General features: G+C 42.2%; 1 protein-coding gene across 1 annotated transcript; it reads right to left on the bottom strand.

Moving 5' to 3' along the window:
• Nucleotides 1-60,957: 60,957 nt before the first annotated feature.
• LOC309545233 (inhibin beta B chain-like) lies at nt 60,958-67,743 on the bottom strand. The gene is made up of 2 exons (XM_082244369.1): nt 66,802-67,743; nt 60,958-62,511 (listed from the first exon to the last, which is right to left on the bottom strand). The coding sequence occupies exons 1-2, from the start codon at nt 67,157-67,159 to the stop codon at nt 61,769-61,771; spliced, it is 1,101 nt and encodes a 366-aa protein (XP_082100495.1). The 5' UTR covers nt 67,160-67,743; the 3' UTR covers nt 60,958-61,768.
• Nucleotides 67,744-72,089: the final 4,346 nt, after the last annotated feature.

The raw sequence follows: 72,089 nt of genomic DNA, 5'->3' as shown, positions 1-72,089 counted from the left end.
TTTTTTCTTGGTGCAAGATTTCCTTGGCTTTTGCTTCAGGGGGCAGTCTTTTCGGAGTTCTGTTTTTTTGGGGTTATATTGTGTTTCATTTTTTGCTGGTAGGGCGTTTCATTTAGTTTTTTTTTTTAATTTAATTTTTTTTTTTTGCTTTTTTTTGTAAAAGTGGGCTTTTGTTTCAGGAGGCATGATTTTATTAAATTTTTTTATTTTGAGGGATATATTGATGTTTACTGCTTTTTTTACAGCAAAGTTTTCTTTTAAAAAAAAAAAGTAGCCTTCTATGCCCGGGATGGTATTTTAGTTTTTTTCGTTGGTTTTGGGGGTTTCTTGATTTTTATGTTATGTTGATGGGGAATTTTTAGGTTTGACATGCTCAAGAGGCAGCATAATTGTTTTGCCAATCTTTTGCGGTAGTTGCCTTTTTTGCAGGATACTGCTGCACCTTTTGAAAGAAAAGAAAATATCACAAAACGAAGAGCAAAACCAGTGTGTACCAAAATCACCTCACACTTACTAACTCTAATGTGTTGCAATTTAGGTAAACACTGGTTAGACATACAGTATTATCCCTGATAAAAACTGCCCTGCTGATGGTCAGGTTTACACAGTTGTATTCTGTGCATTCTCTTAATTCTTGTAGTAAAACTGCTACTGGTGCTTTTTGTCTCCAGTAACTTTGAGTCCTAGTTTTGTTCTTTGAAATTTCCTTTGATGGTCAACTTTGCACTGCTGTGGTATTTTAATTGTTGTAGTAAAATCACCACCTGTACTCTTTGTCTCTAGCAAATTTGGCCCTAAAATCGCTATAAATTATTTATTTAAACTTTATGCATTTGCAAAAGGCTTTTCCACTACAATACACAAAAGATAAAAGCATAAACTCTTCAAAAACCAACAGGGGCTCGCAAGAGCACACCCAATCAGTATTTTTCAAGTACTGGTTAACTATGCAGACCATAGGAGTCTACAGAATGACCAAAAAACCAAGGTTCACTGTATCCAAATATCTCTGCTTCCATAGGTGAGGTACAAAATGTATATGTAAAAGACTGGTAAGATACCATACGATCAGTCTGGAAATGTGGGGTATGGTTTATAAATTTCACAATGTATGAATTTGAATGTTTAATATTTTGAACAATGGGAACAAGGAAAAATGTCAAAACAGACGTGCAGGGAGTCAAAAACCCTACATAAAAAAACAAAAGCTTCAATAGCTAGGTTAGGTAGAAAGGGGTGACAAACAAATAGGGGGGGGGATAAGGTAAAGAAGGGGAGAGGTGTAGATTGGTCTGGAAGCGGAACCGAGGGGTGGGAGGGGTGAGGAAGCTCTGCGTTCCCCCACTCCATCTTCTCCCCCTACCAGGAGACCGGCCAGGGCATAGTGCTGCTGATGGTTGGTAAAGCCAGCACTACAATACCAAAAGTGTTCAAATGAGCCTAAAATTGTTATTTAAAATTGTCCTGCTGTTGGCCAATTTTACATTGCTGTGTCATTTGCAGTAACTTGATTCTTGTTTAAAAACCCCAGCCTGTGATTTTTGTCACTATTAAATTTGAAGTCTAATCTTTCTCAATAAAATGGTCCTGCTGCTGTTCAATTTTACACTGCTCCATCACCTGTGACCTCCTTAATTCTTTTTTTATACTATTTACAGTACTGTGCAAAAGTTTTAGGTAGATGTAACAAAAAATGTTGCAAATTAAGAATGCTTTCAGAAATAGAAGTTTTAATAGTTTTTTTTTTTTATCAATGAACAAAATGGAAATTAACTAAAGAGAAATCCATATATATAAAAAAAAACCTGCAAGACAAAGGCATAATGAGCTAGTATGCATCGCATACTAGCTCATTATGAAATACTTACCTTAGAACAAAGCCCCGACACGGACCCCCGGACACTGGGAGCGGATATGATCCCTTGGCGTCTCTTCCGGGTTCGGCGGCTCCGGCGTTGTGAGTGGCCGGAGCCGCGAGGACGTGCGCGCAGGGTTTTAACTTTCCGGCAACTTCCTGGCAAGGAACTCTGAAGGTCCGCCGGACCTTCAGAGCGCATGCACCGCTAGCATCAGCGGCTGCATGCAGTGCAAATATCTCCTAAACCGTGCAGGTTTAGGAGATATTAATTGTACCTACAGGTAAGCCTTATTATAGGCTTACATGTAGGTAAAAGTCACACAAATCGGTATACTACCACTTTAATGATGTTCAGATCAATTAATGAAGCCATCACTTCCAGGGCTATATGTTCTTCTTTACACAGAAGATAGTTCTTAATGACATTTGCTGTATGTTTGGAGTCATTGTCCTGCAGCAGAATACATTTTGAACCAATCACATGCCTCCCTGCTGATATGGCATGATGGATAGGTATCTGCCTGTATTTCTCAGCATTGAGGACACCATTGATCCTGACAAATCTCCAACTCCATTTTTAGAAATGCAGCCCCAAATGTGCAAGGAACCTTCACCCTGCTTCACGGTTGCCTGCAGCCACTAGATTTTGTACTGCTCTCCAGCCCTTTGGCGAACAAACTGCCTCTTGCCACAGTCAAGTATTTCAAATTTTGACTTATCAGTCCAGAACACCTGCTGCCATTTTTGTGCACCTGAGTTCCTATATTTTCATGCATAATTGAGTCACTTAGCCTTGTTTCCACATCGGAGGTATGGCTTTTTGGCCCCAGTTCCGCCATGAAGACTACTTCTGGCCAGGTTTCTCTGGACAGTAGATGGGTATATCTAGTTCCCATTCATTTCCACCAGTTCTGTGCTGATGGCACTGCTGGACATCTTCCAATGTCAAAGGGAGGTAAGAATGCTATGTCTTTTACCTGCTGCATTAAATTTCCTTGCCTGACCACTGAGTCTATGGTCCTCAGCATTTTCTGATTAATCAATACTGGGAAATGCAGTCAGATACATATCAATCATGCCATACCCTCAGGGAGGCAGGACAATAACCCCAATGTCATTAAGAACTATCTGCAGTGTAAAGAAGAACAAGAGTCCTGGAAGTGATGGCTTGGCCCACACAGAGCCTTGATCTCAAAATCATTGAGCCTGTCTGAGATAACATGAAGAGACAGAAGAATTTGATGCAGCCTACATCTACAGATGTGGTTAGTGGTTAGTTCTCCAAGATGTTTGGAACAACCTACCTGCTGAGTTCATTCAAAAACTGTGTGCACAAGCACTGTGTGTACCTTGAAGAATAGATGCTGGTTTGAAGCCAAAAGATAGTCACACCAAATATTGATTGGGTTTGGATTTCTCTCCTGTTCATTTACTTTCCATTTTATTGATAAAATAAAATAATTAACACTTCTATTTCTGAAAGTATTTTTAATTTAAAATTTTTCAGACCTGCTTAAAACATTTGCACGGTGCTGTATATACATCACTAGAGGAGTCTAGGGAGTTTCTATAAGATTCCCTTTAAAAATAGGAGGCCACAGATTAATCTACTGTGTATACAGTACATTTTATCCACACTCTTTTTCAGGCATACAGCCTGGGTGGCCATGGACCCATCCCCTTTCTGTACCTTACCAGGCCACCAACATTTAAACCTTTGATAGTACCTTATAAGGATAAGGGCACAAAAAGTTCCTTCCCTTTAAAAACACCCTTATCCAAATGTTGAGGAACAAGGGTCCCTTCCCACCTCTAAAGTGCCAGAAAAGAGTTTGGGGTAGTATAAGCGGCTATACAAACCTTGGGACGGCGCCAATCATAACTTAGGATGCAACCTAACAAATAACTGCAGCCCCTTTACATATTTAAAAAACACAAATCAATTCAACTAAAAATGAAAGTAGGCGCTGTTACACAATATTAATAATCATCAATGGTCCTCACCATACCTGTGAGCATGCAAAAAAATAATATAAAAAATACTCAAAAAAAAAAAAATACTCCACACAATTATATACAATGAACTAAAAATACCACATACCTAACAAAAAAATTGTTTTCCTATAAACACACATGTGCCAATGGTTGTGTGTGCCAAAATAATATCTCAATTGTGTATAAATGTGAATACTAAGCATATAAAATATATTGTAACACAAATATCTATATCAGTGAAAACCAATTAATATTGTGAGTAGTAGTAGTCCAGTATATAAGTTTTTGTTTTGGTAATATAAGGGAGAATTAGACCCGGTTCACACTACTCCGACCTGGGACGCGACTTGTGCGACCTTAAGTCACCCCAAGTCGCTTGTCATTACAAATTCAATGTAAATGAATGAGAGCCATCTTAATATGCACTACGGAAGTCGCTCCGACTTCAGAAAAGGTTCCTGTACTACTTCAAGGAGACCTCTATCCGACTTGTGCACATAGACTTCAATGGGAGTCACCTCTAAGTCGTATCCTTATCTATTTTCAAGCGACTGTGATCAGACTTTCTAGGAAGAAGAAAAAGATTACCCAGGTATTCCCCACAGACGAAGTCGCCTATCGTTTAAGTCTCTTCAAAAGTCTCTTCAAAGTCAGGCTAAAGTCGCGCTAAAAAGTCGCTCCTTCATGGGGTGACTTTCTGGTCGCGGTAGTGTGAACCGGCTCTTATAGTAGAATCTGAAAGCCCACTTTGTAATAAGGGGGGCCCCCATATATCCACCTTCACCCAGACTAATAAGGACAGGAGTATGTTAGCATACTTTCCAACTTTTGAACTTCAGAACAAGGGACACTTACGGAAGGAACTAGCAACGCGCCAGGGCAAAATGTGTGTGTGGGCAAGCTCTTTACAGTGGAAAGGGGCTTAATTGGTATGGTTCAACGTGACCCGGGCTTCCTTGTACCTATAAAATATGCTTTGATTGCTTAAAGAAGATCTTCATTAAAATAAGTCAGGGACTGCATAGCAATCAGCAACTGTTGAGACAATGAAGACTTTGGTGAGAAGTATATAATGTACAGTATTGTGTGCAGGGGTTTGTAAAGCACAGGGGTTAGGGAGTGCCTGCAGTCAGTGTTGGGTTAAGGATACATAACGCAGACTGCAGGGGTCCAGGGTGTGTTCAAAGATCAGGAGTATGTAATGCAAAGAGTGCTGAAGTCAGTGTCGGGTTTAGGAGTATATGACACACAGAGAGCAGGGTCCAGGAGTACATAAAGCACAGAATGCAGGGGACAGGAGTTTGTAATGCATAGTAAGAGTCAGGAGTACAAAACAAAAAGAGTGCAGGAGTCAGGGGAGTGTAACGCACAGTGTAGGGGTAAGGAGAGGTCAAATCCCCCCCCACACCCCATCTTGCAAGCAATACTCTCCTCCACATTACCCTTTCCAAAAAAATCACACTCCCTCCCCTCCAAAAAATAAATCTAAGACTAATTTGCATGTTCACCATCCCCCAGTACAAATGCTTTCTCCTCCTTCCAGAACAAATCCTCCCACGCAAATCCCCCTCCTAACACAAAGTTCCACCTCACAGCACAAATCCTTCTCCCCTAGTACCCCTCTCAGAAGAAATCCTCTTCCACTCCCCAAATCCTTTATTCCAGAAACCCCCCCCCCCCATTCTAGTACAAATCCTCTCCCACCCAATTCCACCTCTAACTTAACACCCCAAACATAAGTGTGTTTGTCTGCACTGGATCGCATGGTACAGTAATACCATGTGATCCAGTTGCTGTGCATCTTTAAAAGTAGTGCATGCACTACTTTTGGTGCAGTCTGACGCAATTGCAGCTCATTCAAATGAATAGGCTGAATCGCACTGCACCTGTATCTCATGTGAATCACACAAGAGCGCACATCGTGTTTCTGTGCGATTCATGGTGTGAACCAGCCCTGAGTCCTGGCGTCCTGTTCCAGAACAAATACTAGCACATGGCACCACTAACTTGCCTGACAGGGGGGGACTAGCTTGGGCACCAGGGTCATTGCCCCGCATCTCTTGTGGAGTGCCCTGGGTCCCAGGCACCACAATCACCCCCTCTTCCAGCATCTCTTTTTGGGGGAGAGGATATGTGATTTCATATCAAAACCTCCTTCTAGCACAAGTCCTCCCCTCCTTTAGTGCCCCCTAGCACAGACAGTGAAAGCATAGAATGTTTCTCAAAGAAGGAGTAGGGGGCAGTTCCTCATTGGGAACTTTTTCACAGTTGTTTCACAGAAGACCCAAAGCTAATAACCTCTGCAATTCCAGAAGTTCAGAGACAGGAAGAGTACAGGGCATCCCTGGATTGAAGATTTCTACAGGATCCAGTTGCCTGCAGAATGTGGGACATATGTCATTGCAAGTAAGCTAAATCTATTTTTATAGCTAAACTTCAGCTTTAAATAAACACACACACACCATAAAAAAAGTAATTTTTATTGAAAAAAAAAACACAAATGTCAAAAATAAAATTTTTAATAATGTTACCCGATGTCATCACCTCAACCTTCGCCACAATGTCCAGTGATAAAATACACACACTCAGAGCTTCCAGTCATGTAAATACAGGTCATTCACAATGACCTGACACCCATTGATGTTTTCTCACCTCACTCTTGTTGCTAAATCTAAATGATAGATCCTCAGTGCTGCGGTTATGTTAACACAGCATTAAAGTGGAGTTCCACCCTAATTTTATACTTACCTCCATCTTCTCGTTCCGGGTCACCTGAAAAACAAATGGATAATCGCAATTTATTTTTTGTTTTTTACTTACCTTGTAGAGAAAATATACTTACCTTACTTCCTTCTTCCTCCCCTCGGCGGCCGCGGCGATTCGTCACTTCCTGGCTTTTGCAATGATTCCTGGGAGCTGAACGTCATCGCTCCCAGGAATCATTGCGCCTGCACCGGCCCCGACGTCAGTTCCGGCACGCGCGCGTCATTCCCTTCTAAACAGCTTCTGGGCATGCCCAGAAGCTGTGGAGGGATGACGCGCGTGAACCGGAAGTGACGTCGGGGCCGGTGCAGTGCATCGTGGGACCGAAGAAGAAGGAAGAGGACGCCGAAGAGGATCGCGCTGGCTTCAAGCTGCCCACACCTGAGATGGCAGCGCTGGAGATTACTTTTTCAAGGTAAGTATTTCTCCTAAAAGGTAAGTGCAACCCGGGACAGATCAGAGGCTAGCCATTGTGGAATGTACTAGCCCTGACTGTCCCGGGGGTATTTTTTTTTTTTTTAAATGTGCACTGGGTGGAACTCCGCTTTAAGGATCCTCAGTGATGTCTTTGACCAAATTTGGTTAAAGTTTCAAGTTACTACTGTCCAGACTGTTCCATAACACCGTTCTGTAAAACCACATGCAGCTTTAAGGCACCCCTCCGATAATGCAAGAAATGTTTAAAAGATTTGTGCATTTTTAGTGTTACTCTCTAAAACACAGAAAAAAAAGACCCTTTTCCTGCTGTACGATGACAAAAAGCTTGCCTATCACACTTAAAAATGGCCCAAAAAAAGAATTCGCCTCCCATAGACTTCAATGGGTTTCAGTGCTAAGTTTGTGTAATTAAAAAGGTATGGTTTACCAGCCCCCCGACCCCCCCCCCCCCAAGATACCAGACCCTTATCCGAGCATGCAGCCTGGGTAGCCATGAGCCTTCAACTTGGGGTGGTACCTTGCCAGGATGGACTTATATTTTTGCACTGATACACTATCTTGGTAGTCTGTTCTCTGTTGTAAAACATGCTGTGCTTTTAATGCTTTGTACTTTGTACAATCGTTTCAAAAAAGTTATATGTTTTATGTGTAATTATCATCAAAGATTGCATCATGAAGAGCTCAGAGCATCACTGATAAAAAGCTTCACTAGGTGGCCTGTTAAAAGAGGTTATATAGCAGGTCTTTTTGGGACACTGACAAGTTGGATAGCAGGGCATCTTTTCAGTGCACAGCTTTCCACAATTGCACATTTTCATTGTATGGATTTCTGCTGGATAATAAATTACACTTCATAAAACTTTATTACATCTGTTTTTATATTTAATTAAAAAAAAAGTTTACTATATTGATATTTCAGATTTCTTAGGGTTAAGGATGTTTTGATTAGGAAGAGAAAAAATAAGTTTTTTCAAAATATTCAAAAACAGACATGAATCCTGATTCACTGCTTAAGAGTTGTATGCAAGATTTTCGACATGTGCAGAACAGAAAATTTTGTTTTGTTTCGGATAGATTCACTATGTTACTAATTTAGTTTCATTGAATTGTTCTGGAATTCATATAGTTTCATTTTGGTTTTATTAAATTTTGTTTGGTTTATTAATTTTCAAATGAATTCCAAATTTTCAAAATGATACGAATTCGGATCAGTCGGAAAATGATCAACTGATTCAAATTCTGTGTGAAGAATACCTTGTTGATAAGTAGCAGACCTGGAAGCCGGCCGCCGCGTCGTTAACAACCGATGTAAACAAGAATGCAATAGAAAATTTTGACTAAAAACAGCGTGGGGTCCCCCCTCCCTGAATCCATACCAGGCCAATATTTAAAAAAAACAAAAAAACTATCTCAGTCGATGAAGTTACAAGAAGCTTAGCCATTTAAGACATTTCAAATGGAGGAGAAGGCAGACAGCGGGAGCTTTCAATGAGACCGGAGGTTTTTTCCTTTTTTCAGGTACCACGGTGCGGCAGGCATCATGATTGTCAATAGATCTATGCATCAGGGGACATTGTTTTTGAATTTTGATTTTTAATAAAGGACTTGTCAAAACTTAGTGTTATGTCTTTACTCATTTTTTATTTTTTTTTTTGGTGAATGGGTAGGGGTACTATGTACCCCATACTCATTCACATGGGGGGGGCAGGATCTTAAAGGGGGCTTCCAGATTCCCATAAGCCCCCGGCCACAGATTTTAAGAACCACCGCCCAGGATTGTGGAGAGAGGCCCTTGTACCTTTAACACTGGCCTACTGGGCTGCATGCTCAGATAAGGGTCTGGTATGGATTTTAGGGCAGGGCCCATGCCGTTTTTCTTTTTTTTCTTTTATATTTTGGTGTGGGTTTCCCCTTAAAATGTATACCAGACCAGACATAAAAAGCCTGGTATGAATTGAGGGAACCCCACACAGTTTTATTTCTGAATTTTCTATTACCGGCATTCTTTTGTTTACATTTAGCTCTCAGCGCGGAAGCCCACTGACAGCTGAAAAATCATCAGTTGCTAAGGATGCGGCGGCCGGCTTCCTGGCTCACTCCTTAACAGCCAGCTATGCTTCACACAGAATTGGAATTGGTCTATCATTTTTCAACCGATCCAAATTGTTCCATAAATGTGGAATTTGTTAGAAAATGAATAAAGGAAACTAATTTCAATGAAATTCATTACTATTTCATTTGGAGATTCAGATATATCTGAATCTCTGAATAACCCCAATTTTTTCTGAATTTATTTTCAGACCGGAATTTACTTCACATGTCTAAAGACTATTTTTTATAGAATAGGTGCAGGTACTCACATCTCCCCTGCCAACCACATTGATCTCTCCCCTTTGCTTATGGGAGGGAAGCATAGTCACACAGCAGTGCAGGGCTCATGAGTGTGCATCGAACAAGAGGCAGGGCTAAGAAGTGCATATTGCACAGGGCTCCGAAGTGCGTACTGAAAAGGAAACGGGGCTAAGGAGGAGTGTATTGCTCAGGGTGCAGGCTTAAGGATTGTGTATCACACAGGGTGCAGGCATAAGGACTCGGAGCACGTATTCATCAGGAACAGGGCTAAGGGCTCAGGAGTGTGTATTGCACATGTAACAGGGCTAAAAAGTGCATTTTGCACAGGATGCAGGGCTAAGGGGTGTGTATTGCACAGGCATGGGTCTTAGGGTTGCATATCACACAGGGCACAAGGATAAAGAGAGCACGATGCACAGGGCACAGGGCAAGGAAGTGTATATCACACATGGTGCAGGGCTAAGGAATGTGTATTGCTCGAGGCTTAAGAGTACATATCACCCATCGTGCTGGGCTAAGGAGTGCATATTGCAAAGGGTGCAAGGCTAAGGAGTGTGTATTGCAGAAGGAGCAGAACTAAGTAATGTGTATACCACAGGGCACTGGACTAAGGAGTGCATATCGTACAGGGCATAGGGCTCGGGAGTTCATATTGCGCAGTGAGTACTGAACAGGCATGCGTATTGACCAGGATGCAGGACTAAGGAGTCTCAGGGGAGAGAAGAAAAGATGCATGCAGCATGCTGCACCAAATGGTGGGTGTGGAGGTTGAGGAATGCAGAATGAGTGCAGGGCTCAGGATTGCGCAACGCACAGGGCACAAGGCTTAGGAGTGCGAATTGTGCAGTGCCCAGCAGTGCATGCCACACAGGTAACAGGGCTGTGTATTGCACAGGGTAGACAAGTGTATACTGCACGGGGTGCATTTCTAAGGAGTATGTGTCAGACAGGGAGCAGGACTAAGTAGTGCGTATCTCACATAGCACACAGGGATAGGAAGCGCGTATTGCACGGGGCTAATGAGTGCGTATTGCACAGGGGCAGGGCCAAGGGCTAAGTAGTGCGTAGCAAAGCTAATGAAAGCATATTGCTCAGGTAACAGGGCTCAGGAGTGCATATTGTGCAGTGCTCAGATGTGTGCATTGTACACGATGCACAGCTAAAGAGTACATATCGCACATTGCTAAGTAGTTCATTTCGCAGAGAGCTAAGGAGTGCGTATTGCACAGGGCACAGAGCTAAGGAATGCATATTGCCCGGGCTAGTGTACAACTAACAGTTACCTTCTCTCCCAAACCTCTCCCCCAGTACAGAGCTCTCCCTTTATACCCCACCCCAGTACAGAGCTCAAACCTTCCCTCAGTACAGAACCCTCCCCCACCCCGTCTTTCTAGCACAAGGTAGCACACTGTAGAAGACCAGCTAGTACTCACCTGACAATGGAACGGCTGACCTCTTCTTCTGTGTCATGTAGATGGTACAGGAAAGGTTTTGTGTAAGCTGCTCAAAGAGGCACACCGTCACTTGCAGAAAACTGAGCTCAGGGCCAGTGCCAGAGGTGGCAAAGTACCACTGGGTTTGTATTTAAAGCATCCTTTAATAGCAAAAAAAAGTTGAACAACATTTGAATAGCAGGCGTACCTTTTAGCAACCCATAACCTCAGGAATCCTGAATCCCTGGACCCTTTGATATGCAGTTACCAACTTTTGCCTTACAATTCAGGGCTGCCCCACTTCCCCCTATTCCTATTTACTGTCTCTTTACAAAACAAAATACAGCAAAATACATATGAGGTCATACTGCTGTGTCAAGGTATTGCTGCGAAGTGTGCTCCCCAACTCTCTGCTATGTATTTTGGGGGATCCCCTGAAGGTAATATATAAAGTAAAATCAGTGCACCACACTAAACAAATAAAAGTAAATGAAAGCAGCTGGACCCTAAGGGCCAAAATATCAAATCCCAAACTGAATAATATTAAAATCACAGTGCAGCGCTTAAATATTCTAATGAAACAAATAAAATGAATGAAATTGCAAGCATAAGTAAAAGTCCCAATGTGATAAAGGTGTTCATGCAGACATCAAAATACACAAGAGGTGCTCCACAGTGCGATTCCTCCACCAGCCACACTAGCTCCTTACCTCCAGATATGACCCCTGGGTTAACAGACGGGTGAAACAAGCTTATCCTGGGAAAGGGATGCAAGGATGTTCATAGTAGGGACGTTCTCATTCAGAAACCTGGATTCCTCAGTCATACACGTAATTCGTCAATGTAGGATGTATACTAATAAAATGCAGCACGTAGTGTGTAACGTACTAAAAGGAGCAATTTATTGTAAACAAATATAAAATGACCGGTATCGGCACTATACACCAGTGCGCGGTATAACAGCTTACATACAATGTGTGTAGACTCCGAGATGGATGGCTGCGGGTGACGTCATAGACTCCTCCTCCCTCCGTACGCGCTACGTCCCCAAAGGCGGGACTTCATCAGCGAAGGAAGCAACCCAATATAAGAGGTTGTGTACTAGAGGGAGCGCTGCCCACAATTGTGACGCAGTGATAGACACTACGAGCTCAGGAGATACTGCCCACAGTTGTCAATGATAGACGCTACGTGCTAAAGAAAGCACAATCCACAACTGTTAGGACAATGATGGATGCTACAAGCTCCCCTGAAGGTGTCTGTGTCTTTTTCTAAGAATCTAGCAATGAGATGTCTTTTGCTGGCAATTTAAACAGTATATATTTTTTTTTCATTGTAAAGGTCACATTGGTTTGAGTCTGATACAGATTTAAAGGGGAACCTCATGAAAATTGCATGGGGGTCCCCCTAAAATCCATATAAGTCCCTTTTCCGAGCATGCAAGAAACCCTTCCAGGTCCCCCTGGAAAAGCACCTTGTCCCCATGTTGAGGACAAGGGCCTCTTCCCCACAGCCATAGGTCGATGGTTGTGGGGGCCTTCTTTAACAGTAAGCCATCCAGATACTGCCCTCCCCCAAGTTAGTTTGCGCTACTCTTTTATAGAAAAAAAAAATGTTGTAACCTAAAAAAAAGGCACCCAAATGTTTGCCAAGTAGTTTAATAAAAATAAAAAAAATTGAAATCACCCAAAATTGCCTTGTTGTAAACCTATCATCAGTCACATCATCCGGTGATGCAGATCCACGTCAATCATGATGCCTGACAACCAACAACTTGCTGAAAGAAAAAAAAATGCCACCTCCATATTAGGTCAGTGACATAACTGGACTTCAGTCATGGGACATGGTAATTAACGTGGAACTTCACCTATGGACAATGTTATTGACATTGATCGACTTTTTATAAAATTTTCTTTTTTTTTTAATAAAGGACTTGTACAGTCTGGGTGTCGTTAGTTCTAGGCTATAATTTGTTTATTTGCAAATGAATAGGGGTGGGCAGCATCTGGGTGCCCTCTTATTAAGATTCTGATAAGCCTCCCAGCCCACAGACCCCCATCACCAAAGGGCGAGTGTTGTGGGGAGGAGGCCCTGATTAACACTTATCAACATGGAAACACGGTGCTTTGCCAGGGAGGTACCCCCCTATGTTGAGGTCATGTGGTGCAGCCAGGCATGCTCAAATTAAGGATCTGGCATTTGTTTTTGGGGGGGATTACCATGCTTTTTTGTGTGCCCCTAAAATCAATATCAGACCAAGGGTCTGGTATAGATTTTCTGGAGGACCTCACACATTTTTGTTTTCATGGGGTACCCTCCTAAAATCCATACCAGTCTCAAAGGACCTGGTAGGAAAAATGATGGAACCCTACAGCATTTATTTTTTACTAAACTATCCCTGCCCCTTTGCTTACATGGCCAGGGATTCCTGGCCATATAAGTGAATGGAGCTGGTGATGTCACTGATTGTTAAGGCACCTGTAGGTGTCCTCAACAATCATTGACAGCAGCAAGCTATATTCGTGTATATAATGCCACTATTTTAAATGTAGTCCAGCTCCCACTGAATGGGTAAATGTTTGGGCATTCACTCTAATGCACTCGAATGCTGAATCAAATCTTGAGCTCACCCTTAACTGAAAACAACTTTAAACTATTCTATGTGATAATTTTTTGGTTGAGGTGGACATTTAATACCCATATTGAGTGAAAAACAGTGGAGGATTATCTTCCTATACATGTCAATAAGAATGCAAAAGCGGCTTGAAGCAGTCTGATGTATCTTAGAAGGAGGCCAACAGCAGGTCAAATGCACCTGTCAATGAACTGTGAATGATCACTGCAGCATCTGAAAAAAATCTCAAATGCAAGATTTATCAGCCTAAAAAGTTGGTGTGTTAATTCTCAGAAAAGCTAGTCTAAAATGATGGGTTATAGGCGCTTTAGGTCATATGATACAAAGTTACCATATTTTCATTTTTTTTATAAAATATACTGTATATATTCTTATCATTCACATTATTCTGAAAAGGCTCCTGCAAAGCATGTGGTGACTCTACATGTCAGGACTGAGTGAACATATGAGTGTTTGGGTATCAGTTACATGTCTGTTTTCTCTGGCAGCACTTAAGCTTGAGAATCTTTTGGGCTCATATCCAAGTAGGTGTAAGGTCAGAACACAGAGACGTGTGCCAGTATAACAAAAACTCAGTGAACCCTGTCTCATCCTGTGGTTATGTGGACAAATCATTTGCAATAACAAGTAAAAGATCTGAAACATTTGGCAAAAATCTTTTGATTATGTGGCCTAGGCTTTATCTCGGTTCTGACAATTATTCCTAGAAATCCAGTAATCCACTTTAACCAATGCAAATTTTCTTCAAGAAGGCAGCATTTTTTTGAAACCCCTAATCTGTGATATTTCCATTAAAGTATACACAATGACCAAGTTATGCATATACAATCTTATATATTGCACCTGACAATATATAACTGGATCTAATGTTGCTTTTCTACCTTTTTGCTTTTGGTGTAGTCTTTCCATCAGCTTCAGTCCAGCCACTGGAGTACGTTTCAGGGTTTTTGTAGCTCACTTTTATTTAAAAGTAATGTTCTTTACAGCAGGATTCCCACTCAGGTTCATCTTTCTGGTTGCTGGGTTCCCTCAGCTCTTCAGGGGAGCCAGGCTCAGCTCTTCAGGGGAGCCAGGCTCTGCCTTGTCAGAGCACGGGAAACTCTCCAGAGCCGTCTCATATGACGATATAGCATTGCGTTTGGTATCCTCCTCCCAAGTGGAGCCTTCCTTCCACAACAACTTGAGATTTTGTGGTCTGTCCTTCTTGGTAGTCAATAAGAAAGGCTTTACATGACCCACATTTTGCCCAGATTTAGATCCTCAAGCCAGTTTGGTAACATTCAGGACACAGAGGCATTAGCATATAACACAGGCCATAGTGACATTTGTTCCCATGTTCATAGAACATTTTCTGATTCAGGCTATACCATCGCCTTGTTTGTTTAACCATCTCCTCTAACAGAAAAGAATGGGTTTGTGTGAGTTCCTGTAGGGTGTCTTGGGCCTGCGATCGTTTGTGGGACGCTTCCAATTTTTTGATTCGGTTTAGCAAGGAGCCAATCTGTTTCTAACCCATAAAGTTCTAAAGAAAGCCAAAGGTAAAGCCTTGTGTAGAGAGAGGTCAACCTTACTAGGGGAGGCCCCGCCACATGTCCTCCAAAAAGAAGAAGGTTTTGGACCTACAAGATTTATCGCACAGTATGGAGCACAGTGGAATAAAATAAGGGAGGTCTTAACCCAATATTGGCATATTTTACATCAATGTCCCTCACTGTCTAAAATAGTAGGGGATTTTTTCTCCATATGGTGGCGCGACGGGCTCCAAACCTATCGGATATGCTTACCTAGTCAGTAAACACGCATTCTCCAGATAGTACATGGTTAGCTTAATTTCCAAGGACTTCAGGAATGGTCCCTTGTGGCCATTGCCAAATATGTACATTTGTTAAGTGGACTGGGGTTTTTACTGACGCAGGTAAGTCGCATGTTTACACCAATAAAAGCTTGATTAACTGTGCTATCACACGAGTTATCTATATTCAATGCCCATGTAATAAATTCTACATAGGCAAAACTGAGCATCAATTACGTATCCGTATTGGGGAGCACTTAAGGGATATTAAGAAGAAAGAACCGGATAGCCCCCTAGCACAACATTTCCTTCATTTTCATAATCAAGCCAGTGTTACTGGCTTGAAGGTTAAAGGTGTATTCTCTTTGAAAATAAGTAACAGACGGGGTGATTTTGATAAAATCCTTCTTAAAAAAGAAACATTTTCGATCTATGAATTAAATACCCTTGTACCAAATGTGTTGAATAAAGAACTCAACTTACATGTGTTTCTAGATTAATAATTGAATTATCCTATTTTTATCTATTTTCTCATATTGTTTATTCTTATGTTAAATGGTGTTCAAACTTGGAGCAACTTATTCCTTCCTGTTGCTATTGTTCAACTTATGGTCTTGGTTTGCATGCCCATATGGGTGGTTGCTTGCATATGTCAATTCGCCAAAAGTGTATGGTGATGAATTTTTGAGACTGTATTTTCATCCTCTGACATTTTATGCAAATGATCTATGTCCCCTTTAAATATTCCTGAGAAGCGAGTTCGGAAGGTGTAGCCCGTTCTAGCTAGGGGGCCCTACATCCGGATGAAGCTGGGTTTCTGGTGAAACGTGTTGACGTCATGTAGGTGCGCGCCAACTCCACTGTTCACACGCTACACATTATACAAGCTATTCACATGGGCGGCTGTTATGTAATCCTGCTTGGAAGCGTATGGATGTTCGCAGTGGCGCTACGCAGTAAGCAACCATCAGCCACTGACAATGGAGTGGATACCCCTGTGAGTGGTTTTTGGAGGGATTTGAAATTATCTGTTACCAGGCTTGGTGTTGCAAGTGGCTTTAGACAAAGGTAAAGCCTTGGCTTTACTATCAGTCGTGGAGAGAGTGGAGGTAAGCGCCATTGAGGATTTTATGTACTGGCCTTCAATCCTCCACTCTATGCCTGCACATATTTGCCAGTAGCCGTACCAGGTGTAACAGCTAGCTTGTCTGCACGCACTGCATATCCTACCAACAGCTCATATTTATTGACTTGCCTAGTGCAAATTTATGAGCCTGTCATTGGCCTTTTGCTATCTGGATTTATTCAGACTAACCATCTGTGGATTCCAGGCAAGTGCTTGTGTCACTATTTGCTACATGACACCACAATGATCGATGTGTCTATGGCGCCTGGCGTACCAATTTGCACAAACAGACAGCATTGTCTTTTTATTGGTGATGGTAGATGGTTTTGGGTTTTTTGTATTTGGAATTTTCTATTTTTGAATTGTTTTATCAATAAATTTGTTATCAATGCATCATTCTGAGATTTCATTGATTTCTTGTTACCAATCCCCGGTGGTTCATAGACATTGTCCTAAGGGCAATGCTGTGACCACTGCCCTTTTTGTGGTATATGTTTATTGTCCATTGAGCCCCATCCAATCAACCTTTTGGTGAGGATAACTTATTTTGATTATAAGGTTCCCTACCCAAAATTGTTCGCCAATCTGTTTCTGCCTCTCCTTCTTTAACTGAATAGAGAGCTCTATGAAATCCCCTCTTTTTACGCATTTATATGTTTCCCATAAAGTGACTGGGCTAATCTCTTGAGCGGGATTCTCTTGAAAAATGTATTAGGGTTGGAGGTGAAGCGTCATACTATTTCTGGGTCTTTCAAAAAAGAGGCTTTGAGCCTCCAAATCTTTGACTTTATTATAGAATCTAGAAAGGATAGGGCTAGGGAAATTGGATGGTGGTCTGAGAAGATCATAGTGGCATTAGATAGGTAGGGGAGATCTCTTTGGGACAAGAAAAAATAGTCCAATCTCGAGTATCTGTTGTAAGGGCTAGAAAAGAATGTAAAATCTTTCTGTCATGAAGCGTCAAGTTATGTAATTGCGAGTTAATTTGACGTATGGCTCTATAGGGCAGCGCTGATGTACCAGAGGACGTATCTATTAATGGATTCAAAGGGACATTGAAGTCACTTCCCAGAATCAAGATGCCTGTCTGGAATGAAGGTAAGAGATCTCCTATCTTACGAAAGAAAGATACTTGGTGTTCCTTCGGGCAGTAGATTGCTAGCTAAGGTGAAAAGTTTAAAGGGAAAAGTGCCCTTAAGGAAAAGATAGCGTCCTTCTGGATCAATGTCTGTAAACTGAAAAGGAGAGGTTTTAGATATGAGGATTGAGACCCCCTTCTTTTTCGATTGCGGATTGATTGCATGATGGGCAATTGGCTGGTGGCTGTGGGGGTTTGCAGGTGGGGGGCTTATCGGAATCCGACCCTCACCCTATGTGAATAAGTATGGGGTACATAGTACCCCCACCCATTCACCAAAAAAATTAGTAAAGGCACAACACAAGTTTTTGACAAGTCCTTTAATAAAAAATAAAAAAATATATATAAAATGTCCCCTGGTGTAGATCCAGTGTCAATCACCCTGCCCGCTGCCATCGCGAACCCGAAACAAAGAAAGAAAAAAAAAAAAAATCCAGCCCCAATGATGGCTCCTGCTGTCTAAATACCCCTGGGACAGTCAGGGCTAGTACAATCCACAATGGATAGCCTCTGTACTGTCCCGGGTCGCACTTACCGGGTTGCAAGAAGAAATACCTTTAAAATTTCTTCTCCAGCGTTGCCTTCTCGGATGTGGGCAGCTGAAGCCAGCACAATCCTCTTCTGCGTCCTCTTCCGTGTCCTCTTCTCCCAGAATGCGCCTGCACTGCTCGTCACTTCCGGTGCGGCGCCCCATTCCTCCACAGCTTCTGAGCATGCCCAGAAGCTGTTTAGCAGGGAATGCGGCTCCACACCGGAAGTGACGAGCGGGGCAGGTGCCGTTGCATTGATTCCTGGGAGCGATGACGTTCAGCTCCCAGGAATCATTGCAAACCGGAAGTGACAGCGCAGGCCGCGGCCGCCGAGGGAGGAAGTGGAAGAAAGGTGAGTATATTTTTCTACAATAACAAGGTAAGTAAAAAAAAAATCGTAACTATCCATTTCCTTTTCAGATGACGAAAAGCAAGCAGATGGCCACAAAATCGATTTATGTCGATTTTGTGGCCGGAACTCTGCTTTAAATAGCTAAGGGGCGGGGCTACCCAGTGACATCACCCAGAGGCACCGTCCACTTGTGATGTTATTGACCAAGCAATGACTGGGTCGTCAATAATGATGGATCTACACCGGGGGGGGGGGGGGACATTTTTTTATTTTTTAATAAAGGACTTGTCAAAAACTTGTGTTGGATCTTTACTTACTTTTTTACACTTTTTTGCTGAATGGGTAATAAATACCCCATACTCATTCACATGGGAGGCCCAGGATCTGGGGGCCCACTTGTTAAAGAGGGCTTCCAGATTCTGATAAGCCCCCCCACCTGTAGACACCCCACAATCACCCCACATTGTGGGGGGGGGAGAACCCGCGCAGTTTTTGGCATATGGGTTCCCCTTAAAATCCATACCAGACCCCCTGCAACCACCGGCCATCAACATGGGGACAAGGTGCTTTGGTGGGGGGGGGGGGCAGAGCCTGCCCCAAAGCACCCTCACATGTTTACTAGAGAAAATACAGTAGAACGCTTGTCCAGTATTTCCTCTGGATGAAGATGAGAAAAGAGAAGAGATGACAAGTATAACCTCTCTTACTGCCCTAGTTCAAACACTTTTGGGTTTGAGAACAGGGAATGTAGGAATGAAGGAGTCAAATGACTAGTTCCAACAGCCAAAAGGGAACTAAAGGATATTGTCACCCTTCTTTGCTGAATTTTTCTTTTTTTTTTAATTTACACATAACTTTGCGAATGTTAGGGAGGAGTGTTGCAAAGATTGTAAAAGACCTGGGGCACCCTTGGTCACATCCAATAGAAGACACCGGATATGACTACATTACATTGAAAAGTAAATGTGACTTAAAAGGGCAAGATTAAATGGACCTGAGACTACTCTTTGTATATAATACTGCACACATATGCTTAAATACTTGTACCAATCATATATATGATAATCACTGTGCCAAAAGCAAGACTCTTTTACACACACATATCACTGAGGACAAATGATTATAAATTAAGCTCATAAATTACATATGCTTTTTTGCACACCGACTCTAGAAAGAGAGTTTACACTTTGTCTGAGCTCACAGTGAAGAAGAACGTTATTAAGATAGTTGAATCTACACAGCAACAGAAAAAGTTTAGAGAAATAACATTTGTTTAGAAGTATGTAATTTATAGCACAGCTTACAGAATAGAGCCATAAGGAATATGTAATGTACAACATAGTGTAGCCAGCCTGTCCTAAACTGGACCCACCATCTAAATTTAGTGCTGGGTGGTAGCAAGCCCAGACTGATTATAGTCTACTTGCTCATTTGGTTTTCCCCTAAACTCAGTGAAGCTGTTGTTTAATATATACGATTCCACAGTAAGTTTTAAATATTTATGTTTCCTCTAGTCAACCAGTAGGAGTTGCATTAGCACTGTTGTATGCTGGGGGAAGAATATACATATTTAGGGAAGGCCAGGTGAGCTCTCTCTTACCCCCAGGCTGAGGCCTGGGGAGGGTGTGTGAGGAACAGCTGAGTTATTAGGCCAAAGTGTGTTCATGTGCTTGGAGCAGAAGGAGCCTGCCTATCCAGTGTGTTTAGCTGCTTGAAACCTTGTGCCCAGGGAGCCTCTGTCATGGTCTTACCTTCTTGCTGTTCTCCTTCGTTTGACATGTGCTGGCGGCCATCTTGGTTTCTGGGTTTCTTGTAGCCTCCCATCCTGCGGCTCCTCCTTCCCACTGGGAGGAGCTGGATGCCTAGCTCATATATATAGGAGGTCTGTGGCTTCAGTTCCCTGCTTGGTCCTCCTGTGTTCACATGCCACTAAGACTGCTGCTACTTCTGGTTCCTGTTCCTGGCTTCGTCTGACTACCCTGTTGGTTCCTGATCCTGGCTTCGTCTGACTACCCTGTTGGTTCCTGATCCTGGCTTCGTCTGACTACCCTGCTGGTTCCTGACCCCTGGCTTCGCAAAGACTCTGCATCGGTTTCGCCATCCGTTTGGACTTTTGCTTTATAGCTTGTTTTTCAATAAAGCTGTCTTATTTTCACTTATCTGTTGTTGTACGTCTGGTTCATGGTTCCGTGACATTAGGACCAAGCCATGAATTCTGACGGTACAGGGCCATCCTCGCTACCCACGCTGGTTGCCAGACTTGATCAGCAGGATCACCTGTTGGGTCAGTTCGCCGTGGCGTTGCAAACCCTGCTTGAACGCACGGTTCATTTCGCTCCCGTTGCCGATGGGTCGGTTGTCGCTCCTGGGTCCGCTCCTACTGCCGCTCCGGTTGTTGCGCCAGAGTCTACCCCGACACCTGTTGTTGCGCCCGCGGTGTTTCGGGGTATGTCCGGTTCTGCCCCCCTTCCACAGCGCTTTGGGGGAGAGCCAACTCAGTGCCGAGGTTTCCTTAACCAGGTGGGCATTTATTTCGAGTTGCTGCCACATGCCTTTCCTACTGAGAGATCAAAGGTGGGCTTCTTAATCTCGCTGCTCTCGGACAAGGCCTTGGCCTGGGCCAGCCCTTTATGGGAGAACAACAATCCGGTGGTTGCCGAGTTTTCCGGTTTTGTTGCTTCTCTTCGGAAGGTATTCGATGTGCCGGCTCGTGCTGCCTCTGCTGCGAAGCTCCTTATGTCCATCAGACAGGGTTCACGATCCGTAGCTGAATACGCCATTGAGTTTCGTACCCTGGCAGCAGAGGTGGGCTGGAATAATGAGGCTCTGGTCGCTGCTTTCTCTCATGGTCTCTCGGATGCCTTGAAGGATGAGGTTGCAGCTAAGGACCTACCAGTGGAGCTCGAGTCTCTTATTTCTTTCCTGATTTTGATTGACACCAGACTCAGGGAGAGACCTTCCTTTAAGGAGAGTCTGCGGAGGCCTCCTAACAGATTGGCGCCTACCTTTGTTGTCCCACCCGTGCCTCCCTCTCCTCCCACGCCTCCTGGGGATGACTTGTCTGGGGGTGAACCCATGCAGCTGGGGTTTGCTCGCCTGTCCGAGGGGGAGAGGGTACTCCGGAGACGCGAGGGCCGATGCATGTACTGTGGTCTCGGTGGGCATTTTCGGTTGGCATGTCCGAACCGTCCAGGGAAACGCTCGCACCTGAGATCCTGTCGGGGGCAGATCTTGGGTGGAGTCTCCTCGTCCCCGGTTTCCCGTGTTGACAAACCACTGATCACTGTTGTCCTTTCCTGGGTCGGGGGCTCGGTGACGACCCAGGCGTTGGTGGACTCTGGTGCTGGTGGTTTGTTCATTGATAGTGTGTTCGCTGCCGCCAATTCCATTCCTCTGCAGGCTCGAGGTTCTCCTCTGGCTCTTGAGGCGATAGACGGCAGACCCCTTCTGCCGCCACACGTGACTCATGAGACCCTTCCAGTGGGGTTAGCCATTGGTGCCGTCCACAGAGAGTCGGTCTGCTTCCAGGTTATTTCGTCTCCACACTACTCGGTGGTCTTGGGGTACCCCTGGCTCCAGAAGCATAATCCGATTTTCGATTGGAGATCGGCCGAGATCCTCTCGTGGTCACCGCAGTGTGGGACTAGTTGCATCCATGGGCCTGTCAAGTTGCTGTGTACTTCCTCGGACTCTCTGTTGCCCCCTGAATACGAGGAGTACCGGGATGTATTCGATAAGGTGCGCGCGGTTGCCCTACCTCCGCACCGCCCATACGATTGTGCCATCGAGTTACAATCTGGTGCCGTTCCTCCTCGTGGCAAAGTCTATCCACTGTCGGTAGCGGAGAATGAGGCCATGGAGGAGTACGTGAGGGAGGCGCTTTCACGTGGACACATTCGCAAATCCTCGTCCCCGGCAGGGGCTGGATTTTTGTTTGTGAAAAAGAAGGGCGGTGATTTGAGGCCTTGCATCGATTACAGGGGTCTCAATCGCATCACGATCAAGAACGCTTACCCGATACCCTTGATTTCCGAGCTGTTCGATCGCCTTAAAGGGGCCACGGTCTTTACCAAACTCGACCTGAGGGCGGCATATAACCTCGTAAGGATCAAGGCGGGCGATGAGTGGAAGACCGCGTTTAACACCAGGACCGGTCATTATGAATCCTTGGTTATGCCCTTTGGGCTGTGCAATGCGCCCGCAGTCTTTCAGGAATTCATCAACGATGTTTTCCGTGACCTGTTGCAGCAGTGTGTGGTGGTCTACCTGGATGACATCTTGGTATATTCTGAGTCCATGGAGACCCACATTCTGGATGTCAAACGAGTGTTGCAACGGTTACGAGAGAACAAGCTGTTCGGTAAGCTTGAGAAATGCGAATTTCACCGATCCCAGGTAACCTTCTTAGGTTACATCATTTCCGCTGAGGGGTTCTCCATGGATCCTGAGAAGGTTTCGGCTGTCTTACAGTGGCCCCAGCCCAGTGGTCTTCGCTCCCTGCAGCGCTTTTTGGGCTTCGCCAATTATTATCGGAAGTTCATCAGGGACTTTTCCATGCTAGCCAAGCCTCTCACGGATCTGACCAGGAAGGGCAGTAATTCCCAGGTCTGGCCGCCCGAGGCCATCCGAGCTTTTGAGGCTCTAAAGTCCGCCTTTGTGTCGGCTCCGATTCTGTCGCATCCCAACCCTGGGTTGCCCTTTGTACTCGAGGTGGACGCGTCTGAGACGGGAGTAGGCGCCCTTCTGTCTCAGCGTAGAACACCAGAGGGTCCTCTGCTTCCTTGTGGGTTTTACTCCTGGAAACTGTCTTCCGCGGAGTGCAACTACCAGATTGGTGACAGGGAGTTATTGGCCATCGTGCAGGCTCTTAAAGAATGGAGGCACTTGCTCGAGGGTTCGGTGGTTCCGGTCCTCATCCTGACGGACCACAAGAATCTGACCTACCTCTCTGAGGCCAAGAGATTGACACCACGTCAGGCCAGATGGGCTCTGTTCTTGTCACGTTTTAATTGCGTGGTCTCCTACCTACCCGGTTCCAAGAACATCAGGGCTGATGCCTTATCACGGCAGTACTCCGACCTGTCCAGGGAGGAGTCGATTCCGACTTCGGTCATACCTCCGAATCAGATCCTGGCTGCCATTCGCACCAGCCTGACCTCTCCCCTGGGTGAGCAGATTTTGGCGGCTCAATCTGGTGCTCCCTCTGGGAGACCCAACGGCAGATGTTTTGTGCCTGAGGAGTTGCGCACTAGGTTGTTGCGAACCTACCATAACTCCAAGACCGCGGGGCATCCTGGAAAGAATCAGCTGTCCTGGGCTGTTTCACGTCTGTTCTGGTGGCCTTCCCTACGTTCCGACATCGCCGCATATGTAGCGGCATGCTCCGTTTGTGCCCAGAGTAAGTCCCCTCGGCACCTTCCGTTGGGCCTTCTGCAACCCTTAGCCACCGGGGAGCGCCCATGGTCACACCTAGGGATGGATTTCATTGTGGACCTCCCTGCATCCCGAGGCCATACGGTCATTCTCATGATTGTGGATCGGTTTTCCAAAATGTGTCACTGTGTTCCTCTCAAGAAGTTACCCTCTGCACAGGAGTTGGCCACGATTTTTGCCAGGGAGGTCTTCCGGTTGCACGGTTTGCCCAAGGAGATTGTGTCGGATCGGGGGAGTCAGTTTGTGTCCAGGTTCTGGCGCGCCTTTTGCTCCCAGTTGGGGATTCATCTCTCCTTCTCCTCGGCCTACCACCCTCAGTCCAATGGGGCCACAGAACGATCCAATCAGGCCTTGGAGCAATTCCTTCGTTGCTATGTCTCCGATCACCAAGACAATTGGGTTGACCTCCTGCCTTGGGCTGAGTTTGCCAGGAACACGGCGGTGAACTCTTCCTCTGGGACTTCTCCCTTCATGGCCAACTATGGGTTCCAACCTGCCGTGTTACCGGAGGTATTCTCTCCCCAGGATATTCCGGCTGTGGAGGATCACCTTTCCGTCCTACGTGCTTCTTGGGTACAGATCCAGAAGTCCCTTGAGGTCTCTGCGCAGCGCCAGAGACTCCAGGCTGATCGCAGACGAGCGCCTGCTCCTTCCTACCAGGCCGGAGACCGTGTATGGTTGTCCACCCGCAACCTCAACCTTCGAGTGCCCACTCCCAAGCTGGCGCCTCGCTTTGTTGGTCCCTTCCGAGTGCTTCGCAGGGTAAACCCGGTAGCCTATGCCCTTGCGCTTCCTCCTGGCATGCGGATCTCCAACGTGTTTCATGTCTCCCTGTTGAAGCCTCTGGTGTGTAATCGTTTCACTTCCTCGGTTCCTCGGCCTCGTCCGGTCCGAGTGGGCAATCGTGAGGAGTATGAGGTGAGCAATATCCTGGACTCACGCCTGGTCCGCGGTCGGGTGCAGTTTTTGGTTCATTGGCGTGGTTATGGTCCAGAGGAGCGTTCCTGGGTTCCCTCCGCAGATGTCCATGCTCCTGCCTTGCTCCGAGCCTTCCACGCACGCTTCCCTCAGAAACCGTTCTTTACTCCGCGGAGGAGGGGCCCTTGAGGGGGAGGTACTGTCATGGTCTTACCTTCTTGCTGTTCTCCTTCGTTTGACATGTGCTGGCAGCCATCTTGGTTTCTGGGTTTCTTGTAGCCTCCCATCCTGCGGCTCCTCCTTCCCACTGGGAGGAGCTGGATACCTAGCTCATATATATAGGAGGTCTGTGGCTTCAGTTCCCTGCTTGGTCCTCCTGTGTTCACATGCCACTAAGACTGCTGCTACTTCTGGTTCCTGTTCCTGGCTTCGTCTGACTACCCTGTTGGTTCCTGATCCTGGCTTCGTCTGACTACCCTGTTGGTTCCTGATCCTGGCTTCGTCTGACTACCCTGCTGGTTCCTGACCCCTGGCTTCGCAAAGACTCTGCATCGGTTTCGCCATCCGTTTGGACTTTTGCTTTATAGCTTGTTTTTCAATAAAGCTGTCTTATTTTCACTTATCTGTTGTTGTACGTCTGGTTCATGGTTCCGTGACAGCCTCTTAGGGCACAGGATAGGAACAGATGATGTCTGAGATGAAGTACCGGAGGTCACTCTGCCACTTGAGGTTCTGGAGGAGGAACTTGTGGGGAGCCTGGGAAAGCAGCATTGAGATGGGACTATCAAGGCTGCTTCTGCTACTGGAAAAGATATGGGTGCTAATGAAGAAAGCTGCATCTAAAAAGGTACAGGTGATGGATTCAGCTTAAAAGCCCTTTTCTGTACTGGAGTCTATAGTTAAGCTATTGATTCTGCAGGTCAGTAATGGGTGTTCTGAACTCTCTATCCCTCTCTCCCTGGAGTTCAAGTGTGTGTTAATAAACTTCTTTTGTAGACAATCTTATGTGTATGGGTGGTTCCTGCGCTATCTGAGGTAGTGTATGTTTCCTTCTTATTGCTGCACCACGATACTGGTACCAGGAACCAGTTGATACAGAATTAAAACAATGTGGGTTTGTGGCGCGCTTCAGAAGTGAAATGTTAAAATATTAGATGATGTGATAGATATTTAAATTATTAAACTCAATAAAGTGCTATTTTTTTAAAATGACATATTCTTTTGGCTGGGGTATATTTCCACTTCAAATATAAACGTGATGACGTAGATAAATAAATGTATAAACAATCTGTGTTCCCTCTATACCGTGTTAAACATATTTAAAAGTGCTGAGTGCTTTCAATCTTCAAAAAATATTAAAGACAACCAATAAATACGTATTCCAATTGAACAATGTGCAAATAGTTGCTCCAAAAAATATAAAGTGCTTTGTGCTTTCACTCTTAAATCAATATAAATAAAATTAATAAGGTGCAGTGTTCATTAGTGTCCATTAAATATCATCCACAATATGGTGTAATTCAACTCAATCTCTTCAACTTTAAAAACCAAAACGTGCTTCTGTGCAGATAAAAGTGCTGTGACTTGCTGCCTCCACCAGGTGTCACATCTAGGTGCTCTAAACTCTCACCTTGATAAGGTGTAAAATACGCCTGCGTATATAGGTTAGCCTTCGGGGTGATAATTAGGGGCTTTCACTCTTTCCAATATCCTATTCCTGCTTCCGGGTAATCCTGTTCTGTCCGTTATAAGGTGCTTATACTTTGTGGGGTCTTCACCTCCTATCTCGACCTCCGGCTCGATAAACATAAAAGGCCATCATGGTGCAGTATTTAAAATCGGTTTATTCATAAAATGATCAATTGCACTTACAATTAGCAGGTAGCTACAGCGCATAAAACTGTTAAAATCAGCGTCGGGAGAACTTCGCTCCGATCTCTAACGTCACTTCCGGTGTTTGGCGGCTCCTCCTACGCGTTACGTCACATCACGTGACTTCCTGAGGAAGTCACGTGATGTGACTTCCATCACCTGAGGTTCACCATCACTGATCTATAGTATGCAGGGGGCAGGAATATGTAACCTATAACATAGCTTTTAGAGTGCATGGGTCAGGAGTATGTAATTTACAGCATAAGACACAGAGTCCAGCAGTTAGGACCATGTAATGTAAAACGAAGCACAGTGTCCAGCAGAATGTAATGTACAGTGCAGGATACAGCAGAGTGCAGTTGTAAAAACAATATCATGTACTTCACCTAAATTAGTGGTCAGTGGGAGAGAAAAAAATACCTTTTTAGATTAATGGTTGATAGGAGAAAAAATGTCCCAGCATTGGTGGTCAGTGAGAGGAAGAAAGACCGTCTTATTGCTGTCAGTGGGAGATAAACTGCTTCTTACATTGGTGTCAGTAAAAGGAAGAATGCTAAAGAACTGGTGTCAGTGGGTACTTTTCTCAGTGGTGAGCTCTTCCTTGGGTGGAAGAAACCCAGCTGGAGAAATCAAAGTAGAGTCGAGGGAAGATGGCCAAGGAACAGAGGTCAGGCAGGGATTTAGCTTAAAGATCATGGATATGCTGCTAAAGACTAAATAAGAAGCACTGGGCCTTGGCAAGTCTTAGCTGGTTTCCGCCACTGTCAGCAGTTAGCATGCATGCACCCATGCTCACATGCCGTGAAGCACACACATATACCCATATGTGTATGTGCAGAACAATACAAAAAATTCACCAGTCCACTCTCCAGCTAGCCAGCACAAAATACCTCCACAGAGATACGTGATGACAGTGTACATACTGGCAGGAGAAGGTCAACCTGAACAGAGTTAATGACACATCAGTGTGCTGCTGCCCCACATTGTCCTGTCTGGAAATGTTTTTTTAATTATTTTACAAAAGGTTTATTGGTAGTTTCCACATAATAAAGTGACAATAAGTAACTCAACAGAGTAGAAAATGTGCAATAGAAGAGATTGCATAAGCATAATAGAATGCTGAAGAACTGATTAACATTTGTCATGGTTAGGCATATATAATCAGCAGTGCATTCACATCAAAATTATCAGAAAAGTATACAAGAAAAAAGAATGACAAATTCCTTAAAGTTTGGCAACCATATACTGATGGACTGAGCATGTGAGCCCATCTGCTCCATTACGTCCTTCTGTTTCATCAAAAACTTCCAATATAATGACCTCCTGGGACCCCCCCCCCCTCCTCCGTCTACTTTTCCTTTTCTTGCCTCCTTTTTCACTTCCCACTATTCCTTTTTTCCCCTATACCTTTCTTGCCCTTCCGTCCTATTACCTTTACCTCGAGATATTCCTTTCTGCCAGTTTTCAATCTGTTTTACCACCACTGTACTAGCACTTTTGATCACATTTAACCAATAGTGGGATTTTTCAATGAGACCTTCATCAGTTTCCTTATATGTGATATTCTGTATGGGAGAGGTGTATTTTTGAATTCTTTCTTTATGACATCACATAACAAGCAGCTGATACATACTCAGGTACATAATGACAAGTATGTTACATCCATTTGAGAGGGGAAGGAGAAAAGAAAAAAAAAGAGAACAGTTAGACAGGAAGAAAATTGAGTGATAAAACAGAAGAAACTGAGAAAACAGGAGATGTTATTTCTTGGATTGTTGGGGGGGGGGGGCTTTTTTGCCCAGCTGGGATGCAGAGTAACCAAGGTTCGAGACAGGGAGGTTGAGTGCTGGGCCAAACCCATTAGTTTAAAGTAGTGCCAATGTCTCCATGACGGCCCGAATTTCGCTTCTGTGTTATGAAGGGTAGAAGTGAGGTCCTCCATAGGTAGGATATCATTTATTTTAGTGTACTATAGCAGTGGTCCTCAACCCTGGCCTACAGGGCCCACTAACAGGCCAGGTTTGCAAGATAACTGAAATACATCCCAGGTGATATCATTTGCTGCTCAGTGATTGCAGTACTCTAGTCTGCATCTCCCCAAGGTAATCTGGCCTGTTAGTGGGCCCTGAGGACCGGAGTTGAGGACCACTGTACTATAGGGATCTGGTAGGTGGTTTTGGCTGTTTCCATAGGGTGGGGATGCAAGCCTTTGCTGTATTTAGTATGTGAATATTAAGAGTGGCATTATACTCCGTGATAGGTCTCTCTGTGAGGTGGAGAAGAAAAGCCATAGTTTTCTGACACAGATCTACCAAGGTAATCTGTTTAATTGGATCTGTTACTGCCCTCCAGAATGGTTGGAATTGTAAACAATACCAGAAAATGTGGGACATTTTGCCTGTCACTTTGCCACAGAGCCAGCATGAGTCAGGGATTTGGTGATTAATTTTGTGTGGTAGGTAGGGCACTGCATACAATATAATACATATCTTATAATGAGCTCTTGATATATTGGTTAGCAATCAAACATTTATGTGCAAAGTGTAGCATCTTCTCCTTTTGTTGGGTGGTCAAATGATGTCCCAAGTTCGTTTTCCACATTTGGAGGAAACTGTAGGTATGTTTTGAACAGAGTTCTTGAGCAAACTGTGTTGCTGCAGGGGAGGATGACGATTTGTCTATGCTGTCTGGTAGCAGTGTTTTGACCACAAACCTGGCCACAGACATTCACAAATCCTTTGGCAGGTAAACAGCTCCCATGTATTAATTTTACTGGGAAATTTAGCTGCTTGTCTGCAGTTCTGCCTAAATTCAGGCATTTTTCAACATGATACTTACAGGGAAAAAAGTAACTGGCAAGGTTGCCAGCGGGCCTTAATTGGCAGGGATATCCCTTATGTTCATTAAAGGTGCACTCCAGTCAAAAACAAAGTTGAAACCTTGAGATACACACTTGGAACACAGCTTACCTGATAAGTAGTTCTGTTTTACATATACACCTTGTAGTGCACCAGTTCACTCCACTCTCTTTTCTCTGAAACATGTCGATCCCGGAACCCACTTGTTAGTGATGCTGGAACATTCTCCTTGCTGCTTCTCATATGAAAAGCTTAAAGTAAAAAATGCCAATACTCTCAGCTTCTTACAGCTACCAGTGAAGGCCTCTTGATCCCCTTGGGAAAGAGAGTCTTAACTGATGGGGCATGACTAGGACATGGGTAGAGGAAGGAGGGATTAAGTGGTCGCAGAGGATTGGTTAAGGGGGATTGGGCTGGGGCCTGAGCTCAAAAGTTCTGGACTAGAGAATTCTGGGTCTTTTGAACACACGTGGATGCAAGAGCTGCCCACCCTCCCGCCCCTTTATAGATGGTCTGTCACAGCTTTAGCGGCGTTTTTTTGACCTTGCCAGTACTTTAAAGTTGCTGTAATGGGATTTGCCCTTGATTTGAAAGTTGAATTGGTTTGTCTGTCCAGCACTTATGGTAAGGACAACCCCCCTTGGAATTTGACTACTTACTGTTAAAGCATTCTCACAGTACAACTGTGACCGGCACTGGTTACCGTGTTATGTGTTGGAAGTTACATAAAGATGTGGCCTTGCCCTTTTCTAGCCTAATGGTTATAAAGTGTGGTTTCTTATATTGGGGGGGGGGGGGCAAGGTTGATTAGTATGTTGATAGTGGTCTTTCCTGAGCATATGCACTTTAGCAGTCATGTATTTGAAAATGTATATGTGATTAGTGAAGCAGTAATCCAAGAGAAAGAAAGTAACAAAGTATAGGTTTCAGCAAGCACACTTAGTCCCGGTTCACATTAGTGCGATGCGAGAACGCTGCGAATATGCAGCGTGATCCCGCAGCGCATATAGCTGTGCGATCTGCAAGTTCACACAGAATCAGATCGCACTAGTGTGAACCACTATGCGATCTGATTCTGCTGCGGATGAAAAAATGCCTCATGTACGTGTTTATTGCGGATGCATTGCAAATTCAGCCATGCAAAGTGTATGGCTGAAATTCGAAACCGCACATGAGATCGCATGTAATTTAGGAGCAGTGCGCTCCGAATTACATGCGATCTCCCTGCAATCGCACAAATGTGAACCGGCACTTACTGTTTTGATTCTTTTCTCTATGGAGATATCTGTGCATATTCTACTGCGGATTACACACACTTCTGAGTAAGGGGCCATTTACACCAATCGTGTTGCGGTAACCCCAATACACCGCCAAAATGAATGTGCACTGCATTGCATTCCATAATGGCTGAGCTGTCTAATAAAGTGCTCCAAAACACATGCCCACCCATTAAACTGAGTGCCCTGCAGCGCACTACGTTTGGGTGTAAATGGGCCGTATAACAAATTTAAAGAAAAAAATTTACTTTGTTTAATGGATAGCTTTAGTAGTACAATGAATTTTTTCGCTTGTTGCATTGAATTAATATAACATGTAATGTTGTCTCATTCCCCTATTTTTTTCAGCCTGTACTCACTGAATAAACATAAAAAATTATATGTGAGAAATACGTGTACCTATCCTTTTATTTTAATTATGTTCTGCAAAAAATAAAAAGAGAAGTACAGCCAAAGCTTTTTAGGTCCTATTTCTCTTGTGGGTCTCAGGAGCGCACTTACTTTTGCTATCCAGAATCACAGAGTCAGCTTATAGCAAAAAGTAGCCCACTGTTGGCTGACATGGCTAAACTGTTCCAGGCTCTAGAAGGATCCCAATTATATTGTTATGATCAACCGACCTGCCTGACTGACAGCTGGCTCCACCTCTAAGCGCATATCTGAGACCTAGAACCAGCTGTGCCTGCCCACTCTCCAGCCCTGTGCTCCAGTGAGCGCTGGAAGGTGCAGAGCAGAAAGCAGTGACTGACAGTCACTGCTCTCCACTCTGAGCAGACCAAGAACTGAGCAATCAGCAGTCATATGATTGCTCGGTTCTCAATTGTAGACCTGACCTGGGACAGCTGTAGCATCACACCAACGCTGCAGCATAGAGATGAGTATGTGTATTCATTTTTCTAGAACCCCAAACTTCTCTTTTAACCACTTGACCTCTGGAAGATTTTACCCCCTTCATGACCAGAGCATTTTTTACTATTCAGTACTGTGATACTTTAACTGGCAATTGCTCAGCCATGCAACACTGTACGCAAATTTAATTTTTATCGTTTTTTTTTTTTCCCCACAAATAGAGCTTTCTTTTGGTGGTATTTGATCACCACTGTTTTTTTTTTTTTTTTGCAATATAAATTAAAAAAGACTGACATTTTTGAAAAAATAACAATATTTTCTACTTTCTATTATAAAAGAAATCCGATTAAAAAAAAAAAATATCACATTTCTTCATAAATTTAGGCCAAAATGCTACATGCCTTTGGTTAAAAAAACGAAATCTCAATAAGTGCACAGATGCAAAAATAGAATATCATCAAAAAGTTAATTTATTTCAGTAATTCAATTCAAAAAGTAAAACTCATATATTTTATATAGATTCATTACACATGGAGTGATATTTTTCCAGCATTTCTTGATTTTAATTTTGATGGCGTACAGCTAGTGAAAACCCAAAATTCAGTATTTCAGAAAATTTGAATATTGTGAAAAAGTTTAATATTGTAGACTCATAAGTCACAAAAGGTCATTGCAAAAGAAGCTGGCTGTTCACAGGGTGCTGTATCCAAGCATATTAATGGGAAGTTGAGTGGAAGGAAAAAGTGTGTTAACCGCCTTAGCGGTAATCCCGAGCGTGACTCGGGGTTGATTTTTCATTGCAGGAGCGGTAACCCCGAGTCACGCTCGGGGTGGATTGCAGAGAGCGCAGCGGTGTTCTCTTACCTTCTCCTGGCGATCCAGCGATGATCTCTCATTGCTGCGACCGCCAGCCGAGAGTCCCGCCGCTCCTCCGTCCCTCCGTCGGTACGATCACTTCCTAGTTCCGTTCCCTGCAGCAGCAATGCTGCATGGGAGCGGAACTAGGGAGGGAAATTCAAAAAAAAAAAAAAAAAAACGTTACACAAAACACACTTTATATTATATTATATATATATATATATATATATATATATATATATATGTATATATATATATATATATATATATATGCATATGCATATATATATATATATATATATATATATATATATATATATATATATATATATATATATATACACACACACACATATCTATATATAATATATAATGCATGAATTATAATCTAATCAATAATATAATTTTATTATATATATTATATATTAAATAATAAAATAATATTATTGATTCGATTATAATTCGTTTATAATTATTTAATATAATGCGTTTGTGTTTCAAATTTATCACATCTGGGATGTCTACTAGAGTCTTGTTTTGGTCAGGTTTAAGTCAGTAATTACTAAGAATTGTAGGCCTATAATACATAACGCCAAATTTCCATGAAAAGAATTGTACCGCTTTTGGTATGTAATTCCAGACATAATCATACCGCCAGGGAGGTTAAGGGCCATACACATGACCTCATATTATATGGTTTTGGTAAATCTAAAGGAAAAAGTCTTCAGAAAATCTTATAGTGTGTATGGCCCATTTGAAAAAGGTGCACAAGCAACAGGGAAACCGCAGCCTTGAGAGGATTGTGAAGTAAAGGCCATTCAAGAATTTGGAGGAGATTCACAAGGAGTGGACTACAGCTGATGTTAGTGCTTCAAGAGCCACCACACACAGAGGTATCCAGCACATGGGCTACAACTGTTGCATTCCTTGTGTCAAGCCACTCCTGAACCAGAGACAACGTCAGAAGCGTCTTACCTGGGCTAGGGAGTATAAGGACTGGACTGTTGCTCAGTGGTCCAAAGTTCTCTTTTTGGATAAAAGTAAATTTTGCATTTCATTTTGAAATCTAGGTCCCAGAGTCTGGAAGAGGAGTGGAGAGGCACAGAATCCATGTTGGTCCAGTGTGAAGTTTCCAGTCAGTGATGATTTGGGGAGCCATGTCATCTGCTGGTGTTGGTCCACTGTGTTTTATAAAGTTAGCGCGGCCCTCTACCAGGAAATTCTAGTGTACTTTATGTTTCCCTCTGCTGACCAGCTTTATGGAGATGCTGATTTCATTTTCCAGCAGTACCAATACCTGGTTTAAAGATCATGGTATCACTGTGCTTGATTGGCCAGCAAACTTGCCGGACTTAAACCCCATAGAAAATCTGTGGGGTATTGTCAAGAGGAAGATAGGAGACACCAGACCCAACAATGCAGACAGGCCAAAGAAGGCCACTATCAAAGGAACCTGGGCTTCCATAACACCTCAGCAGTAACACAGGCTGATCGCCTCCATGCCACGCCGCATTGATGCAGTAATTCATGCAAAAGAAACCCCAACCAAGTATTGAGTACATACTATACTGTACATGGACATACTTTTCAGTAAGCCAACAATTCTAAACAATTAAAACTTTTTTTTAAATTGATCTTATGTAATATTCTAATTTTCTGAGATACTGAATTTTTGGGTTTTCACTAGCTGTGAGCCGTAATCATCAAAATAAAAGAAAGAAATGCTTGAAATATATCACATTGCTGTTGTGAAATGTGACTTTGGACAGGGTTTTATGCCTATGAAGTTAGGTGCACTTTGATACCTCTGCCATGCATGGATCTCATGGACAGCCATCCTGGGAAGAGGGAAATCATATTTATTTTCCTGTGGTACAATGACAGTGACCTTATAATAGATGTCACCTAGTGGGCACCAGTCCTAAACCAAAGAAACAGAGAACCTGCTGTGGTGCTGCTGGTAAATGATAAACATGAGACTCTTTAAAGTTTAAACAAACATAAAAACAGGCATAAGTTGGAATAAGTTGGAGAGATAGCATTTTACAAACAGACAAGATGTTACTGGAAAAAACCATAATCAATCCATAAAAAAGAAGCCTGATGATTCATTATCAACAAACAGAGTCTCAGAAAATCATGTTTTGACCCAACATCTGGTCATTGAGTAGTCCTTGTTGAGTAAGATTGCCATGCCATATGGCAGCACCAGCAGAGTTCTAAAGAGATTGTGACAATGAACAGCTTTTTAGAATGTACTGATCTGTTGCATTTATTTAAAATTTAGTTTGTAGCACTAGGGGAGAACTAGGAACTTTTGGCCAGGGGAGGGGGGGGGGGGGGCAATCACCACCGACTAGCCTTTCATGATAGTGACAGATTTCTATGAGCAAAATAAAGTGTATAAAGCAAAGTGTGCCATGGTGCTGCATAGATTGGTGAGAATAATAGGTGTGCACAGCCTATTGCATTAGGGTGTGCACCCCAAATCTCAAATACACATGACTTTTTCTGCAGACTCAGCTGCACGGAGCAGTGAATGAACAGGATTGAGCTCTGTGCTGAGCGGCTTCCTGTTCATTCACAAACGGAAGCATACTAAACAGTTTACTATGCTCCAGTTATAAATGAATACAGTGAGCGAGTGCGTTCACTATGTTCGTTTAGAAAAGGAAGGGGTCGGTATATTAAAGATTTACTTGCCCCTTCCCCCACTCTCCATTCTGAAACCTCTCCTTCCACAGCCAGGGGGAAGAGGATGGAAGCCAGCAGCAGTGCAGGAAGGTGCAACACGGAAGGAAGCCTAGATAATATGGGGAATCAGCACCGCATGCAGTGATTAGGGTGTGCCCAGGCACACCCCCATGTGCACGCCTATGGTGGGAATGGTGAAAGCTTGTTTCCAAAGGACATGGTTTATTGTAATGCACCTTTTCACATGTTCCACCATCAGTTTACTTTGTGGCTGTTGGCATTCAATCAGATGACATCTCAGAGCTGCAAAGGAATTTTTTTCTGGAAGACATTCCCCCCCACACACTATGATCACATGGGAAGCAGGTAGTTGTAGTAATGCCCATCACGTGTCACCTTCTACCTTGATTCAGGGACACCAGCCCAATATAGCTTATTGATGCTCTCCCCAGCCCATTCCTCCCTTGTGGAGAAGGACTTACATACTGTACACTATATTGTCAACAGTATTGGGACACTTGCCTTTACATGAACTTTAATGGCATCCCAGTCTTAGTCTGTAGGATTCAAGGGTTCAATATTGAGTTGGCCCACCCTTTGCAGCTATAACAGCTTTAAATCTTCTGGGAAGGCTGTCCACAAAGTTTAGGAGAGTGTCTATGGCAAAGTTTGACCATTCTTTCAGAAGCAAATTTATGAGGTCAGGCACTGATGTTGGACGAGAAGCCCTGGATCGCAGTCTTTGCTCTAATTGATCTCAAAGGTGTTCTATCAGATTAAGGTCAGGACTCTGTGCAGGCCAGTCAAGTTCCTCCACCCCAAACTTGCTCATTCATGTCTTTATGGACTTTGCTTTGTGCACTTGTCCAAATCATTTGGTAGGGGGGATTATGGGTTGTTTTTCCAGGAGTTGGGCTTGGCCCCTTAGTTCCAATGAAGGGAACTCTTAAGGCGTCAGCATATCAAAACATTTTGGACAATTTCATGCCCCCATTTTTGTGGGAACAGTTTGGAGATGTCCCCTTCCAGTTCCAACATGACTGTGCACCAGTGCACAAAGCAAGGCCTAAAAAGACATTGATGAGAGAGTTTGGGGTGGAGGAACTTGACTTGCCTCACCGCAACCCAATAAAACACCTTTGGGATGAATTAGAATGGAGACTGCGAGACAGGCCTTCAGATCCAATATCAGTGCCTAACCTTACAAATGCGCTTCTGGAAGAATGGTCAAACATTCCCATAGTCACACTCCTAAACCTTGTGGACAGCCTTCCTAGAAGAGTTGAAGCTGTTATAAGGGTGGGCCAACTCAATATTGAACCATACAGACTAAAGCTGGCCATACACTAGTCGAAAAATCGTTCAAACTCATTTTCGAAAAAAATGAAAAATCGGCCATGAGAGCAGACGATCGTTCCATCATGTAATGACGGATCATAGTAATAGGAAACATAAGGGTAACATAAGGACACTGAATTTCAAAAGAGCCAATTTCCCAAAACTGCGCTCTCTGCTAGAAAATATCAAATGGGATAGAACCCTGGCAACAAAGAACACGGAGGAAAAATGGGAGTGCTTCAAGAGCATACTAAACAAAGGGATTGACCAGTGCATTCCAAAGGGAAATAAATTTTAAAGAGCAAAACTAAACCCTGGGTGGCTAAACTCCAACATAAAAATGTATATTAGTGCTAAAGAAAAGGCCTTCAAAAAATACAAGACTGAGGGGTCATTGGCAGCATTCAAGCATTACAAGAGTGTAATAAGAAATGTAAAGACTAAATCAGGGCGGCTAAAATAGAACACGAGAGACATATAGCGGAAGAGAGTAAAAAGAACCCCAAGAAATTCTTTAAGTATATAAATAGTAAGAAAGCGAGGCCAGAACACATTGGCCCCATAAAAGACGACAAGGGAGATTTGGCCACAGAGGACAGGGAAAAGGCGGTAGTGTTAAATAATTTCTTCTCTTCAGTCTTCACAAAAGAATTGGGGGGCTACACTAACCCAGCTTGTAAGGCAAACTAAACAACACACCTCAGGAAGTACCGCCATGGCTAACAGAAGATAGACTTAGAACTAAACTAGAGAAACTTAACATAAATAAATCACCGGGACCGGATGGCTTGCACCTGAGGGTTCTTAAAGAGCTCAGCCAGGTGATTGCCAGACCATTATTCATGATTTTTAAGGATAGTTTACAGACGGGTATGGTGCCAGCTGATTGGAAAAAAACCAACGTGGTACCAATATTTAAAAAAGGGCCGAGATATATCCCGGGTAACTATAGGCCGGTCAGCCTTACATCAGTAGTCTGCAAGATTTTGGAGGGGATGTTAAGGGACCACATACAAGACTTTAGTAATGAAAATGGTATTATTAGTAGTAATCAGCATGGATTCATGAAAAATCGTTCTTGCCAAACCTTCTATGATGAGGTAAGCTGCCATCTAGATAAAGGTAAGCCTGTGGATGTGGTGTATCTGGACTTTGCAAAGGCCTTTGACACCGTTCCCCACAAACGCTTACTGTTCAAACTAAGGAAGGTAGGTATGGACCATAAGGTGAGTACCTGGATAGAGAACTGGCTCCAGGGGAGAGTGAAAAGGGTGGTGCTTAATGGGGAGTACTCGGATTGAGCGGTTGTGGAAAGTGGGGTCCCCCAAAGTTCTGTCCTGGGGCCAATCCTGTTTAATTTATTCATAAATGATCTAGAGGAGGGGATATCTAGTACAATCTCAGTATTTGTAGATGATACTAAACTAAGCATGCCAATATCTTCTATGCAGGATGTGGAAACCTTACAAGGGGACCTGAACAAAATAATGGGGTGGGCAACTACATGGCAGATGAGGTTTAACCACTTTACCACCGGAGGATTTTGCTGTCTTCCGTCCAGGCCACTTTTTGCGATTCGGCGCTGTGCGACTTCAACTGACAATTGCGCGGTCGTGCGACGCCGTACCCAAACAAAATTTACGTCCTTTTTTTCCCACAAACAGAGCTTTCTTTTGGTGGTATTTGATCACCTGTGCGATTTTTACTTTTTGCGCTATAAACAAAAAAAGAGCGTTTATTTTGAAAAAATAACAATATTTTTAACATTTTTTTATATGAAATTCCCCCCAAAAAAGATGTAAAAACCAATTTTTTAAAAAATTTTTGGCCAATTTGTTTTCTGCTACCTATGTTTGGTAAAAAAAATCACAATAAGCGTATTTTGATTGGTTTGCGCAAAAGTTATTGCGTTTACTAACAAAGGGAAAGATTTCTGTCATTTTTGGTGTTTTTTTTTTAACGCATAATGGCGGCGATCTGCGATTTTTTTTGTGGGACTGCGACATTGCGGCGGACAGATCGGACCCTTGACTGACATTTTTGACACTTTTGGGGTTACCAGTGACATTACTGCAGTAATCAGTGCTATATATATGCACTGTTACTGTAAAAATGACACTGGCAGGGAAGGGGTTAATTTTATTGGAGAGGGAGGGGTTAATGTATGCCTGGTGCTTACTGATGTGTAGGGGGGGGAGGTGACTGAGTGAGTCATGGACAGATCGGATGTCCAGCTATGCTGAACAGTCCGATCTGTCACTCCCTGTCACTATGGAGATCCGCCCGCTGTGTTTACACACAGCGGGCGGATCTCCACACTAGATCCCCGGCGATCGGGGCAGAGCAGCGGCGATCGCCGCTGCTCCTCCCCTGGCCCGACTCCCGCTGTGAATGAAAACAGCGGGAGCGAGCCTCCGGCGGCGCGCAAGCGCCGCCCAGAAGGGGGAGTGTCTGACGACGTTAATACTACGTGGTTAATGTTGAAAAATGTAGTGCACTTGGGTGCCAGAAACCAGAAAGCAAGCTACTCACTAGGGGGGGGGGGGGGGGAACCTCTGGGTGAATATAAGATGGAAAAGGACCTGGGGGTACTGGTAGACAACAGGCTTGGCAGTGGCATGCAATGCCAAGCCACTGCAAGCAAAGCCAACAGAATGCTGGGATGTATAAAAAAGGGGATTCACTCCAGAAATAAAGAGATTATTCTCCCTCTCTACAAGACTCTGGTCCGGCCACATCTGGAGTATGCTGTCCAGTTCTGGGCACCGGTCCTCAGGAAGGATGTGCTGGAACTGGAAAGAATCCAGAGAAGGGCAACAAAAATAATTAGGGATATGGAGGACATCAGCTATGAGGAAAGACTACAAGCACTGAACTTATTCTCTCTGGAGAAGAGACGCTTGAAGGGGGATATGATATCAATGTACAAATACTGTACTGGCGACCCTAGCATAAGGAATAAACTATTCAGAGAAAGGAGATACAATAAGACACGTGGCCACTCACTAAAACTAGAGGAAAGGCGGTTTAACCTTAAAGTACGTGGGGGTTCTTTACTGTCAGAGCAGTAAGGATGTGGAATTCTTTTCCGCAAACAGTCGTATCAGCAGGGAGCATCGATAGTTTAAAAAAACTATTAGATGGGCACCCTAAAGACCACAACATACAGGGGTATACAATGTACGGTTAACAGCAAACACACACACACACATCATAGGTTGAACTGGATAGACTGATGTCTTTTTTCAACCTCACTAACTATGTAGCTATGTAACTATCACTGAATTTCGAACGATAAATCGTTCAATGGACGTTTTTCGTTCAGTTTGTCACATATGCCTAGTGCAAACAGTTCGGCCGAGAAACACATTAACCTTTCAATTTATCAATCGTTCGGCAGAATTTTCCAAACTGTTCCTTCGATTTTTTGGCTCTGAAAAGCTAAAAACGATTTTGTAATTGTGGCCATTAACTGGACGAAAAATGAACGATCGGACCAAATGACAGATTTTCAAATGATTTTCCGTCTAGTGTATGGCCAGCATTAGACTAGGATGTCATTAAAGTTCATGTGCATGTAAAGGCAGGCGCCCCAATACATTTGTCAATATAGTGGACACGCATATTGGAAGATTTGTGCAGTAAATGGTATCTGGTTGTCTAGAGCAAAAATAGACACTACAACAGTGGTATACCAAAGACTTTATCAATTAAAAATAATACCATGACATAAAAAAAAAAAAGGAATACTCTTATCGGATTCCAGCATTTGCATAAAGATAATGCTACTACAGACTGAAGATGCAACTTCTCATCATTCTACAAATGCCTGAGGAAGGAATCTAACAAAACATGAAAGCTTACATTTTCAATAATTAAAAAAAAATGCTGAGTATCACTTAAACTCCAGACTTTTTATATTTACCACTTGATCTCTGGAATATTTACCCCCCCCCCCTTCATGAGCAGGCCATTTTTTTCTTTTTGGCAGTGTGTTACTTTACCTGACAATTGTGCGGTCATGCAATGCTGTACACAAACAAAATTTATATATTTTTTTTCCACGAACAGAGCTTTCTCTTGGTGGTAATTGATGAGGTATTTGATGAGCAATGGGTTTTTATTTTTTGCGCTATAAATGAAAAAACACAGAAAATTAAAAAAAAAGATGTTTTACTTTCTGCTGTAAAACAAATCCAGTAAAAAAATAAAAAGTCTAATTTCTTCATAAATTAAGGGCAGTATGGTGTGCTACATTTTTGGTAAAATCTCAATAAGCATATATTGATTGGTTTACACAAACATTATAGCATCTACAAACTATGGTATAAATACTGGAATTTTTTTTTATCCTATGGCAGCGATCAGCGGGACTGTGATATTTTAAGGGGACAATCTGACACTAACTGACACTTTTGACACTTTATGGGAACCAGTGACACTGATTCAATGATCATTGCTAAAAAAAAAGCACTGTCACTGTTCTAATGACGTTGGCTGGGAAGGGGTTAAACATCTAGGGCGATCAAGGGGTCAAATGTGTGCCTAACCAGTGTTTTTGTGTGTACTATGTGGTTCTGTCACTAAGGTATGGGCTGGTTTTTATTCCCTGGTTTGGTCTTGTTTTTTACTCCCTGTATTCTCTCTTAAGAAGAGGAGATCAAGGGGGGATATGATCAACATGTACAAATACATGAGGGGTCCATATAGTGAACTTGGTGTTGAGTTATTCACTTTAGGGGGGCACTCTTTACGTCTAGAGGAAAAGAGATTTCATCTCCAAATATGGAAAGGTTTCTTCATAGTAAGAGCTGTGAAAATGTGGAATAGTATATTGCTTTTAAAAAGGACTGGATTCTTTCCTAAATGTACATAATATGATTAGATACTAACCTTTATAGGTAAAGTTAATCCAGGAAATATCAGATTGCCTCTCGGGGGATCAAGAAGGACTTTTTTCCCTGCTGTAGCAAAATTGGATCATGCTTTGCTGGGGTTTTTTGCCTTCATCTGGATCAACTGTTGGTATAGGATGGTGTTTATGGGATTGTATGATTTTTTTTCCCTCTTTATTGGTTGAACTAGATAGATTTACAGTATGTATTTTTCAACCTGACTAACTTTGTACCTATTTGCAGGGAAACAAAATGTATCACATCCCTGCTGACAGGACAGAGTTTTGCCTTGTTTTCTCCTCGCCGATCAGAAGGTGTCAGTGGTCATCCATTGGCCAGCACCCATTGATCGGCTTGTGCTATGTCCAATCACAGCACAGCTGGGTTGCCAGCAGCACGTGCATGTCCCCCCTATCTAGAAGTGCTGGATACTAGGTACGTGATCCGGAGCAGGAGAGCCACTCTGCCACCATATAACTATGTTATGCAGTCTTTAAGTGGTTAAAGTTGAAGTCACCTGACTTTAACCTCCCTGGCGGTAACCCCGAGCGTGACTCGGGGTGGATTTTTCAGTCCAGGATCGGTAACCCCGAGTCACGCTCGGGGTAGATGTGCAGAGAGCGCAGCGGTGTTCTCTTACCTTCTCCTGGCGATCCAGCGATGATCTCTAATTGCTGTGACGGCCAGCCGAGTTCCCCGCCGCTCCTCCGTCTTCTCCGTCGGTGTGATGACTTCCTAGTTCCATTCCCTGCAGCAGCAATGCTGCATGGGAGCGGGACTAGGGAGGGAAATAAAAAAAAAAACAAAAAAAAACGTTGCACAAAACACAAACACATAACACATTTTATATTATACCCCCCCCCCCCTTCATGAGCAGGACACACACACATATATATATATATACCTATATATATATATATATATATATATATATATATATATATATATATATAAAATTATATTATTGATTCGATTATAATTCATGCGTTATATATATATACACACACACACACATATATATATATAATATATAACGCATGAATTATAATCTAATCAATAATATAATTTTATTATATATATTATATATTATATAATAAAATTATATTATTGATTTGATTATAATTCATGCATTTGTGTTTCAAATTTATCACATCTGGGATGTCTACTAGAGTCTTATTTTGGTCAGGTTTAAGTCAATAATTACTAAGAATTGTAGGCCTATAATAAACAACGCCAAATTTCCATGAAAAGAATTGTACTGCTTTTGGTACAGAATTCCTGACAGAATCATACCACCAGGGAGGTTAAATAACCTATTTAAACATCTCCAATCTGGTTTTTGGCAACTCCACAAAACAGAAACCGCCTTGGTCAAAGTCACCATCTGTTACAGTAGCTTCTGATTCCGGCTCACTACCTAGTCTTATTCTACTAGATCTTAGTTCTGCCTTTGATACAGTAGACCACAATCTTTTACTCTCTCCCCTGGAAACCATATTTGGCATTTCAGAATTGGCATTGAAATGGATGAAGTCATATCTTACTGATTGCTGTCACTTCTTTCCTTTTGGTGTATTCTTGTCTTATGTTGGTCCAGTAAAGTACGACGTTTCTCAGGGCTCAATCTTAGCTCCCTTATGTTTTAGCATTTACATGTCTCCACTTGACAAACTGCTTAGAACACGTGGGCTCAATTATAACTTTAATGCTGATGACACCCAGATATACACCCACACTAAACAGAATTCTACTTTGGCAGCTTTTCTACTTTTTAACTGTATTTGTGATATAAAAACTTGGATGGCACACCATTTCCTTCAATTAAACTGTAACAAGACTGAAGTCATGCTTATTGGCACTCCCCATCAATTATGTAAGGCCAGTCCCGATAGCTTATCTATAGATGGCACTGTACTTGAGCTTCAGTCTAAAGTGAAAAATCTAGGGGTGCTATATGATGCTAGCTTAACCTTTGGTCCACATGTACAAAATGTTGTCAGAACATCTTTTTTGTTCTACTTGAGAAACATTGACCAGCTGCATCCTATGCTATCATACACTGTAGCTGAAAAGCTGATCCATACATTTGTGTTCTCCCTACTTGACTACTGCAGTTCTCTACTCGCTGGTGTACCTAAATCCAATATTAATCGACTTCAACATGTTCAAAATTCTGCAGCCAGAATCCTGACTGGGTCTGGAACAAGTGATCAAATTACCTCTATCCTGGAGTCCTTTTACTGGCTACCCGTCAGGTTTTGCATAAACTTTAAGATCCTCTTGCTCATCTATATGGCTCTTCATGGCTTGGCACCCCATTATCTCTCTTTTTTATCAACTTACTCTGCCCCCCCCTCATAAACTCTGCTCCTCTATGTGTCCCTCTACTCACCCGCGATCAATGGGTGAGAAAGCCTTCTACTATGCTCTAAAACTCTGGAGTTCGCTTCTAAAGAACACCAGAGAGTCATCTTCTCTAAACTCATTCAAATCAAATCTAAAAACTTTTTTTTCTTTAAACAAGCTTTTACATCATTGTCCATTTTTCCCTATATGTTATCATGTGCATTTTTTTTCTGTGCATTTCTTGTGTTTTCTTTGTTAAGTGCTTTGAGAAGCTACCTTTAAAAGCACTATATAAAATAAAGTTGGTTACAGTATTATTATTACATTCCTCCCTCCCATCCCCATTACTTGAAAAGAAGTAAACTCCGCGCCGTGGATATCTAACGGGTATAAAAGAAAAAGTATTGAGGCTGCAGCCTACCCTATTCTACAATCAAAGGACTGTATGCAAAGAGGGAGGGGTAAATATGGGTAATTGGCGCTGCCTAAATAAATTAATTAGTATATTGTATGAATGACAACGTGATATGCGTGAATAGCCGGTGATGGTGATAAAGATAGTCCCAATATAGAAAAAACGGGGAAGATCCGTGAAAGAGAGATCCGAAAATGAATACAATAGGATTCAGGTGACCCCGTGGTGGGCAACTGGTGAGGTGCAGGGAAATCCCTCTAGTAAATGCCCTACGAACCAAATGTACCCACCCCTCACTGGGGTAAAGGGCGGGTATTAGGGTGTAGATGGACCTCCTTCCCTTGAATCTTGACCTCCTGGATCAGGGGGATATTGAAGGCTGTCCTTGGGGGATCTACGTACTTCGCACATACCACCATCCCTATTGGAGAGGACCTTAGGATCCCATTTGTTCCTACGGTGACACCCAGGACCCCCAAGGATGGCCTTTAATATCCCCCTGATCCAGGAGGTCAAGATTCAAGGGAAGGAGGTCCATTTCCCTGCACCTCACCAGTTGCCCACCACGGGGTCACCTGAATCCTATTGTATTCATTTTCGGATCTCTCTTTCACGGATCTTCCCCTTTTTTCTATATTGGGACTATCTTTATCACCATCACCGGCTACTAGGACTAAATATATAGTTTTTAGCCACATATTATAATATTCACCATTTTTTTGCACTATATTGCATTCATTGCACATTACCCACGCTATTTTAATATTTGGTTTTATCACCTACTGGCCATATGGACTATATATTTTTAGCCAGTTTGCCATAATATTTATCGTTTTGCACATTACCGTATTTATTGTAAATTTTCTATTAGCTTTTTCTTAATACACTTATATTCCTATTTCTGTGCACTACATAGCACTATTGATATTTTGCACTTTAAATTGTTTATACTAATACCAATCCAATTGTTTTATATAACTTGATTGCACCTTATAATACCGGGATATATTATTGCTATATATTGGTCTTATCAGAGTATTCACGTTTTACACGTTTGTTTTTATCGTATCTACCTTTATTGCATATATAGACATTTGCACAGGCACTTTTATTCACGCATATCACGTTGTCATTCATACAATATACTAATTAATTTATTTAGGCAGCGCCAATTACCCATATTTACCCCTCCATCCCCATTACTTGTTATGCTGGTTAAACTCTATAATGCACACTTACCCGTCCAGTGGATCCAGCATTATCCTGCAGAGATCCATTATTCAGCTGTCTGTGTGTTTGTGTCCCACACTGCCATCTTGTTCCCCTTCTTGGGTTCAGGCAGCCTGCCCCCAGGTGACGTGGCAGCCCTGCCCCAAGCTGTTCTGTGAATGGGAATGGAAGGTTTGACAAGGGTTTCCCAGGAATTCCACTTTAACAGATGGCTTACATAGTAGAAGACTCTAATACTGCTAAAACTGGACAAAAATGTCAAAATGTCTTCCTCACATGGGGGTATTTTGTTGGTGTATATCTCGAAAAGAAATATTAAGTTCTTTTTTGTGATTTGCTTGCTGCTGTGCCCAGCTGTTTTTCTTTTATTACAACACTGGGACTGGTTATGTAACTTTATAAAAAAAAGAATCTCCCATTCTGCATTCCAAAAACAGGAGGTGGTTGCAGGAAGTAGGAAGTGAGGGGAATTCATAAGTAAAGCAGCTGCATTAAAGTTTAGTAGAATCCTTGAACTATATTAATTTGACCAGATGGAAGATTTTTTTTGTTTCTCAAAAAAAAAAAAAAAAAAAAAAGATCTTTTATCCCCTGTAGAAAATATGATCATTTTATTGCATAAGAGCTAAAATAAGCACTACTATCTCATTATATTGCTCTCATTCTGAAAAACAGAGCAAACAATAGATTATGTTGTAAAATAAACACTGGATTTTAAACCTTCCTTTAAATATTAGAGAGATCTAAGAGTTCTCAGCACAGTTTAAAAAAATGTTTAGTATTTTTTTCAGTGACTTGACATATGTGGGTAATGTGGAATGATATATTTGTCTGGAATCCTGATTTAATACCAAAAAGCTGGCCTATCTAGCACTATTCCATCTTGTCCAGTTCTGTATATGACTGATGGTTCCAGCTGGAGAACTCTAACTATGCCCTGTTCATGCTGACTGGTCATGATAAGGTGAGATAACAGGAACAAGGTACACCTTACATCATACTGATGGTGAAAGGCAGAAAAATAATGCAAAAAGGTTTCATGATGAAAGGGAAATATGAAGGGTAGATCTTTTATAAGTTCAGATAACTTTTTAGTGAATTTTCAATTAGCATATTTGGAACACAATATAACATATAACCATGGCTATAGGTGTAACTTATTAAGATGTAGAAATGGGAAAATACAAGGGACTTTTGATGCATATAATGGGGTTGATTTACTAAAGGTAAAAAGACTGTGCACTTTGCAAAGGGCAGCTACACTCTGCAAGTGCAGTTTCTCCAGAGCTTAGTAAATGAGGTAAGGCTTCCTTTGGAAAGAGTACCCCATTACGTGCAAGGAAAATGAAAATAAAAATGCATTTTTGCTTGCATATGATTGGATGATGGAAGTCGGCAGAGTTTCTGCTCATTTACCAAGCTGTGGAGCAACTGCTCTTGCAGAGTGCAACTGCACTTTGCAAAGTGTACAGTGTATTTGCCTTCAGTAAATCAACCCCAATATCTTCTGGCTAAGTCTTGCTGATCAATTTTGTTACTGCACATCATTTAGTGATTGCAAATCCTCTCTATATAGTAAGGAAGGATGTAATTACATTAAATACTTTGTACTTGGCTGAGACACAGTTTATATCTTGTGTTAGAAGCAGTGATCGACCGATATTGTTTTTTTAATGCCGATACCGATATTTTGGTCATTAATATATTGATATTTTCGGACATGTAAAAACATTTTTTTTCAGGTACTCCTAGCGGAGGGATCTGGGGGTCTAAAAGACCCCAAATCCCTCCTCAGCACTGAAAAGCATTCAAAACGCCAAGTTTGGCTGTTTTGAATGCTGTAAGTTTTTTTAATTCGGCGCCATGTATTCGGAAGTGATGTCATGACATCACTTCTAGGTATTTTACATGGACACCGGCACATACGCACTTGCGACAGGGATACCATCTTTCACGGGGACACATCTTTATGTTACACCAGGTCTTCTCTTCCGCGGCGGTGGAGTTAGGGCTCTTTCACACGGTCTGCCTCCGTAGGCGGATCCGTGTTGCTCAGCGGGGATCGATCCACGATCCCCGCTGAGCCGGGCGGGTGACAGCTCCGTCTCTGCTTGCAGAGCGGAGAAGGAGGTGTCTCAGCCCCCGCTGCCCTCTATGGGGGATCGGAGGAGAGCGGACCGCTTGTCCGCTCTCATCAGATCCGCTCCACTCCGATTACTGAACGGATTGAAAAATAGGGTTTCCATCCGTCCAGATTTCAGCACAGGATCGGATGCGGAGGGCAGCGGGTGTCAGCGGAGGTGTCTCCGCTGACACCCGCTGCCCCATAGAGCTGCATGGAGGATCCGATCAGATCCGCCTAAAAAACTGACAGGCGGATCTGATCGGACCGCCCGTGTGAAAGAGCCCTAAGGATGCCCGGGTCTCCCGTTGGGACTGGAGACCCAGGTGAGCTGTGGAAGGCTGCGGGAGGGGGGAGACGACCCCTCCCGCTTCTTGTAATGACAGCCGGGGTGATGCCTCTAGCTGCAGGCATCAACCCGGTACATGCACTTTCCCTAAATATCGGCAATATCGGTAACCTTAGGGGACGATTCCGATATATCAGGGAAAGTGCATATCAGCCCCTGATATATTGATGTGGCCGATAATCAGTCAATCTCTAGTTAGAAGTGGCCATTGTCTGAACTTCGCACCATTTAGGGCCACTTTACACCTCTGCGTAAGAGGTGTGGCACTTTTTTGATTTTTAGTTTTAGGTACCTTATAGAAGCATTTTACATTCACACCTGTAAATGATGAGTTTGGATGATAATGCAACACAGGTGCAGCATAAATATTGTTTGTTAAAGTTCATGCATAACCCAGCTTTTTAAATTTAGTTTTGGTTACCGTATTAAAAGGTTACAACTCCTGTTAAGTTTTTGGTGATGGCTGTGTCCCAGCTGGGTAGATTCACCTCATCCTTTCTATTTGCACTATGATAGAAGGTGATGAAAAATATAAATTTTACAGCAGTCACCAGAACACAGTGTAGGGATACATTTTCCAATGAGGACACTTGTCCTGGTGACAACTGTCTAAAGGAGAAATTACCCCAACATTCAAACACAGTACTTAAACATAAGCTAAGTAACTTGGTATATGCAATACAGAGTAATGAGGAATGCAAAGGCATGTAAATTGGGGAGACAAACCAACCTCTTCACAAATAAATGGCCCAACATAAAAGGGAAAATTCTACAGGCCAATACTCAGCAGTTCTCATATACCTTAAAGTGATACTAAAGTCTGAGTTTTTTTTTTTTAAATAACAAACATGTTATACTTATCTGCTCTGTGAAGTGATTTTGCACAGAGCAGCCCAGATCCACATTTCACCGGGTCCCTCTTTGGCGCTTCTAGCCCCTCCCTCCTGTCAAGTGTCCCCACAGCAAGCAGCCTGCTATGGGGGCACCTGAGCCGTAATGCTAATTCTTTTGAGGACAGGGAAGTGCACAGTTTGGACAGAGAGGAGAACTGGTTCGCAAGAGGCATGGAAGACATACTGTAATTTACATCAAAATGGAACAACCATCCCTGAACTGGACAGAGGCCTTCAATATCATCTGTCTGTCACATATAATGCTGTATAACCAATTCCACACTGGTGATTTGAAAACAATTTACAACTTTACCCATGTAAATTGAAAAACTAACACCTATGCATGCTTCTTGATACCAATAAAAAAATTATGTAACTAGAACAGGGTGATTGCACAAATTTCACACATCCCATCCTGTTCTTGGACAACCAATATGTGCACATGATAAATGAATTGAGGTGTTTTAAGGTATGGATATAAATGCTGGGGTATTTTCCTGATCCCCATTGGAACTACTGAAGTGGCTTGGTAAGCTACAAAATGTCTTCCACATTAGACAAGTCCAACAAGTTAAATGTGACTACTTACTATTAGCTATACGCTCACTTTGCAGTGATCAAATCTTTCCAAAGAGATACAAACAGGAAATAAACTAAATTTGCTTTCTACAAGGATTGTGCAAAGATTGTAGCAGGTTCTTGTGGCACATCAATTTAGAAGAAAACTGACAGATGTCACATCACCTCCCATTGCTTCTGGTCAGTCAGTTGCCTGCCTGTGTTGATAAAAAGAAGTATATGCTTTTAAGCTTGACACATGCATTACATTATGTCTGCGTAATCTCTTTTTAGATTAAGCATCAACTATATAGTGGAAAGGCCTAGCTGGCTGCCTATTAATTGGATAGATGTTAGGTAGGGCCTCACACTATATAGTAAATCTAAATAAAACTGTACCATCAGATTGTAATGTGTGGGGCCAGCTTTGGACAATATGTTGATGCTTAATAGCCATGGCCTGGACTTTAGGGTTGTTGGACCAGCTGTGGATAAGATGTAAGCAAAAAGAAATGATGGCATGTAACCACTTCCTGCCCAGCCTATTGTCAAATGACTCTGGGCGGGACAATCGTCGTTCTGGATGGACGTCATATGACACAGCCAATGACTGATCAGTGTACTCACCCGCTGCCAATACCATATGATCACTGTGATCAATCACAGAAGATCACTTGACAATTGTAAACAATGGATGGTTTCCTTTCATGCCATTCATTGTGTACAACTGTGTTGCAAGATGTGATTGGTCACAGTGATCACATGGTACAGACAGGGCCAACTACAGCCCATCTGTGCTATATGATTAGCTGTGGCCACTCACAACAAAACACACTGAATGAATCAGTTTCATCCAGTAAAAATGGTTGCTTGTACCAGTGAAATTCACTGGTATACAGTATGCAATCATATTGTGTAAAATAAAAGAAAAATATCCTGATCACTTCCCCAGAGTAGTACAGTGTTACTAAGGGAACACTGTATTGCTCTGGTCACAGTGTGTTAAAAAAAATGTAAAAAAAAAAAAGTACAAATGCATTAAAAAAATAAAGAAAATATATATAAAATATTACTTTTTTTTTTTTTTTACATACTGTCACCAGTCAGTGTCCCTGATCACCACCCCAACCATTATCTGATAATGCTTTATCTGGTGACAAAAACAATTAATTTCTTTATTTTCAAATAAATTGTGACGAAAAATTACAACTTTAAAAAACTCACAATGCCTCGCCATTTGGGGGATATTTGTACTGTCCTGGCATTTTCACGCGTCAAGAAATTAGATTGTTGTCAGTACACCATGATTGATCAATTTTCAGATACATACAGTATCTCACAAAAGTGAGTACACCCTCACATTTTTGTAAATATTTGATTATATCTTTTCATGCAACAACACTGAATAAATGAAACTTTGCTACAATGTAAAGTAATAAGTGTAACAGTATAACCGTGTAAATTTGCTGTCCCCTCAAAATAACTCAACACACAGCCATTAATGTCCAAACCGTTGACAACAAAAATTAGTTCGCTCCTCCCTCCCAAGGTAAAATGTTCAAATTGGGCGCAAAGTGTCAATATTTTGTGTGGCCACCATTATTTTCCAGCACTGCCTTAACCCTCTTGGGTATGGAGTTCACAAGAGCTTCACAGGTTGCCACTAGAGTCCTCTTCCACTCCTCCATGATGACATCACGGACCTGGTGGATGTTAGAGACCTTGCGCTCCTCCACCTTCCGTTTGAGGATGTTCCACAGATGCTCAATAGGGTTTAGGTCTGGAGACATGCTTGGCCAGTCCATCACCTTTCCCCTCAGCTTCTTTAGCAAGGCAGTGGTCGTCTTGGAGGTGTGTTTGCAGTCATTATTGTGTTGGAATACTGCCCTGCGGCCCAGTCTTCGATGGGAGGGGATCATGCTCTGCTTCAGTATGTCACAGTACATGTTGGCATTCGTGGTTCTCTGAACTGTATCCCCCCAGTGCTGGCAGCACTCATACCATGACACTCCCCAGACCATGACACTCCCACCACCATGCTTGACTGTAGGCAAGACACACTTGTCTTTGTACTCCTCACCTGGTTGCCACCACACACGCTTGACACCATCTGAACCAAATAAGTTTATCTTGGTCTTATCAGACCACAGGACATGGTTCCAGTAATCCATGTCCTTAGTAGGGATGATCGAACGGTTCGGGTCAACCATCGGTTCGACCCGAACGTTGGGTGTTCGAAATTCGGCCGAATTCCGAACTTTTTGCTGAAAAAGTTCGGAATTCGGCAACCAGAACCGACCAAAATGCAATGGGACGGAAATGGGCTTTAAAAGCTTGTGAGTGGACCAGAACCATTAGTAAAAGCCAATTGAGGGGGCAGGAGAATGCTAGGAATGTGATTGGAGTGACTAGGGGGTCCAGAGGCCAATCATTAGTGAATACGCCCCCCAGTATATAAGATAGCCCCGCCAAATTCCTAGCATTGTAATACAGGGATGTGGAAGAGAGTGGAAGCAGTTCTGTTACTTCTGCTTCAAAAGTGTCATTTAGCAATTATTAGTGTGAGGAAAGGGATATCTAGTGTAGTTAGGGTGCTATTTTCTACTTTAGTTAGATTCAAAAATCTAGTTTCTGTAGGGAAAGTGTTAAGTGCCAGGGTGACCGTAGTGTAGTGTAGGGTGAACTGACTCTGACTGCTATGGCAGGGTGACCAAACCCTTCCATGTCAGGGTGACCACTATAGAGAAAAGATCGTTTCTCTTAGGTCACTTATAGAACAGGGATATGGCTTCTCGCCTGTCACCCTGCTTTTTGCTGCAGGCGTTTATAGGGCTTTTTTGAGGACATGTTTGGAGTCCGGCATGACATCTGAACTTCTGTATAGGGGTATATATACACACACATGTATGTATATATACACCTACACATATATAGGTGTGAAAGTAGCAGAACACTATGCTTGCGCTAATGAAATAATTACCAGGCATATGGTTCCGCTCCTATAACACCTATATATGTGTATGTGTATATATATACATATAAGTGTGTGTGTATATATACCCCTATACAGAAGTTCAGATGTTTTGCCTGCCTCCAAAGACTCCAAAAAAATGCCCATTTATATAGGGGTATATATACACACACACTTATATGTATTTTACACATACACATATATAGGTGTTATAGGAGCAGAGCCATATGCCTGTTAATTATTTCATTAGTGCAAGTATAGTGTTCTGCTACTTTCACACCTATATATGTGTATGTGTATATATACATATAAGTGTGTGTGTGTATATATATACCCCTACACAGAAGTACAGATGTTATGCCTGCCTCCAATAACCCCCAAAAAATACCTAAAAAAGCGCTTGCTACAAAACCAGCAAGGTGTGAAAATAGCGGAGCCATATCCCTGTTCTATATTAATTCTAATACAAACTACCTTTTTTTCTGGTTCTGGACATGCTACAGAGCTGAAACTTCACAGGTACACCTTTTAGACCCCCCAGACACTAAATCCAAAGAAATCTCTTTTTTTTTTTTCAATAATTGGCTCTCTATCAAAAATGACAAATTTTAAGAACTTTTGTGTGATTAATAGTCCCTGGGGCATGACCCAGAACCCTAGGCACTTTTTAGGGGCATTTATTGGGTTTTAGGGCTTCAAAATTGTATTTTTTTATTCCAGAAGTTCGGGTCCCATTGATTTCAATGGGGTTCTGAAATCCGGGCCGAACTTTCTGGAAGTTCGGGTGTTCTGGTCAAACCGAACTTTTGAAAAGTTCGATCATCCCTAGTCCTTAGTTTGCTTGTCTTCAGGCTTTCTTGTGGATCATCTTTAGAAGAGGCTTCCTTCTGGGATGACAGCAATGCAAACCAATTTGATGCAGTTTGCGGCGTATGGTCTGAGCACTGACAGGCTGACCCCCCTACCCCTTCAACCTCTGCAGCAATGCTGGCAGCACTCATACGTCTATTTCCTAAAGAAAATCTCTGGATATGACTCTGAGCACGTTCACTCAACTCCTTTGGTTGACCATGATGAGGCCTGTTCTGAGTGGAACCTGTCCTGTTAAATTGCTGTATGGTCTTGACCACCATGCTGCAGCTCAGTTTCAGGGTCTTGGCAATCTTTTATAGCCTAGGCCATCTTTATGTAGAGCAACAATTCTTTTTTCAGATCATCAGAGAGTTCTTTGCCATGAGGTGCCATGTTGAACCTCCAGTGACCACTATGAGAGAGTGAGAGCGATAACACCAAATTTAACACACCTGCTCCCCATTCACACCTGAGACCTTGTAACAGTAATGAGTCACATGACACCGGGGAGGTAAAATTGCTAATAGGGCCCAATTTGGGCATTTTTACTTAGGGGTGTACTCACTTTTGTTGCTAGGGGTTATAAACATTAATGGCTGTGTGTGGAGTTATTTTGAGGGGACAGCAAATTTACACTTTAATACAAGCTGTACACTCACTACTTTACATTGTAGCAAAGTGTAATTTCTTCAGTTTTGTCACATAAAAAGATATAATAAAATATTTACAAAAATATAAGGGGTGTACCCACTTTTGTGAGATACTGTATACCATAGTTTGTGGACTGTATAACTTTCCTACAAACTAAATAATAAAAAAAATTTGGGTTTTTTCATCAAAGAAATGTAGCAGAATACAGTTGGGACTAAATTTATGAATAAAGATTATTTATTTGCAAAATTGTATTAAAGAAATAAAGAAAAACACATTTTTTTTGTTTATTTAGCAAAAAATAAAAAATCCAGTGGTGATTAAATACTACCAAAATAAAGTTATTTTTGTGTGGAAAAAATGATCAGGCGCGGGGGAAAGAGGGGGGAGCCAAACCTCTGGTTCGTTTTGCAGCGACGAACTGACCTGAAGTGGTAGCGGGTACCTGTCAAAGCCAGGTACCTGCTCTCACCCCCCCCCCCCCCAAAAGGTGCCAAATGCGGTAGCGGAGGGGGGGGGGAGAAGGCAGACAAGCGGAGCTTCCCCTTTTGGGTGAAGTTCCACTTTAAATAGTTTAATGGTAAGAAAAGCACTGATTTCAGCTGCTAATAAATCCAAATAAAAAGCCAAACTGCAGAATTACTGCTACCTAATCAGTTTATTGTCATATTTCACTAGCAGACTTGCCAAAGTAAAACTGGCATTTTAAAACAAAGTTTATTGTTTAAAATGTACTGGTTAAATGTACCTCTCCTGTTAGTACTATTGGTTTTTCTCAATATGGTTCATGGAAATTTTTTTATCTCTTGGAACATTTGAAGCAGATGCCCATGATAGCGACCAATGATTTTGGATTGCATAGGATCTCATACTTATAGTCTAAGTTATTCACCAGAATAATATGAGAAAGTCACAATCTTGTAATAAATAGTTTATAACAAGCATCATTTCTTCATTATTTTGCAGGCTGCTTCCATCCTTTACATTAAAAGATGCTTCATGTGATGACGATAATTTATTACTGGACCTTTTATTGACAATGACACATCCGTTTCTGAAAAGGTAATTCACAAAATGGCTTAAATGATCATTGTGGTTTATAATATATTGTATAGTAATATACATCTGAAATCAAAGTACTCTTGCTTGTGCAGGATCCATTACGGTACAATGCATAGTGAAAATGGAATAATGTGGAAAGTAACCCTTGGAACACAAACAATAACGGGGCTGAACACCAGTAACCAAATTGTTGTGCTAAACACAATGAGCCATTTTTTTTATAATGTGTGCCCCTACTGCTTATACCATTATGCACATCATAACTTTACTTGGTTACTTGTGTAGCATGATTTCCAGGCATTGGGCCTGATGTGGGTCTGCCACGGTTACCGGAAACGCCAGCAGCCCCTTTAAGCTGTGTGAGATTTGAGTCAAAGACCAGTCCGGCATCTTTGGTTTGTTTTGTTTATTTTATATTGGGGATGGGAGAAGGGAATTAGTGGGATACTCTTCTGGCTCAACTAGGAACAAATGGGACACTTTGAAGAAAAATGCCTTTCACTGCTGTCTTGACGCTGGCCGGATGCCGACCAACGATTGCTGGCGCTTGAAAAACACTGACTCGCTGAACTGTACTTGAACTTGATTTCTGACACTGTGGTTAGCTCAAAAGTCCCGAACACTGCTCCCTCCAGTCCTTGCTGACTGAGGTAGCCTCTGTATACTGCTTCTGCAACTCTCAACACTGTACCCGGCACACTGCACGCTGTACACTTTAACACTTCAGGGCCCAACCGGTGGTGCCCGCTCTGTACTTCAGGGTCCTCTCACTAGGCACCCCCTCTACACTTCAGGGTCCTCTCACTAGGCACCCTCTCTACACTTCAGGGTCCACACACTGGCACCCTCTTTGCTCTTCAGGGTCAACACTGGCACCCCCTTTACACTTGCTCCTGAACGGCTAGTTAGCTCCTTGATCCCTATGACCTTCACCGGAGTGGTCCCCTCTCTCTGGGCAGACCCCCAGGGGCAGTTTGCAGTAGTCACAAACTGGGAATGCTTTCCTGAAACTTGACCCCTCTAAGCTCCACCGGTCCTCGGCACACCGGATCCTCTCTGCAGCCCAGCTCAGCCCTCGGTCCCCACTGGCAAGCCGCCTGGGACACCCGATTCCTCTGACAGGAGGAGAGACAGCGTACTCTCCCTCATGGGACTCTGCTTTCCGCCAAAGATGCTGCGTCATGTGCTCCCCTCAAACTTATACTCACTCCCAGCATGCTGTGCGGCAGAATCTGCCTGAGTGTGTCATTGGCTGGGTTTCCTCCACTGCCCAATGAGAACCCTCTCATTGAGCACAGTGGGGAGACTCCCCAATCTCAACAGCCACACCTGGGAGACATGACACCCCAGCTGAAAATCATGGCCCTTCTGATAAAGCAGACAAGGCCCACTATACTTTACCTAGCACCTACCTTGTAGGGTGCTACACTTGGTTATGTGAGAATTTACCTCCTGGTAAATTAAATCTGCAGCCATGAATAAGGGCATAACAGGCTGTATAGTCAGAGGTGCCTCTAAAACTTCTTTGCATAATGTTTCTGCCTGTGGTCAAAACCTAGTACGGAACATAGGGGGTTAGTCTAAAAACCAATACGTGGTAATCCTTTTTAATTAATCAAATGAATTGCTTATTAATTTAAAAAAATATGAACATGAACTGGCTACAATGAATTACTGCAAATCATTGTGCTTCAATTGTCATCAATATCTTTATAATATTATATGGCAAAAATGTTAAAAGGTCAGTTCACCCAAAACTTTTATGGGTGGACTGTGGTGGGTTGACTTCCCAACCGGTCTCGGGGGCTCTAAAGGCCGTACACACGATAAGAAAATCGGAAATAAAAGTAGTCTGATGAACAATCTGCTAATTTTCGAATCATTAGTATAGTGCTTTCGATAGCCGATTAGGAATTTTCAGACAACAAAAACTGAATGTGCAGGCTTTAAAATTTTTACCGTACGTGAACACAACCTCCGATTTTCATTTAATTAGTACAGTTTTCATCCAAAGAGCAAAACTATGCATGCTCGGAAATGAAGGAATACATTCAAAACAATTCAACACTTGACATCACTTCTGAAGTTAAATTCTGTCGTGCAATAATTTACATATGAAAGCAACCTCTTCACTTTCGATATGAGATTAGCATGGAACAAAAAACAGACGAAAATGAGTCCGATAATCTGATCATGTGTACGAGGCTTTACAGTGGGAGGGGTTTTCTAAAACTGGAGCACTTAGAATTTGGTGCAGCTGTGTATGGTAGCCAATCAGCTTCTAACATAAGCTTGCTCAAATAAGCGTTGACAATAAAACCTGGAAGCCAACTGGTTTGTATGCATAGTTGCACCACATTTTGCATGCTCCAGTTTTAGTAAATTTCCCCCAGTGAGTCTTCTTTGCTGCCGATTATGGCTCTGTCCTTCCACCACTTTTTCTGCTGCATTTCGCAAGAATGTAATGTTTGGCATTTTATACACCAACATCTTTCTATTGGAGGTCCTGGTATTATAAGAAATTTTTAGTTGAATCAATCCACCACAATAAACCGAAAACTGCTTTATTAATTTTGAATGGATTGGCTCTTCTAAGATCTAAAGCTGTAAATGTAGGATATATGCATTTCTAAAGCACTTCATTCCTCTTTGTAGTAGCACTGGCATTCTGGCACATGATTAGATGTGCTGAAGGGCTCTGCCCGGCCTTCAGGTCCTCGCAGAGTCCTTCAGCACAACTGCTCATGTGCAGGAGATTTTCCAAGCATTTGTAAAAGTGACAAATGGTTTGGGACTTCATAATACTAATGTCTTTGTGTATGCACGGGAAACCTGCATGTGCGTAGATGTGCTGCAGGGCTCACTTGGGACCCAGAGCCCTGCTGCACAAATGTCATTCTCCCCTAAAAAAAAATACTAATAGATAAATAGATATTCAATTATAAATGAGGGAACAGGAATGTGGTAGGGCAATATGACGTATACACTAATATGCAGGTCCTCTTTAAAAGCTGTCCTAAACGCTCATATCAGTGTGAAATCCTTGCTTTGTTAACACTTAGCCTGTTTGCAGTCAGTGTAGATAAACATGCCTGCAGACCAGGACTGAGATCAATAAGAGATGCATCTGCCCCACTTACCTATTTTATTAGATGGGGTTGATTTTCCAAAAGAGTAGAAACTGATCACTTAGTAAAGTAAAGATGAGAGAGACCCGGGAGAGCTACTGCTCTCATGCACATCACTGGATCGAGATGGAATTTAGCTAAATATAAGAGGGGGCTGCGGGGAGGGGAGATGCACCCAGAAGGCTATATACCTTAATGCAGAGAACCACTTTAATTAAGCACTGTTCATTTCCCTTATCTCAAATCCAGAGGCATCTCTGGTGCCTCCCTTGTTCTCACTCCTGATTTGTCTGTTGCTTTCTAAACTTTACAGTGCAGACCACAGACAGTTCAAATGTAAACAATGCAATGTTTACACTCACTTGGACAAGTGATGACACCTTTAACCACTTCCGGACCAGAAGATTTTACTCCCTTAATGACCAGGCCGCTTTTTGCGATACGGCACTGCGTTACTTTAAATGACGATTGCGCAGCCGTGCGATGCTGTACCCAAATAAATCTGATGTCCTTTTTTTCCCCACAAATAGAGATTTATTTTGGTGGTATTTGATCACCTCTGCGGTTTTTATTTTTTGTGATATAAACAAAAAAATGTTTTTACTTTCTGCTTAAAAATTCAAAAATCTAATTTTTTCATCAATTTAGGCCAATATGTATTCTGCCACACATTTTTGGTAAAAAAAATCCAAATAAAAGTTTGCACAAAAGTCATCGCGTCTACAAACTAGGGGATAGATTTATGTCATTTTTATTTATTTATTTATTTTTTTACTAGTAATGGCGGTGATCAGCAATTTCTAGTAGGACTGCGACATTGCGGTGGACAGGTCTGAAAACTAACTGACACTTTTGACACTTTTGAGGGGACCAGTGACATCACTCCAGTAATCAGTGCTAAAAATTATTGTACTAATGACACTGGCAGGGAAGGGGTTAGCACCAGGGGCGATCAAAGGATTACATGTGTTCCTAGGGGGTGTTTTCTAACTGTGTGGGGGATGTACTCACTAAACGAACATAAAGATCTGTGTTCCTAAAAAGCAGGAACACAGGATCCCTGTGTTCATCTCTGACAGAACAGCGGTGTGCCTTGTTTACATAGCGATCGCGGGTGGCCGGCGGACATCGCTGATTGGCGGGTCTCGCGTAATAAAGCCAACCTACCGCAGTAAAAGTGCAGCGGCTGGTCAGCAAGTGGTTATACAAGACTTACCTCCCTTCCTGACCAGGTCCTTTTTTTTTTTGCGATACTGCACTCCATTATTTTAATTGACAACTGTGCAGACATGCAACGCTGTACCCAAATTAAACCGATGTCCTTTTTTCCCACAAAATAGAGTTTCTTTTGATGGTTTTCAATTTGTTGCGCTATACACAAAAAATGTTGTGTATTGACAATTTTGAAAAAAAAAAAATGTTTTTTACTTTCTGCTATTAAATATATCCAATAAAAAAATGTAAAAGAAATATCAAATTTCTTCATCAATTTAGGCCAATATGTATTCAGCTACATATTTTTGGCAAAAAAGAATCCCAATAAGCGTATCTTGGTTGGTTTGCACAAAAGTTATAAGGTCTACAAGCTATGGGATATTTTTATGGAATTTTAATTATTTATTTTTACTAGTAATGGTGGCGATTAACAACTTATAGTGGGACTGCAATATTTAGGCGGAAAAATCAGACACTAACTGACACTTTGTGGGAACATGTGACTCTAATATAGTGATCAGTGCTAAAAATATGCACTGTCACTGTACTAATGACATTGGCTGGGAAGGGGTTAACATTAGGGTATTAAAGGGGTTTACTGTGTGCCTAGCCAGTATTTTTGTACAGTCTGGAAGGTGCTTTTACTAGGAGAAGACATTGACCCTTGTTTATTTTCTGCCTCCGTACCAAATGATTGTCAGATGGCGGCGGACATCGAGTCCATGGTACCTGTAGATCAGCTCCCACTATGTATAATCACAGTGGGTGCGGGCCGGCGGTGGCGTGCATGCACACCCCCTATCCAGAAGTTTTGAATCACATACAATGTACGTGATCGGGCACAGCAGTGCCACCTTGCCGTCATATATGTAAGTTATACGGTCGGTGAGTGGTTAAAGGCACAGGGTAAAGTTGGCCATACATGGATTGAAATTCAGCCAATTCAGCAGGGACCAGCTGAATTGTGATCCATGTATGTGCTGGGTGATTGGACAGAAGTTGATCTACTGATCAACTTCTGTACAACTGCCCTGTCTAAATTTTGCTGCTCAATCAAGGCTGCCGGATATAGCCGCTTGCTCTGACCAGTGTAATCTGATGGCTGGGAAGTTCAAATGTGTGGATAGAGAAATTGGGTCAGTTTTTATTTCGTTCAACCTGCTGGTTAAAGGAATAAAATTGATTCATTTATGGGCTCCTTAAGAAAAGATACAGATTATATTTGTAAAAAATGTGTAAATTAAGTTTAGTAACCCATAGCAATCAATTAGGATTCAGGATTCAGAATTAGAATTTGTGAGTTATTTCACCTAAGAAGTAGAGAACAGCAAGACCCTCTGTTGAGTTTTTATTGTTATCTGTATCCCACATTGGCCAGGTATCAGGTATAACAGGAGGTAAAAGGAAATCTATCTAATGGGGACACAGAAAGAAAAACAATTTTTTGGCACATTGCTAAAGTTCAAATCTTCATTAAATCTTTATTAGTGTTCCCTCTGAGGAGATTTGCATTAACTTCATTTCATATTATAGGTGGCAGGCATAGCAAAACGCGACAGAAATCTCCCCAAAGGGGTCACAAATAGCATTTATAAGCCAATAGATCTAAAGGTCTAATTTCTAAAAATAAGACCTACCTATTGAGTAAATGTGTTTTTAAATGACAGCTATCATGTAACTAGATCATGATAGTGTTCTATGATGTTGTATAGTGTGAATATTTGCTGTAAAATCATAAAATACGCATTGTCTTTCTTTGTTGTTTTGTTTATTAAACAGTGTTCAGTAACAAAAATAATATTAAAATACAAATAATATAAAATACAATAATTTGTGTTGTACACGAGTAACTATGTGCTCTGTGGTTGAAAGGAGAGGAGTCCCTTGAAAAAAATAATTAGCACTTTATTCAACTTTCAACATTCAACTTTCTTATGGCGACAGTAAAACCGTTTTGTGGAATTGAGGCATTGCTTAAAATGTCCATCACAAATCCATCTTTAGTTCCAGATATTTGGCTTGGCACTTTAACATTGTAACAAGATTGCAAAAAACTGGGTAGGCTTTTAATGTCAGTTTCTTAGTTACAGCATTACATACCTCCCAAGTTTTTAAAGCTAATTGTGAAATAATGAAGCTCATAGTTTTGCCAAAACTACACCACACCAACTGTTGGCAAAGTGCCATCACTTTGGGGTTAACAGTTGCTTCCCTTAAAATAGGAGCCACTAGGATGTATAGCACAGGGTGTATAATCTTTGGTAGAATAATTGTGTTCATTGTTCAAAAGTATGCTGTATTGATAAGTAAATAGATTGAAGATCCTTGAAGAAGAGGCATTGGGTATTTTGTCAGTGTGCTGTAATGTCACAGTCAATGGCATTCTGCATACGAAATCATCATGGAAATTAGCTGCAAAAGTATCCAGTGTGTCAAGCCTCATGAAGACATATGGGGGCTGCTCAGTTATCCAGATGTTTTCTCTTCCCACGTGAGTTCAGCAAGAGCTTGTGTAAGAGACAGACCAGCTTCTCTCTGTTTTTCGTATTAGTATAGATGTGCTTGGTGTCTCTTAGCTGCATCCACAAGCCTCAACAATCATATCAGGAATGTCAGTCTTTACAATATTGTTATTTCTATCAAAGTACAGCATAGACAGTGGCCGTCTTTTGGTTGGTACACAACAAGAGCTCCCTGCTGTCTGAATATTGTTGGCCTTGATGAGATTAAAGACTGTGGTGTGGAATGAGGCAGCCATGCCAGGTGCACCAGCAACATGCATTGGGCAAAGCCCCATGCAGTAATTGATCTGGTACCCCTCAGGTTTTATTATCCAGTCATTCCACCCAATATCCTTGAACTCTACATAATAGTCTTTCCTGCAACAAAGGTTGGAGTTTTGGTCGCATTTGAGGCTTCTTTTTGCAATGTGATGGCTCCTTTCCTTTACCTTTGCTTGAGCTACTAGAAAAGGCTGATGGGAATCACTGGGATTGACCATAAATGGCATATTTTGGCATCCGTCACAGTCAATTTCTAGTTTCAGACTTTTATTCTCGTCATCAAAGAAGTCCTGAAGAATCTGCTTTAATGAAAATGTCTGCCAGCCACTCCATCTTGGCTCAAGGTATTTTTCACTGATGAGGGTGCGTGTCCCCTGTGGCTCTTGGATCATGTGCAATCTAATAGTCTGACTATCTTGACCAGTCCTGTTTGACTTAAAGAAGACCCACAGATGAGCCTGGAGAACATGCACATTTTGTTCATTGTCTCTAGCAAATTGGAATGTCAGCTTTGTACTGGATTCATTGTAATCTGTAAAGAAAGAAAGAGTAAATGGATTACTTTATGGGTTTAAGAACTGAGGACACAAAATAGCCCTGTAAAAATGCACCCCTGGCCTTCATATTTGTACTTTGGAATATCCCCTTTTAAATGTTACATAGATTATGGCAATGATTTTTTAAATTAGCACTGAAATCATTAAATAAAAACCTGTACTGAGAGAAATAACGACACTGTAAATGCTGACCACCTTCTGAAAATGCTAGATGTCTGGCTGTCTCTAAAATTCTGACCCAAAACCAATAAGTTATTAAAGTCAGATAATACCAGTTAGAAGGTATTGGACTTGATTGGTACCAAAAGAAGTACAGCCGCATGCAATTAAAATAACAATATTTATTACAAGATATAAAAAAATATTCACAAATATTAAAAACATTAATAAGACCAAATTACTGTGGTATTGATGTTTTTAATATGTTATAATATTTTTGTATATCTTTTAATAAATATTGTTTCATTTAAATAAATTTGGCCATCCTTCTTTTGGTACCAGTAAAGTCCAATATCTTCTAGCTTGGTATTATATGTTTCAGATGTATAAGATACCCCATACATAGCCCTTCTTTTTCTTTTCAAAATGTATTAAAGTCAGAGTGAAATCAAAGCATCTAAACTGCATACTTATGGCACTTTACCACTACAAGTACCGGCTTGGCTCTACTTGGCCCTGCTTGGCCCTGTTTGGTTTTCCACTGCATGGTACCGCATGGTATGGTGTTGGAGCGGTTCGGTACGATTTGGTATGGTTTGCTTTTCCACTAAAGTAGTACTAAAGTAAGTGGATGGGATAGTGGGTGGGATAACAACGATTCTCTGACCAATCAGTGGCTAGTAGTGACAAACAGTCAGCTGCATGCAAAGGATTGTGGGATATGGTACCAGTATGGTACCTCTTGGAACCACAATTGAGGTGGTACTGTTTTAGAGAGCCATACCATTCGGTTCCATGTAGTGGAAAAGCGCCGCCGTACCGTACTGAACCGTTCCTACACCGTACCATGCGGTACCAGCAGTGGAAAAGCACAAAAGCGAGCCGAACCGTTCGGGTCCATGCAGTGGAAAAGCACCATTAGTCATTAGTCATTTATTTCACTTAAGAAGAGAGTAGACAAGGGTAAGACCCTCTGTTCATTTTGTTTTTTTATCTAATGGGATCGGGTATCAGGAAGAACAGGTGGTTAAAGGAAATCTACCCAATGGGGACACAGAAAGAATACGTTAAGTTGAAATCTTCATTAGATCTTTATTTTTGTCAGTGTCCCCACTGAGGAAATTTGCCTTCACTTCCAGGGCAAAAAGTAGGAACAATGTTAGCTCAGAAAATGCCACCAGTTTATGAGGATAAAATCAAACAGTTTCACTCCTATGTCATACAACTTTTGAAAAAATATGATTTTGAACCATGTCAGATTGCAAACATGGATGAGGTGACTCTCAATTTTGATGTGCCTTCCAATAGAACTGTTGACGTGAAAGGAATCAAAACAGTGGCAATCAAAACAAGTGGCCATGAAAAGACACACTATACTGCTGTGCTAAAGAGACAAATACCATCTGGCATTATTGTGCAAGTTCAAGAGAATGGATGGCTGAATGAAGACATTATGGCCATTTGGTTTGCAATGGTTTGGTCCAGAAGACCTGGAGGGCTCTTGAAGAAGCCAGCTCTGCTTGTCTTTGATCAGTTCTGAGCATATTTAACAAAAAAGACAAAAAGAGTTGCATCAGATTTGCAAACACACCTAGCAGTTTTTCCCGGTGGACTTACAGGTCAGCTACAGCCACTAGATGTTTCAATCAACAAACCATTTAGAGCCCTGATGAGAGAAGAATTAAGTAGATGAATGCAAAAATCAGGTGATAACCTGACACTGACAGGAAGAGTGAAAAAAACAACCATTACTGAGGTCTGCAATTGGATCCTAAACTCATGGTATGGCATCTAGTGGCTGTAGCTGACCTGTAAGTCCACCGGGAAAAACTGCTAGGTGTGTTCGCAAATCTGAAAAACAACCATTACTGAGGTCTGAAATTGGATCCTAAACTCATGGTATGGCATCTAGTGGCTGTAGCTGACCTGTAAGTCCACCGGGAAAAACTGCTAGGTGTGTTTGCAAATCTGAAAACCAACCATTACTGAGGTCTGCAATTGGATCCTAAACTCATGGTATGGCGTCAAACAAGAGGTGATTGTGAAGTCCTTCAGGAAATGTGGAATCAGCAATGCCATGGAAGGAACTGAGGATGATCTCACATATATACTGTATATAGACAGTGACTCAGAAGACAGCAGTGATGCAAGAGAAGTTGAAGAAATTGAAACTGATGAAGAAGAGAGCAGTGATGCAACAGAGGCTGATTAAAGTGATATGCTGCATAATATCATAGTACGGGTATGTAAACGATACCTGCAGTACCGGTAATTACTAAATAAAAATGTGTTCTGTTTTATGTTTATAATATTGATTTCTGAAGTTTGGATTGGAAAAGTGGGGGTCCTCTTATACATGGGGGCGTCATATACATGGAAAAATATGGGTACTCTTATTTTACCATGGAGTTAGTCAGGGAAATACATATATATAAAGCTACCTGAATTAGAGAGACTTTCATGTAAAGAGCTGCAATGGTAGACTATACAAGGCACCACAGTCTCCAGAGAACCTGAACCATATTGCTCACCACATCCTTATTTATATACCATGTAATAAATTATGGTGTGAGTAAGGTGACATGTCATGTGTATGAGGATATACAATGATGATATTCTACAGAAGTTTACAATTTTGATCAGACCATTAACACAGCCATTAGATGCCACTGTTGTATCTTTGGTTGCCATAGAAAGTTCAGTGAAGCACAACAAATGACTATGTTCAAAGTGGCCATTCAAATAAGGACTAGTCTCCTGACCCCAATCAAATTTAGACAAGCCAATTTGTTATAGATTTAGCTATACACCTTTTCTGGCCAAATCCCAAGGATCCAGTCATCTGGCACTCCTGAGCTTCAAGTCATGTTGAAATTAATACATTTGCAAGTTAACTACTGTATATACATGGGACGATGTGATTAAATGATGATGAGACTTTCACTCCCACCCAAACAAAATCTGTTCAGTGAACAAGGGTGAAATAATGCACTGTTAATACATATGTGTATTTAAATTGTTCTAAAACAATCAATTATGGCTATAAATTACTGGAGTGTATGATCACCATAACAAAGTAGGATAATAAAAATTCAGTGAAGTATTATGAATGAAGGCCTCAACTGTATTCTTAGTTTGTTCTAATAGATGACAGCCTTGACTTCTAATATCAGCAACTGAATAGCAGGCATGTTGTTGAACTACATGCTCCAAAATGACCTGGCCAGCATTATCTGATGGGCTTCTGCCAGGATTTTGTACTGTACAAACAAGAGCAGCCTGGTTGGGATTACGTTATGCAGCTAAATATTTTAATAATTATCTATCTCTCTAATTGTATACTATGCATATATACTAGTTTGGGCTGTATGTATCACTGACTAATAGAATTACAATAATTTTTCAATAATTTGCACGCTTGACTTGTTAGCATCATATCATGAACTTTGTCATGCAGTGTTGTGTCTGGAAACTTGGTTTGTCCAAAGTCACAGTCCTGTGTATTTGTCTCTGGTCATGTAGATAATTTGCTCTCACGAACCTGCATAGCAGGTCAGGCTGATACCAGTGACGCCCCTTGAAGGAATTTGAACAGTGTTTTAAATTGTAATATTTTCAATAAAGATTAGTTTTCTATTCAATAACATTTTTTGCATTTGTATGGCCCAGTGATGTTTTTACCTTTATCATAAGATAAGCTGTAAAAATGTGTTTAAAAAAGAAAAAGTGCAGCTATTTCACAAAGCAGTGACATCGATTTAAGGGCTTTGGAACCAAGCACTAATATTGTCCTTTTTTTGGTGAACCTACATTTTATTCATGGTGAAAATTTGTTAAAAACATAGATTCAGTCCTGCAAGGGAAATGTAGGGGCTTTCTGAAAAAGTAGATGTGAAAAGTACAGTAACCCCTAACAACCAAAACAAATATTTCAGTTTAGAACAGTTGAAACAAAAAAAAAAACATGTTGTAACTTTAGCTATTAACATAACACACCCAATTAAATGCCCCCTAATTAAATATTTTAAAAAACAATATAAAAAATAAAATGATTCTGTTGTTTAGTACTACTGGTCCAAGGAAACACATCGCATACAAGTTCTTACCTGATTCTGCAAAGCTGATAATTTCGTAGCTTTGTTGGTCTGTCTCAGAGGTGTCACTATCACCGTCCCAGTTTGAGGACCCGAACAGACCATCCATATGTGGCTTGGTTAAATGGAGCCTGCGCAGGGCATTCACCACCGCTCCTCTAGGAATTGGATGAGTGATGTTCGGTCTCTCCTTTAGATGGAGCTTCTGGAGAATTTGTTGCTTAGCCACTTCGATCATCACATCTTTGTCTTGCACTCCACAGGAGGGACATTCACTTCTTCTTCCTCCGCCATGTGTAGATGCTGCCCAAGCACCTAGCAGAGTAAGCAGATAAAAAAAAAAGCCTTCTCTCTGGAAATGAGAAGTCATCGTGCCAAAAGTCTTAAAAAGTAAAGATGTTGAAAAAAGGAGAAAGCACTGATGATGACTGATGAGAAAGGGTCAAGTCTCTTTCACCTACCACTTTCTTTCGCTTTTCTGCAGCTGTGGGTACTGCTCAACTAGCATCCTGCTTTTAACATAAACCTGGTCCAGCATAAGCTGTCATGTGGCTATTGAGTCTGGGATTAACTCCAAGACACCCTCCGTCTGATGATAGGTCAAAGATACAGATTCACAATAAGTATTATAACTGCAGGTGGATCAAAGAAGTTGATCTTAGGTAAAGTTAGAACCTAGCTCTCCCTATGCCCTTATAGTAAAGGGAAGATTAGAGAAAGACCCAACTACTACTGCAACCATGCAAGTCTTTCACGTATAACCTATAAAATATCCCTAGTCAAACAGGTGCTATCCCTTCACTTCAGCTTTCGTAGTTATGTTAGCTGAACATGTAATGTGAAAGCATGCTTGATTTCCACTAAGCCTCTGCCTCTTGGTACACTGCCCTATATACTGAGACTAGGAATTACACTCTCCACCTCCTCCCCTTACTGCCTGTCTCTCATAAAGCTTATGTACACTGTTGGTGTTAAATATTATTTGCCCTTTTGGCACAGGCATTCATCTGGAACACACAACCTTCTCTTATCATAGATTGATTGCTTCACCCCTCCACTTTTATTTACTCCCCCCACCTTTGTCAAAACCAATAGCCATGTGGAGTACAAGGTACTTGTCTTAGGTAAAAAAATGTGGGAATGTAGGTGAAGTTGATGCAGAAAGAAAGAGTTTTTCTAACTTTCTTCTGGTTCTTTTTCCAAAATCCATTAAAAGTCCTGAGCAAATGCACAGCTTATTACTACAATGAAGACAAAGAATATTATTGTTATAGAACTCTCATGAATGCAAACACATTCTCACTGGCATTCCCTGCACATCTCCGACAAAACTTACTGCATTTATAATGTAGTGAATGTGAGGCTAGTGAATGGTGATGCTGGTGAATATAGTGTCAACGTTTTTTTGTACAGTAGGAGAAGTTTTGGCTAAATCTGCTATGAATATGCAGTAAAAATGCAAGATCTCTAAAAATATAGTAGAGCAAGGTACAGATGATTCATATTAGTAGCTTGGTTTCCAAATATACCTAAAAAACGACATCTTATTTGGTCAATCTATAGATTAAAAAGTTAGGTATATTTTCACTAATTCTTGAACCCCTATGACTACAAAGTGAAGCGATTGGGTGTAGACATCGTACTTGACTATTTATTAAATAACAACTCACAATCAAGATCTACTCTTACTTAAAATTATACTCTAATTTTATTCCCCTAAATGTGCATGATAGGCTGTTAACTTATACAAAACTATAAAATTTATTTTTATTAAATACAGACAAAGAATAAACACACACACACATTTAAAACCACCTACAACCAGGGCTGGCCCAAGTCATTGTGCTGCCTGGGTCCAAGAATGAAATGCTGCCCCCCCCCCCCAAAAAAAAAAATCACGCCCACTAAAAGGCCCCACATTCATTATTTTATATAAATATACAATCTATAAAATATTATATATACTGTTATCTTCTTCCATAACTCCCCACCGGACAGGTCCACCAAACACCCACTGTCTGTCCTCAGTCCTCCTATCACTCCTGTGTCTGCCGCACCCACCGCCCTAGAAGATCCAGCCTGCCCACGTGAGACGGAGTGCACTTATGTCTGATGTCATTGCGCACACCACGATCACGTGAGGGACGTTCCCCAGTGGAGACACTGCGCCTCCTCATACTGCGTTTGCACTAGGGGCAGCAGTATAAGGCTCCATGTACACGGGACGTTGTTAAAAGTCCCTTTGAATGCTGGAATTTTTAGGACGTTTGAAACGTCCGTTCGGTCGCGTTTGTACCTGCGTTTAGCGGGCGTTTAGCAGCGTTTGTGGGCGTTTGCGTTTAGAAGCGTTCCTAGAGGTGAAAAAAATTATTTCCCTTTAAAATGGAAAAACGCGAACGCTAAACGCGGGTCATCGCATTCAGACGCGTTCGGACGCGTTTGGACGCGTTCGGACGCGTTTGTGCGTTTGGAACGCCGGGAAACACACGTTCGAACGCAAATAATTGCGTTCTAAAAACAGTCCCTGAACGCAACTGCCTGCAAATGACTGTAAACAACCTGGTGTACATGGACAGATAAGATAAAATGTAGATGGGTTCAGGGGCTTCTGAAAAAAACGCCCAACTGCTCCTAAACGGCCATTTCCAGCGTCCCGTGTACATGGAGCCTAAGATGGGGAGATGCTGCCCATAACGCGCCACAAACTGATGACACACAAAACTGCTGGAAAAAAGTCTTGGGAGTCAATTTTCTGCCCCTCTCAAAGTGCTGCCTGGGTCCAATGGACCCAGCGGGACCCATGGTAGGGCATCTGAAAGTCAATGAGATATATTAGGTAACAAGTAAACATGTTGTCCCTGAGGTTGACATGTTGAAAGCAGAAAAAAATGGGCATTGCAGTTTGTTGTGTATGGGGCTGCATAGCCACAGACCAGTCAGGGTGCCCAGGTTGGCCCGTGTCCACAGACAAAAGGGACTACATAGAAACATAGTGACAGCAAAAGAAAAAAGGCTGAGTAGTCCAACAGGTCTACTCATTTCTTTTTTTTTTTCTTTTCCTTAACTTTATTGTCTGAGTATAGATCTTTGTTTGTCCCAAGCATGTTTGAAGCCATTTACTGTTGACTGCCTCACTACCTCTGCTGGTAGTTTATCCCAAGCATCAACTACCCCTTTGTAAAATAATCCTTTCTAAGTTTAGTTTTGAACTTTCCTCCAGTTAGTTTGAGGTCATGTCCCCGTGTTATTGATTTTGGTTTCATATCGAAAAAACTGCCCTCCTGAACCTTATTCACCCCCTTGATGTATTTAAAGGTTTCAATCATGTCTCCCTTTTCCCATCTCTCCTCCAGGAGACCTGGTCTGATGAATCACGTTTTCTTTTACATTATGTGGATGATTGGGTGCATGTTGCTTACCCGGGGAAGTGATGGCAAGATGAGAAGAAGGCAAGCTGGCAGAGGGAAACTGATGCTTCGGCCAATGTTCTGGAAAGCCCTGGGTCCTGCCATTTTTGTGGATGTTACTTGACACCTACCAACTACCTAAACATTGTAGCTCATGAAGTACACCCCTTCACAGAAACAGCATTATTTAATGGCAGTAGCCTCTTTTAGCAGAATAATGCACCCATTATTTTCTGTAAGTAACTAATATTTTTTAGTTTAACCACTTGCCGACCGCCGCACGACTATTTACGTCGGCGGTCAGCCCCTCACAGGCAAAGCGACGTAGGGCTACGTCGCTAACCTGTGAGGGTCTAGGGAGCGAGCGCGCGCCGCCGGAGGCGCGCTCCCGCGTGGTCACGGACCCCCCCGCGCGTGTGCCTGGCAGACCCGATGTCCGCCGGTCACTCGCGATCGTCCGTTAGAGCGGGAGAAAGGCAGGCGGCTAATGTAAACACAGCCGCCTGTCATTCTCCCCTGTGTAGGAAGGGTGATCATATGGTTCTACTATGTAGGACCGTTGATCACTGTTCCTACATCTCAAGCCACAGCCAATCACAGTTAGAATCGCGCCCCTAGGGACACATATAACCCCTCCCTCTCAAAAAAAGTTAACCCCTTCACTGCCAGTGTAATTTTACAGTAACAGTGCATATGTATAGCACTGATTACTGTAGAAATGTCACTGGTAATCCCAAAAGTGTCAAAAATGTCAGTCAAGGGTCCGATCTGTCAGTTTCAATGTCGCAGTCCGCAAAAAAAATTGCAGATCGCCACCATTACGCGTTAAAAAAAAACAACAAAAATGACAAAAATCTTTCCCTTTGTTAGTAAATGCAATAACTTTTGCGCAAACCAATCAAAATACGCTTTTTTGCGATTTTTTTTTTACCAAACATATGGTAAAAAAAAAAAAATTGGCCCAAAATGTTAAAAAATTTTGATTTTTACTTTTTTTTGGGGGGGGGGGATTTCATATAAAAAAAATGTGAAAAATATTGTTATTTTTTGCAAAATTGATGCTGTTTTTTTGTTTAAAGAGGAAAAAAGTAAAAATCGCACAGGTGATCAAATACCACCAAAAGAAAGCTCTGTTTGTGGGGGAAAAAAAGACGTCAAATTCATTTAGGTACCGTCGCACGACCGCGCAATTGTCCATTAAAGTCACGCAGTGCCGAATCGCAAAATAGGCCCTGGTCAGGAAGGGGGTAAAATCTTCCGGGGCTTAAGTGGTTAAATCAGTTCTACTATTGTTGATATGTATTTTAATATAATACCAAGAATGTTTGCAGTTGAAGTTACTGTATCTTAGTTTTAGAATAAATTATTCAAATGGGGGGTAATGGCGCAAACAGATCAACAGTAATGCTTAGGCAGTCCTTACTGGGCTGGGGGATGGGGGGGGGGGGGGTATTAAAAGTTCCAATAAAAGTTCTTGTCCACTGAGATGGCTGCTGGCGGTAGAGAGAGAAGCGGCTCTGTCATGAAACACAAGGGGGGAGAACCACAAGCGCCAATCTGAGTGCAGCATTAAAGAACTTTAATGTGGGGGGCCGGCCTGAAGAAGGAGCGCATACTCCGCAACGCGTCGCTGTTTGTCTGAAGCTCGGCATCCAGGAAGTGACGTCACGGCCCGTCGACGTGCGGACCAGTGAAGCTACAGCAGCCTACGGACCAGGACAGTCCCCTGCCTTCCACAGGAGACCCCCGCTCCCCTGCACAAGCTCCGTTTCGAACTCAGAGGGACCCCCTAGATGCCAGATGCACAGGACCTCCTTATCATGTTTTGATGCTTGTATTTACACTACTCTTGTGAGTAACATTGCTTTTTTTCCACATTAAAGTTCTTTTATG

Source organism: Pelophylax lessonae (genome assembly GCF_965119305.1).
Source record: "Pelophylax lessonae genome assembly, chromosome: 2".
In the NCBI taxonomy this organism is placed as follows: Eukaryota; Metazoa; Chordata; class Amphibia; order Anura; family Ranidae; genus Pelophylax; species Pelophylax lessonae.
Note: the sequence above shows the minus strand (reverse complement) of the source record. Positions and strands in the feature narration are given on the sequence as shown.

Excerpts from the sequence above, each read along its gene's own strand:
- LOC309545233 (XM_082244369.1), bottom strand. The coding sequence starts at position 67,159 with ATGACTTCTCATTTCCAGAGAGAAGGCTTTTTTTTTTATCTGCTTACT. Across the intron at positions 62,512-66,801 it reads TATCAGCTTTGCAGAATCAG|ATTACAATGAATCCAGTACA; the intron begins GTAAGAACTTGT and ends CTTTCTTTACAG.